This window comes from Nelumbo lutea, chromosome 1 (assembly GCF_056320005.1).
Source record: "Nelumbo lutea isolate HS-2025 chromosome 1, American lotus-T2T, whole genome shotgun sequence".
NCBI classification, from domain to species: domain Eukaryota; kingdom Viridiplantae; phylum Streptophyta; class Magnoliopsida; order Proteales; family Nelumbonaceae; genus Nelumbo; species Nelumbo lutea.
The window spans coordinates 174,886,213-174,958,301 of NC_142684.1; the positions used below are offsets into that span (position 1 = coordinate 174,886,213).

At 38.0% G+C, this 72,089-nt stretch overlaps 1 protein-coding gene and 1 pseudogene across 19 annotated transcripts; one reads left to right on the forward strand and one right to left on the reverse strand.

Annotated features, from left to right (window-relative positions):
• Nucleotides 1–3,455: 3,455 nt before the first annotated feature.
• On the forward strand, nucleotides 3,456–38,763 carry LOC148879340 (pfkB-like carbohydrate kinase family protein). 8 transcript variants are annotated; one of them, XM_088960854.1, is made up of 14 exons: nucleotides 3,456–4,286; nucleotides 4,387–4,476; nucleotides 5,098–5,219; nucleotides 5,315–5,494; nucleotides 6,439–6,515; nucleotides 6,664–6,773; nucleotides 6,866–6,980; nucleotides 7,080–7,142; nucleotides 7,252–7,415; nucleotides 13,030–13,091; nucleotides 13,714–13,780; nucleotides 38,036–38,101; nucleotides 38,227–38,355; nucleotides 38,432–38,763. In XM_088960854.1, exons 4-14 carry the CDS (start codon nucleotides 5,386–5,388, stop codon nucleotides 38,457–38,459), a joined length of 990 nt encoding a protein of 329 aa, XP_088816980.1. In that variant the 5' UTR covers nucleotides 3,456–4,286; nucleotides 4,387–4,476; nucleotides 5,098–5,219; nucleotides 5,315–5,385; the 3' UTR covers nucleotides 38,460–38,763. The 8 variants fall into 8 exon arrangements, with proteins under 8 accessions (XP_088816980.1, XP_088816981.1, XP_088816984.1 ...); XM_088960855.1 differs by having other exon boundaries at nucleotides 4,107–4,286; nucleotides 5,098–5,187; nucleotides 5,293–5,494; XM_088960858.1 differs by having other exon boundaries at nucleotides 4,145–4,286; nucleotides 5,286–5,494.
• A 7,788-nt stretch (nucleotides 38,764–46,551) lies between these two features.
• On the reverse strand, nucleotides 46,552–53,587 carry LOC148879341 (nuclear transcription factor Y subunit C-3 pseudogene; annotated as a pseudogene). Of its 11 annotated transcripts, none has more exons than XR_016104185.1 (5): nucleotides 53,451–53,587; nucleotides 53,225–53,354; nucleotides 53,027–53,098; nucleotides 48,609–49,488; nucleotides 46,552–46,800 (listed from the first exon to the last, which is right to left on the reverse strand). The product of XR_016104185.1 is annotated as a nuclear transcription factor Y subunit C-3 pseudogene, transcript variant X6 (transcript). The 11 variants fall into 11 exon arrangements; XR_016104183.1 differs by having other exon boundaries at nucleotides 46,552–46,809; XR_016104181.1 differs by lacking the exon at nucleotides 46,552–46,800 and adding an exon at nucleotides 47,140–47,550.
• Between the last annotated feature and the right edge of the window lie 18,502 nt (nucleotides 53,588–72,089).

Below are 72,089 nucleotides of genomic sequence, written 5' to 3' on the forward strand. Positions count from 1 at the left end.
AGAAAACTATAGAATTTTCAATAATGTGTTGATTCTTATAAATTATCGAAAATTAACATAAATTATCAATAATTGTTGAAGACTACTAAAATTACTAGCAATTATCATAAATTATTAGTAATTACCAGAAATTAACCCTCTCTATTGGATATTGGGCACAATTACCAAAAAAAACTACCATATTACTCCTCTATTGATTCATATCTACTCCCATATTTAATTCCTATTAAATCTCTTATTAGATTCAAATATTTCATGTTAACCAACAATTAATAATCTATTAATTCTTATAAAATCTTAGTTTTTTATCAGCACAATTTCTCCTATTAATTAAAAAATTATATGTCGTTGCTGATGTTTTTTTTTTTAATACAACTAGGAGGAAACAAAGAACTAAAACAAAAAAAAAAGGCATATAGACACTAAAAAGAAGCATGCCGATTAATAAAATGACCCAAGCTTGCCAAACAATCTGCTGCAAAATTTTCTTCCCTATACGCATGAAAATAGATGTTTAACTCAAATATGAGTCTGAGATGCTAACGTTCATTGATGAGATTGCATAAGTTCCATGGAGCACCAAACATTCACGAAGGCAGTCAATAAGGCTAGAACCCCCTTCTATGATATATTTGTTCTAAGGAAATTTGGATGCAATGTGATGGGCTTCAAGAAGTACCCATGCTTTTGCCTCATTTATCAAGCATTCTCCAATGTTTCTACAAGTCACCCATATAATTTGACCCCATTCATCCCTCATGATAACTTCAACAACTGAGGTGCCATGCAGAAGTCCATTTGTTTAAATTATCCCTCTTTTTTGGTTAAGGGTAATAGTTGACAAGCATCTAAGGGTCCGTTTGGTTTGTGATTGGAATCGGAATGGTCTATTCCCCTTGCCTGTTTGGTTCAAACAGGAATCGAAATCGGATTTCAATTGGTGCTGTTTGGTTCACCAAGAGGCTGGAATTAGAATCAACCATGGTTTCCAATTTTGCCCTAATAAAAATATATAAAAAAGCAAAAAATGCAGAAGTTTTGCAAAAAAAATGCAGAAATTATAATAATTTTGCAGCAAATTCAGAAAAATCATGAAAATACTCAAAATTCAGAAAAAAACAGCAAATTCAGAAAAAATCAAAGTAAAACGTAGTGAAAGTCGTATTTACCTGAGTGGATTTGGCCTGGACTTGATCGATGTAGCAAGTACGAGTTTCAGTTGATTTTTCACCTTAGGTTTTTGTTGTAAGCCACAATGACGATCAATAATATGGACGGGGGTGATTCACAAGAGAAGACAACCTCACTAGTGTGGACAACCTCATGAAAATACTCAAAGTTCAGAAAAAAAACAGCAAATTCAGAAAAAATCAAAGTAAAATGTAGTGAAAGTTGTATTTACTTGAGTTGGGATTTGGCCTGGACTTGATCGATGCAGCAAGGATGAGTTTCAGCTGATTTTTCACCTTAGGTTTTTATTGTGAGCCACAATGACGATCAATAATGTGGACGGGGGTGATTCACAAGAGAAGACAACCTCACTAGTGTGGACTTTGTTTGAAATCTGGAAGAAAGATGGATTCTCTCGAGCGATTTTCGTCATAGAATGTTTTTCTTAACATGTGACAAAGAACAATAACAAGAGAGTCCTTCGAAAACTAACGAAACTGATGGTTGACGAGAGTAAACCCAGAAATGGCGAAAAATTGCTGAATATATGTAGGAAAACTGGATTCGCGCCGCTACTGGATTGTCGTCTCACCGAGGAAGACGATGAACAAGTATCCGTAAATGTTGTGCTTTGCTCGCCGAAAGAGTGATAGGAATGATAAAGGAGATCAAGAAAAAATAGGGGAAATGGGAGAATGAGAAAGGAAAATAGGGGAAGAGAGATCAGAGGAGGGGTTCCAGTCCAATTTGTCGCTACAACGACCATTGCATCAACAAGGATAGAACAGAGGGAGGGAATGTGAGAAGAAGAAGAAGAAGAAGAAGAAGAAGAAGAAGAAGAAGAAGAAGAGAGAGGAAAGAGAAAAGAGATTGACCTCCTCACCGGAGATGGGGTTGACGGCGGTAACGCAACGGCATGGGATTCTTCTTTTTCACCGCAATTCAATCTCGTATGTTGGATTGGAGGGTTTCTTGTCCAAAAAGAAAAAAATGGAAACTAATAGTAGAATGGAAATCACATTCCGGAAGAGGGGGTTGGGAATGGCCATTCCCCCATATGGGGGAATGACATTCCGATTCCCTATTCCCGTTTTGGTCGACCAAACATCCAGAAATGGAACGATCCATTCCGATTTCGATTACAGGGTCCTATTCCCTCGAACCAAACAAAACGTAAACATTCATCAAAATCTCTTTTAATGAATATGAGGGAATGGCATTCCGATTCCTTATTCCCATTATGGTCGACCAAACATCCAAAAATGGAATGACCCATTGATTCCAGGGTCCTATTCCCTCAAACCAAACAGACCGTAAATATTCATCAAAATCTCTTTTGACTTTACTAAATACTTAATCTATCGGTAGATTTTTGTTATTAAAAACCTTGTTATTTCGCCTTTTCCATGATTTCCACATGATTAAGCTAACTTTTTCTAGAGAAAGCTTTGAATTATGTTTTGAATCAGCACTTGCAATACTATCCCACCTACATTCAATACTTTTCTCTTGACTTGGCACAAGAATAAATTCGTTACATCTTTGCCTGGTGTTTTAGGTCTTCTTAATTTACACAAAAAGAATAATCAACATTATCAACAAGATATAATTTTTCAACCACGATTTTGTTAACAGTTTATTATTTTAAAACTAAATACATAAAGTATGAACTTTAAGGGAAATTTTCAGTTTCCAGATTTTGCTTAATCTCTTATCAAATGCATTATCACTTAGGGTACCCTCTATGAGAGTTGAGAGTGTAGGCCGACTTGATGGAATTCTCACCATTTGAACAATATTCAATATTCAAACTTAGTTTGACCACTCCACATAGCACAATATTCAATAGGCAAGAGTCCTCACCGCCACACTCGAAAAAATGAACATGTTAAAGTAAATAATATTGGGCTTTAGTTTTTTACATTTATAAAATTCTTCTGCATTTTCCTATGTTTCAAAAATATATTGATAATTTACTTTTCTTTTTTCAATTCATCATGATATGTATTCTTTCTAATTTTTTGGTAAATTATCATGTATCTTAATTAAAACTGACCAGTCTTTTTCTTCTTAAATCTTGGAACGGGAACCGTTTACATATCTAAGAGAGAGAGAGAGAGAGAAGGGGGCAGGGGGAGGGGGGGGGAACCGAAATACCCAACTCAAAACTTTAATTTGATCATTTCTATAATAGCGTGCGATTCGAGGTCAACAGGTACCAATTATCGCAACAAAGGAAGCTATAATAGACCATGCAAAAACCCTAAAAAAACCCCTAAAAGAGAAGGGCAAGTAAAAAACACCAAGGTCTCTACTCTCTACTCGATTACAGCGGCCTCTGAAGCATCTTCCCTGGACGAAGAAAGTTTGGGGTCTCCGGTGGCGTCGTCGTCGTCGTCGGGGTCCCTGGTAGGATCAGATTTGTCCATCGCCTCCCGAGCTTTGCTGAGAAAGGGTTTGAAAGCGAGCTCTATGGTTAACCACCCGAAAGCCAAGGCTCCAAACACCACGATTGCTGATTTCAGAGAATTCGCCTTCGTCGATTGCTTCATTTTTCTTTTCCTCGCTCGGTTGAACTTCCCGCACCTCTTCCTCCTTGAAATCGAAAAAGAAGGGCATAACCTTCGGACATTAAATAGGGCGAGGGCAATCTTAACGAAGAAGGCATCGTTTGGTTGACCCAAAATTAATGGACTATGTTCTATGTACGCCCCGGCTCATCTCCGTTCGGCTCAAGGTCAAACAGCGGGTCCTCCTGGTCCAACCATCTTAAATGACCTGTACGGTTTGGGAAAACGGTGGGTGCAGTTTGGACGGCTATGATTATGCTTGGCTTCATCAGACTTGGTCCCACCTTGTTGATCTGATGATCATAATCTCCTCTAATGTTTTCAACGTTTGAGATCTTGAGGGGGGGGGACATAAAGATATCGGATGGTGAAGTCTTGAAGTTTTGTCCTACTTTGTAGGCCCGGCCCCCCCATGGAAACGTGGCACTGGAGTTGCGTAATGCGCTCCCCCCTTCTTCAGGCTTCAGCCATCTGTTTATTTCATTTCTACTTCCTAAATGGTGCCAAATTACGGACTCTCAGGTGCCCATCAGCGTTCTACCCAAGGCAAACTTCTCATCTCTGTTCTCATCAGCTTTTGCTTACCTTTCTCTTCTTTGAATTAGGAATCTTATTCTGTTCTCTTTTCTCGTTAATTTGTTCTCAGTTACAGTTGATATCTTACAAAAACGTTTATGCTGCTTCAATTTCGTCTTTGTTGTTGAAGTTCAGGAGGTTCAGAGCCAGCTTTTGTAAGGTAAACTTGCATTCCTTTAAGGATTCAACATTCGAGAAGAGTTCTGTTCACGATGTTACGCATACCATCGAATATTTACTATTTTACTCAGCTTAATATATCTTAGTATCTTCTTTTGTTGTAACAGAATTAGATTAAATTGGTCGATTCAGATTGTGCATTTGCAACAGCAGCTTAACATTACTGGTTCCGTTGGTTCATTTCAGCTCTAGATTATCCATAAAAAAACTGACATGAATTGTCTTCTATTCTTTTAGCATTTAGATAATTTCCTACTTGCAAGTGTCTTGGCTTGTCAATGCCATCAACTTTTCTGTATACCATCTTTTGATTCACCTTCCTGCTCGTAAACTTTTTCTGGAATGATATGACTGCATTTGTCTCCCGTTCTTATGCCCATTTTAATTCTTTCGTGTGATGTAAATGTTGAAGTTTGAATGCATTCGGATCTTGAATTATGTTACTCAGATGTAGCACAAACATGATATTGATATTGGCTCGGATACAGAATTTATATTGGAATTTAAAGTATCAAACGTGAAAACGGAGCTCATTTGAGTCATTTCTAGGTATTCAGTTAACCTAAATTTTTACAATAATAGGTGTTGGTAAATTTTGCAGGTTTTTTTGAACTATCGTGCACTTGGTTCTCGTTGCCATCGAAGCTGTTTCTCAGTTGTCTTGTTCTCCCATTCCACTCTACCAGGAGAAATATCCAATATTGAAGCATACACCATCAAAGGGTAATGCCCTTTTGCACAGACTTATTAAACAATTCTCATGAATCCTTCCTTAACTTTCTGGGATAGCCCAAACAATTCTATGTTGGCCTCCTCAGCTATTTTTAGGAGACAACAGTTCTTGATAAGATCTCTGGGAGGTCATAGCAGTAACATACACAGGGAAAGGATGCAAGCAATAAAGTGTGTTAGTGGATCTGCTTTGGAAGTTGATGGTCAGAGCATTTTAAGAACAATAGTACCAACCTTTGACCCATTTCGATACAAAGGACAGGCAGGTGAGCTCCTATTTATTGTGAGGAGCATTGGTGGTTGACAATGTCTACTTACCATTCTCAATGAAGTTTACTTGTTACTTTTCATATTTCTAGGATTTATTTTGTGATTTTTATTATACAGTACTTGATTTCTTGTAGATTCAATTATTTATTTTTGTTTTGGATATTGTGGAGTGAGAATTATCTCCTTCTTGAATAAGGAAGATTTTCAGGTTTCTTGTAAACCAAATCACACGATGGGGGTTCACAAAGATTGGAATATATTATTACTTGATTAAACACCAGATTCAGGATAGAGACATTGATTAATAAATTAGTATATCACTATTTCTATTATTAGATATATTGCTTCACTTTTCCTGCCCTTTGGGATCTATTTAGAGTCTTCTATCTTGTATTTAGATTTCTCTCTGAAGTCACCATGGGGTTGGCTTGGATTGGTACTTGAAGTGTAAGAAAGCATTGCAATTGATGGATGAACTTGGGGATACTGGATAGATAGCTAATCAAGATAGCCTTCTATTAAGACCTAAATCAAACCAAAGAAGCAAGTTTTGCTGCTTTAATTGTAAAGAACAAGTAGGGCAATCATGTTATTCTCTTTTATATTTGACTTTTGAGTTATCTAAGTTGATATTATTCTTGTCATCATTAGGTCAACCTGATTTTGACTTGTTGATCCAACTAGAACTGTCCAGGATGTTCATTTTCTATTTGATCTTGGAGTTAGTTTTACTAGCAATTATTCAAACATACGTGTTCCTTAGAATACAAATTGTATTACGGACCTTTGCTCTCTTTCATGTGGGTTAAAGTGATTTAATTGTTTGTGTTACCCCATTCTGATAGTTTGATTCTGTAACTTATATTTCCACAATGTCTAGATACATATGCTATTTGATTTATCTCCCCTGCATCAATTAGTTTCCAAAGTTGTTCATCAGGAAAGGTTGCTGTAATTGGTGGATGTCGTGAATACACAGGGGCTCCATATTTTGCAGCTATATCAGCATTAAAAATTGTTTGTACTTTATCTCCTTTCTTTCACCTTCATTTACTAGAGAGTGCTTTTGTTTTACATAAAATGCCTAGACATTTTATTTGCTTATAAATTTAGTGTTTATTTAACTTATGGTAATGCTTAATGAGATTTCTTATGTGTTTTACAGGGTGCAGATTTGTCCCATGTTTTCTGTACAAAAGATGCTGCTGGAGTTATAAAAAGCTACAGCCCAGAGTTGATTGTGCACCCTGTTCTAGAAGAATCATACAATATAAGGTGAATTGTTATCACTAAAGCATTAATCTGTTCAACTATCTATACTCTATTTTATGAAAGATTTTGTAATATTTGTTAAAGAACATATTTAGGGATGATGAGAAAAGTATAATCTCTAGCAAGGTTCTTGCTGATGTTGCAAAGTGGATGGAACGATTTGACTGCCTTGTTGTGGGTCCAGGCCTGGGAAGAGATCCTTTTCTTTTGGTGTGTTCTTTTTTGAATGCTTCAAAGTTTCAATCATTTTCTACCTGCATATGCTGGCACCTCTCTAAGAACTCTATAACACTTATATAACTTCTACAGGACTGTGTAAGTGAAATCATGAAGCATGCACGCCAATTAAATATTCCAATTGTTGTAGATGGGGTATGACAACTTCTATTCTACCTAGGTGTTCTTTTACTATTTTTTTGAAACTAATCTAGAGAAGCAATTAGTTATTCTTTTTTTAATATTCCATATGCATGTTTCACAGGATGGACTGTTTCTTGTTACTAATAATCTTGACCTGGTTAGTGGGTATCCTTTAGCTGTTCTGACTCCAAATGTGAATGAGTATAAACGCCTTGTAGAGAAAGTTCTAGACTGTGAGATTAATGATCAAGATGCTCCTGAACAATTACTATCTCTGGCAAGAAGGTAACCATTTTTTCCAGTTGATTTTAGAGAATGTTTGGGTTGGGTCCGCCCAGACCCTATAGACATCAAGGTCACCTTTGAAATGTTAACAGTTCTTCTGAATTTTACCTTTCATATATACAGTTCTTTGTAGAGAAATATTGAGTTCAGGATGATGGATGATACCCCCATAGATATATTCAACTGTTCCAAATTTTTTCTATGTACTGAAAATATGTGCAAAGATCTAGTCATATGGTTATTTCATTGATCAAGTGACTTTTAGACTTCCAATATTTTCCATATGGAGTTTATTGTATGGTGGATGTTTGCTTTTTTTATATGACAAATTGATGGTTATGTACCAGAGACAGTGGCCTGGTCTTTTAGGGGAGCCATGAGGATATTTAAATGGCTAACCACAAACGTCTCTGTTAGTTTTCAATGGGAAAGAAGATCGGAAAATGGGATGGCTGATTGTCTAGCTGAGCAAGGGGTGCATAGGAATCATCTTTTTGGGCTAATTTGTCACTTTTTGGGTTATCTTGAGGCAGCATCTCATGCTTCTTTGTGGGAAGAAACACTTGTGTACTTCTTTATTGATTTTTATTAATTAACAAAATTCTATTACTTATAAAAAAATGATGGTTATGTTTGAATATGAAGCCTTGTGATGTACTTTTACCAACTTTCAGACTTGAGTATCCCTTCTATATGTAGATATCTGGTGGTTTATATGGCCAAATGTTTCCACGTTGCCATGTCTATATAATTATTTGATAAGGGTGAATAGCATATATATTTACTATGAAGGATGGCAAGAGGCTCTCAAAGCTGTACAAAAAGATGTCTGTATGTGTATTCACAGCACACATGAAAAGATACTCAAATATAAAAAAATGATTGAGCCCCAGTTGTCTCTAATCAGAAGCTTTAACACCCACAAAAATATCAATAATTGCTTCAACCAGAGCTGCCTTGGTTTCAAAGACCCTGGAGTTTCTTTCTTTCCAAACAACCCAACAGATAGCTGGTGGAAGGATTCTCCATAGGAGCTTCCCTTTGGTTGAGAAAGCACCACCTCTTCGTTAAGATAACAGGTCTGCCGCTAATGGTGCCAACACCCAAGAAACATGGAAAAGCTGAATGAAATGGACCAGACTGAGTAAGTGATGGGCAATGTAGAAGAAGGTGATTCAATTTCAGGGCAACCCAACAAAGGCAACACAGGTCATCCAACTCCAAGGCTGTACTGCGCCTCAACAAACACCAACTGTGGATCCTTTCTCTGCTAGCTGCCCAGAGGAAGAAGACCTTACAAGGAGCATGCACTTTCCAAATCCAGGATGAGGGGATTTTCAGAAAAGTCCCAACAGAGGTTTGATAACAGGGTTTGATGGTGAATGGACCAGAACTCTCCTTGGTCCAAATACAGCAGTTATTGGAGTTGTGATCCATATGCAGCCTGCCAAGAAACTTCAAGAGAAGATAACTCCCAATCATTCATGTTCCTTTGGAATCTAGGCATTGACACAAATTGATTATTAACCAACTCTGCATTGTTCCTCATAAAGCTATCTTTATTAGAGGCAAAGCTATAGAGGCCTGTTAACATGTCAAGAAGGTGTAACTCCAAGCACCATGCATCCTTTCAGAAAATAGTATTGGCCCCATTACCCAGTTTTAGTTTGACATGTTTAATGAAGTTTAGCGTCAAGTTCATGATTCCTTTCCATAAACTTGTGCCACAAGAGTTGTTAAGGGCCCACGAATAGGATCTCGTCACAGGTCGGTTAACGGGGAAAACTTCTTGTTTTCCCTTGTTTCTCCCTTTTCTCGAGGAACTTATCTTTAGCGCCTTAATGGTGATTTGTTAAAGAGATCACCAACTCTCCTCGACTCTTTCTTGACTGAAAATATCGATAATCTTATTGAATACCATTTGCTGAGTAAAGTTCATCACAATTAAAACACCGTCCCCTCGCCTTGCGTTCCGCCATCTCAGCCCTGGACAAGCGCTTAATAGGGGGTGCAACAACGCTGCTTCCTACATTGGATGCCGATATGGAATTGTTGCTCGTCTATGGTTTCTATTCTTGGCTGGATGCTGAAGATGGAGCCATTCCGAGTGGTTTCGGGGCTGTCCATGCTGTTTGAGGCCGCCCTATACTGATACTTCCGTGATGGAGTTGCAATTTTCGTTCAAAAGCTCGAGCCAAATTCATAGCAGTAACCAGATTGGGGGATTTTGCATCTCGACATCCACCCTCAAAGTTTCCACTAATCCCGCGGTGAACATGTCAACCTATTGATCTGGTTGTACCGAAGATTCTCTTGCAAGGAGGGTCTGAAACTAACGCTGATACTCGGCCACAATTCCAGTCTATTTGAGGTTGATTAGTTCGCCTAATGGATTGTTTGTTAATGGGGGCCCAAATTTGAGAAGGCAGTAGGATTTGAATTGGGTCCAACTGTGCCCAGGTTCCTCTTGCTCCAATTTATAAAACCAGAGCTGCGCCTCCTCAGTCATGTGGAATGCGGCTAAGCCTACCTTGTCCTTGTCCTTTGTCCGTTGGTTGCAGAAGAACTGCTCACATCTGTACAACCATCCCAAAGGATCTCCAGCTCCATTATAGGAAGGAAATTCCAGCCTGTTGTATTTGGGAACGATCGCGGTTCCCTGGGCAACGACCTGCTGCTCGCCGGACGATTCTGCCATGTCTGGTCGGTGGCCGTCTGTGGTTGTAACCCCTTCTGAAATCTTTTCCTTGCTAGAAAAATATAACTCCATCAAGCACCTCAATTCTTGGACGTCGTCCTTGATCTCGCGCACCTCCTTGCTGTTTTCCACGAGTTTGTGCTCCAGATTATGAACCCTAGTCTTCAATTGCTCAAAGTCACCCATGACGCCTTGCTCTGATACCAAATTGTTAAGGGCCCGCGAATAGGGTCTCGTCACAGGTCGGTTAATGGGGAAAACTTCTTGTTTTCCCTTGTTTCTCCCTTTTCTCGAGGAACCTATCTTTAGCGCCTTAATGGTGATTTGTTAAAGAGATCACCAACTCTCCTCGGCTCTTTCTTGACTGAAAATATCAATAATCTTATTGAATACCATCTGCTCCTTTAAATAGGAAATTACAGGAAAGTAAGAGTCCTTCTTTAGGAAAACTACCTATTAGGAAATTAAAGGTAAGAGTCCTTTAGGAAAACTACCTAACAAACATTTATCTTTAAATAGGAAATAATAATGCTATTGCCTAATTAATAGGAACACTGAATCTAGCTAAGAGATAAGATAGGAACACTGAATCTGACGCCCATTACTGTTGCTGTCTGCGGCTGTATTTCTTTCCAATAAAAGCATCCACAATAAGAGTGTTGAGGATAGAAGGTGGACCAGCCCATGAGAGCATTACACCATACTTAAATCAATAACTTGCCTCCACAAATTGGTTCTTTCCTCACCATCATCTCCAATGCCATTCACTAAGAAGGGCGGTACATCAGTTTTAAATTTCTAAACGCCAATTCCACCTTTCTCCTTCAACTTGCATAAAGAGTCCAAGCCACCATATGAAGTTTCTCTTCTCATTGGGACCACCTCCACCAAGAAAGTCTTCTGCTGCCTATCCAACGATTTTGCAACTGAAGCCGGCATTGTGAATAATGACAAATGAAAGTGCATAGATTAGAAAGCATGCTTTTAATAGGAGTGATTTTACCTCCTTTTGACAAGCGTCTACCCTTTCTACCGTACTAGCTTCTTTCTAAAGCACTCAGTAATAGGATCCCAAATGACTTTAGATCTGTAGTTGGCACCCAAGGGAAGGTCAATGTCCTTAGAAGGCAAGGATCCTACTTGGCAACCCAAGGTGGAGGCTAACTGATCAATCCGAGGCACATCACCAACTGGAAAAATAAGACTTTTCTGCAAGTTTACCTTCAATCCCGAGGCTGCTTCAAAACAGATAAATAAGCAGTGTAGGAACAACAAGTCATCCTGCTTGGTTCTAGTGAAAACTAAGATATCATCTGTGAATTGGAGCAAGCTAATCTAAGGACCCTCCTCCCCAACAGTGAATCTTTCAATGTAATCACCTTTAGCTACCTTATTGATTAGCCTGCCCAGGGGATCTACAACCGGGCAAAAAAGGAAAGGTGCAAGAGGGTCTCCTTGCTTAAGACTTCTCTTTTGTAGAAAATAACCCTCTGAAGCTCCATTGATGATGACAGAATATGAGGGTTCATAAATGCAAGAGGAAATCCATTTCTACTGTTGTGCAGCCTAGCATTGTGGGCTTGGGCCTATTTATGTTATGTCATAACATTTACTTGTGTAACTTCCTTCCTGGGCTAAATGGGCCTGGGCCTACTTTATTTTTTATGTTTTCTTACTGCCTACTAATCAGGGGCAGATTTGTCACTGTATCTCTTTCTTATTGCCCTAGTATAAAAGTTGTCTTGGAGGGCTGGAGAGATGTGCCACCCATATCTTCTAAACCTCTTTTCTTCTATTCTCTTCTTCTTCTTCTTCTATAGAACTGAATACAGACAAATACAGACATCTACCACAATACATTGAAACCCATTCTTCTTAAAATACATAGAAGGAAATCCCATTGGATGTGGTCATATGCTTTCTCAAGGTCCAACTTACAAATTAGATTCGGGGTTCCTAGCCTCAACTGGAGTAAATGCATTCATTTGCAATTAAAGGACCATCCAAAATTTGGTGCTTATCCACGAAGGCACCTTGGGAAGGGAGAACCAGCTTCCCCATCACCTTTTGGATTCTGTTGGCCAAAACCTTATATAAACTAGTAATAAGGCTATGGGGTGGAAATTTGCCAGCTTGGAAGTGCCTTGAGTCTTTAGGATGAGAGAAATAAATGTTGACTTTGTTGCTTGAAACAAGCTTGCGTTGGAGTGGAAACTCCTCACTTCTTGCATAAGGTCCACTTTTATGATATCTCGACATTTGTAGTAGAAAGCCAATGGCCCAGGCTCTTTGTCACCATTAAGATCACATAGTTCTTGCCAAACTTCATCTTCCACAAAGAATCTCTCAAGCCAGACCCTTTCACTATCACCCAGTTGCTCAAAAACCATGCCATCCAACTGAGGCCAAACTAGGTTCTTGTCAGAAAATAGGAAATAGCTGATTATAGAAAGAGGCAACCCGCTCTGCAATCTCTTGCTGGGATTCCAGAAGCTTCCTATTAATGGAGATGGAAGTTGTCTAAAGAAGGATAATTGGATGTAGTTAGACAAATTGCAAGTCCTATTAATTTTACTGATTTAGAGCACTTGTTGCACTGCTAAAGGAGATTCTGGATCATCAGAGTTTTTGCTTCGGGCTATCCTCTAAATCATCACGTACTATGTCTTGACAATTGTGTATGCATTCCATGTTCACTGGTGTAAGTTGGATTAACGAACTTATACAATTTATCCTCCATGAATTAAGTTTACTTTCTATATATAAGTATACATCAGTGTCATCTAAATGAACTCTAATATTACCGTTCAAAAGAGAAAAGAATGGAATAATGTGGATGATATTTTAGTTAATCATGTAATCTTACCTATCTTTGTGAAATCTGACATAGACTGAATTCTTCTTTTGCTTCATCAGAGTTGGTGGAATAACTATCCTAAGGAAGGGAAAATGTGATATCATCAGTGATGGTGAAACAGGTAAAAAATTACAAGGTTAACAAATCTCTTTCTACCATTTTAGTTTTATTCTCTCCCTTTTGTCTTTGAAGGCTTCAGTAGTGCATGTAGGATGTCTGCCAATTCTCTCATAAAATAGAGAACTTATTTCATTGTTATATCTAGGATGATGTTATAGGAGAGAAGATCTAAAAGATTATCTACAAAGGCATAACAAGTCATAAAGCGCATGTAGTCTGTAGAAAGGTGGGATCACATGTCCTTTGAATATGTCCTCTCTTACATTTGACTTTGTAGAAAGGTGGGATCACATCTCAACAATTTAGAAGAAAGTTGTAGACAAATATTCTATTTGTCTATTGGGACTTGGGAGAAGGATTTAAAAGGTTTTTTTGGATGGTTAGTGTCATCCATGATGGTGGGGCCAATTGTGAGCTCGACAGATCTCCTTGGTTAGACTGGATGTATTGGGTATTGGATGTCTAAATCCTATCTGCTGCATGTGCAGCACATACAAAAGTCGGTTCCTTATATTGCTTCCACTAGCTGCATGCTCAGCATTAATTTGTTTTCCTATTATGTATTCTCTAGAGTATGATCACTTCTAACCACTTTGAATTCTAACCTCCAAATATTTATGTAGTTCATGTGGTGAGCATATTTGGATCCCCTCGGCGTTGTGGTGGTCAGGGTGATATTCTATCTGGAAGGTACATCTTTTGATTGGTTGGTAGGCTAACAGCTGAAGTTCTCTTGTATATTCTGGCTAATGGCATATTTGTGCAATGTGCATCTCAGTTCATTATAAGATATCACAATATATTTTATGAATTAACCATATTGTACTACCTTAGAGCTAAGTAGATGAAGTAGAGAGTTGATTCTAGAAATTGGGAAGCTTTTTATTGGAGTATAAACACAATCATACTTTTTTTTTTGATAAATAAATTAATTTCCATTAAATTAATGATTGGTTACAAGAAAATCCCTTTAGAGGCACGAGGTGCCGCCTCTCCTAACAGCAAATACAAGAACTATAACAGAAATTACATGAATGCTGATGTTAAAACAAGAGTTACAGTTGTCCCCAGAACAATGTTTCCCTATTTATCCCTTGTTTAGCTAAGACATCTGCAAATGCATTAGCTGATCTCCCAACCCACTATACTGTTATAGACATATTTCTTGTCAGCCATTTGAATTTCTTTAACTCATTTTTGTAGCCCCACGTGACGTCCTCCGGATTATTTAACCAGCCCACCACTGTCTTAGAATCCCCTTCAATCAGAAGCTGCTCCATGCCCACTTCTTTTGCAAGAAGTATTCCTTGTATTGCAGCAGACAGTTCTGCCTGGATAGAGTTCCCAACACCTAAAGGGCCAGAGAAAAGTAAGACAACCTCTCCAGCCTCATTCCTCAGTACACCTTCCATCTCAGAGGGACCTGGGTTACCCAGGCTACTCCCATCAAAATTTAGCTTCAAAGAACCAAGAGGAGGGGGGACCCAGCTAGTCAATACCCTTACCTTGTAGGAGGAACAGCTTGCTATCAATTTCCAATCCTTTCAACAATTAGTAAAAGAGAAATGGTTAAATAATTCTAGAGTCTTTAACCAATGTATTGACCTGGACATGATGCAGTCCTTCAAGGCTTGACTGCTCCTCCCTAGCGTTCCTTTCTTCCCATATTGTCCATAACAATGCTGCTCGTGTGCATCTCCACATTTTCCTTCTTTTATGGGGCCAAGAGATAAAAGAAGGGTTAAAGATTGTGTTTACTTCTGTTGGCATACCCAACTGTGCCCAAACAAAGATAGAAGCCAAGCCCAGAGCTCTGTAGTTACACTACAAGATAAAAATAGTTGATTACAATCCTCACCATGAGATTTGCAAAGAATGCAAGAGTTTGATGAAATACAAAGGCTGGGTCTTCTCTTTTGTAGGTTATCCATCGTGTTTACTTTACCATGCCACACTTCCCAACACAAAGCCATTAACCTTGGGGGGGACCGGCCTACACCAAACTTCTTTGGAAGGGAAACTTAGTTAAGAAGAAGTTTGGCAGAGGAACTTGAAAAAGGAGCCACAAGAAAAAGACCCATTGGGGTGAATGGCCCAAATTCTTTTATCAGGTTTCGAGGAATCCAACTAAACCTTATCAAGGAGACACAGAAGAGTAGACAAACACTCAATTTTTTCATCCCTTAACCCTATACGGAAACCAATCCCAAGACAACGCTGACAAATTTAAAATCGACAGAAGGAATTTTGAGATCACCTCTTTTTTATACAAAGAAATAGAGTACAAAGAAGGAAAAAGGTCTTTTAGAGGGAGATCTCCAACCCAAATGTTCTCCCAAAACCGAATAGAATTACCAGAACAAGCATCATACTTGACACAATTGAGGAACTGCGGAAGAATTTTGTGAATTGCTTTCCATGGTGTGGCTAGGTTAGCCCTCCTTGATGTACCAACATCCCAACCACTCTCTGAACCTCCATGAATACTCTTCACCACTACATGCTAGAGTCTATCTCGCTCCAAAGGCCACCTCCACAACCACTTCCCTAACAAAGCTGAATTCTTTTTAAGCACATTCCTGAGTAATCCTCCTCCCTCTTTGCTTCTACCCACAACCTCCCAATTAATTAAATGATCTTTTTTACCTTCTCCTGGTTCCCAAAGAAAATCTCTCACCAATTTTTCCAATTTCTTTGCTTCCCTAGATGGTATCCTAAAGACAGAGAGGTATAGGTAGGTAGATTCATGAGGGTAGCTTTTATCAAAGTGATCCTCCCACCCAAAGAGATATAATTTTTCTTCCACACTGCTAATCTCTTTTCGATCTTCTCCAAGACTGGGGTCCAAAACCTACTCTCCCTAGGGTTTGCTCCTAACGGAAGCCCTAAGTAGGACAAAGGCCAAGAAGAAATGGAATACTCAAGACACTCTGCAATTGCCTCAACCTCCTCAAAGTCTAGATTTACTCCGGCTATGCAGCTTTTTCCTAGATTGATTTTCAGATTGGAAACTCCTTTAAAATCTCTAATCAATTCTTTCAGGTTTTCCACCTTCTCACCGAAGCCTCCCTCACAAAAGATCATCAAGTCATCTACAAACTGAAGGTGAGTTACTAGAATTTTGTTTGTGCCTACTCTCCATCCCCTTATCTCCTCTTTCCTGTCAACCCTAGTGATAATTCGACTTAACACATCAGCACCAAGGTAAAGAGAAAAGGTGAAAGTGGGTCCCCTTGTCTAATACCCCTACTAGCTGGAAAAAAATCTCTCACCACCCCATTTACTAGGATGGAATAATGACAAGAGCAGACACAACCAGATACCCAATTGCACCATCTTTTCCCAAACCCACACTTCCTCAAAACCTCTAGTAGGAACTGCCGGTCCACCAAGTCATAGGCTTTCTCAAGATCAAGCTTACAAACAAAACCTCTTTGCTTGGACCTCTTCATCTCTTCCACACATTCATTGGCAATCAGGATCTGATCAATTATTTGATGCCCTTGGATGAAAGCTCCTTGAGCTTGACTAATAATGGAGGGAAGGACTTCTTTAATCCTCAAAGAGAGGACCTTGGCTAGGATTTTATAGATACTAGTCACCAAACTAATTGGCCTAAAATCTTTAGGATGGATAGCATCGACTTTCTTTGGAACAGGGGCCAAGAAAGTAGCATTAATGCCTTGACTGACTATATGAACAATCTTGGTAAAAAGCTATTGTAAAACCATCTGGGCCTGGAGCTTTGGATCTATCCATCAAAAACACTGCCTTCCTAATCTCTTCTTCCTCAAAACTTCTTTCCAACCATCTAACATGATCTTCCTCCAACCTTTGCCAATCTACCCCTTCTATTTCCATCCTCTCTTCCAAGGGTCTTCTGTAAATCGATTTGAAATGATCCACAAACTTCATGGCAATATCATCTTGATTAGTGAACGCCTCCCCCCTACCTCAAACTTAGACACAAAGTTCTTTCTCCTCCTCCCATTTGCTACATCATGAAAAAACTTAGTGTTTCCATCACCTTCCTTAATCCGCCTATGCCTCGATTTCTGCCTCCAGCTTATTTCTTCCCTTAGTAGGACCTCTCTTCTAGGTCCTTCTTCAACTGTCCCCTCAGATCTCTCTCCCCCTCCTCCATTCTAGATTGGGCATTTCTTTCATCCAACTCTTCTATCCCAGAGATTAGATTCACTTTTTGCTCCTCAAGTCTTCCATAGTGTTCCTTGTTCCAATCTTTTATTTTGGCTCCTAACCTCTGTAGTTTCTTGTGAAATCTTACCCCTTTCCATTTTATCTCCCTCAATTCCTCATTCCACCAAAGCTTTACTTTATTTACAAAGTCCGGGTGGGTTAGCCAGATATTTTCAAACCTAAAAGGTCTAGGTCCACTAATAAAGTCTTCCACACCTATTCTTATAGGACAATGATCCAAGGTTACCCTAGGCACAACTCTAGACACCAAGTTTCTCCAATAGTCCTCCCAATCAACATTAAAGATAAATCTATCCAATTTCGACCACAAGGGAATTTCCTGCAAATTAGACCAAGTAAATCGAGCTTGCAGTAACGGGATCTCCTTTAACTCACAATCAGCAATAAAGCTATTAAACTTTCTCCTGCTAGTAGTGATGGTTTGTTGGGAATTATTAGTTTCTTTATAAAATCTTCTCACATTGAAATCCCCTCCCAGGCACCATGGGCCTTTTCACAAACCCTGAATTGCATACAATTCCTCCCACATGTCATTCCTTTCTCTATAATTATTGGGACCATAGACATTAGTTAACACCCAAGTGAAGTCATCCTCTACATTCTTAAATTTGATGGAAATTAAGAACCTCCCTATTAACTCCTCCACTACCTCTACTACATCATCTTTCCAAAGAGTTAAAATCCTCCCCGAGGCTCCCCAAGATGGGGCTGAAGTCCATCCTACTCCTCTAGACCTCCACACACTCCTCACCCATCTTCTGTCCAGATCTGACAACTTTGTTTCTTGCAACATAACAATGTCGGGTATTTCCCTTCTAAGTAAATCCTTAATCACCCTCCTTTTCCTTGCACTCCCTAAACCCCTAACATTCCAGCTAACTATCCTCATAGGCACAAATCAATATAGAATCCTCAGCCATAATCCACAACTCCTTACTTCATGCCTTTTCTCCTGTCTCCTCTACCACTAAACTCTAATTTCCCTTCTATGTCACAAATTAATCTTTCCACCTCTGACCTTTTTTTCTTTTCTTTATTCTTTTTTTTGTCCCTCTTTTTATTATATATTTTCACCTGTTGACTCCTTTCAGCCCTTGCAACAACCTGATCCCCCTCACCAATAACCTCCACAACTGAGGTCTGAGATTCTCCTCTAATAGGGTTAACCCCTTCCTTTCCCCTACCCATCACCACTTCGTTGAACCCCTCCACATATCCTTTCTTTTGCTCGAGTAACTCAAATTCTGTGCAAATCAGTCTCCAAACTTCATCTACCTCTCCACTCTTCTTTCCAAAATACCCTTCCTCATCTCTCCCACCTTTCACCTCTAAGCGTACTCTGGTCGTTCCTTCTGGATGGGGTGCTGGTACCTCTGTTTCAGGCATAGCACACTGGTTAGTATCCACAAACAAATTGGCATTCATACCTGATTGGATAGGGAACGCACATAGAAAGCTCGGACTGGGCTGTTTGGCAAAGACGATTAGGTCTGGTCTTGTTTCCTTACAAGGGGACTTTTGTGGAGTGTTCGTGGTAAACTTAACAGCAACGCCTAACTTACACCCTTGAAGACTCAAATCCTGTACTCCCCTTCCTGATTCATCCTTATCCATGTTCATAAGAGAGGGTTGTGTTTTTCCATTTAAATCCCGTATGCCCTGAGAGTTTTCGCTGGCTTCCTCTTCTTGAGGTATAGTCTGTGACAGTTACCTCTTCTTCTAAGAACAGAACCTCCGTATTCAAGCTCCCTGTTTCAATCAAGTTTTGTTTTGCACACAGATCAAAGCTACCCAGACTTGAGGCTCCATCTGACTCATAGTTTGTCACTACTGCTCTCTTGAATTTAGCCTTTCTAGCACAGATTGCTTGATGCATCTTGGATCCCGCCTCTCAGGCGACAACCAATTCATGTTCTTCGCTTGGATCCACTGAAGGGAGCAGAAACACAGATTGCTTGATGCATCTTGGATTCCGCCTCTCGGGCGACAACCGATTCAGGTTCTTTGCTGGGATCCACTGAAGGGAGAAGAAACACAGATTGCTTGATGCATCTTGGATTCCGCCTCTCAGGCGACAATCGATTCAGGTTCTTCGCTGGGATCCACTGAAGGGAGCAGCTTGACTGCATACTCTTCCCTCCCTTTCAAGAACGAACAGTGGGGCTCGAGGAAGAAGATGATAGACGATTAGCGTTGTCTATCAAATGTTTCCTCCCTTTAGTCACATGTTCAGTTAAGTGGTCATATGACCTCCCTTTGGTCACCTGTTCAGTTAAGTGGTCATGTGACCTAAACTTCTTAGAAATGGGCCCAGCTGAAATAGGTTCTCCTCTCTCCCTTGGCCCAGGAGAAGTAAGAAGGTCCACGGGCTCAGTGCTCTTGCCCAACCCCACCTTAAGACTAGGCCCACCATCTCGACCCACCCCCGGTTCAGCCATCTTATTTTTTGGCCCAAAAACTTGCTTTTGAACACTTGTAATCCCCTCTCCAACATTAAGGCTTGTTGTGGCATTGTTCCCAACCACCTGTGCAAAAGTTCTGATACATGTCAGGGGGGTTTCTTGTGTTTTAAGCCTCTGACTTTCCAAATACCCCATCTTTAAAACTCTCCAAAAGCTGTTGGCTTATTTTAGTATAAGTCCCAAACTTATTTGAATCCTCCAATCTTCTTCCTCCACGTACAGCTTCTTCCTCAACCTGTTCTCCTCCCTCCATTCTTGCTTCCTTCCACAAACTTGCTTCAATGGAGGAAGCCAGCCAGACTGACACGAAAACTCCCTCCACTCTAATCTCCACCTTCCTTGGTATATCTTCAGGCCTCACTCCTCTGAGAAGAATAGCCGCAGAGTGGAGGTGCCCCCAGTAAGCACCACCCAATCTCCCTCCACACATCACAGCAATGGCCTCTGCTACTTCTTGCCTCCACAGATGGAAAGGCACCCCTATTATCCATATCAGAACCCCATCTTCAATTGAGAAGTTCTTGGCATTAGAGAGAGGATTCCATTTGAATATTGTAACAGCCCCCAGATCAATCTGGAAATTGACAGCCGAGAAGTCTACTTTGTTCTCCTCAAAATCAACTACAGCTTTATGTTTATTGAAGGGAGTTACAATAAACTCCTTTTTCAGCTTCAGGTTCAATATTAATTAATCTGCAACTCTCCTCCATTCGATATTCTGCATTCCTGCCTCTATTATGAATTTGTTATCCCACTTTTCCTTCTTCGAATAATTCACAACCCTACATTGACCATTGGCTTTCGCTAAGATCATAGTACCCTGCTCCATGTTTCCAGTTGTAGTATCTCTCTCATACACCCCATCTTCCTTTCCTGAACTCTCCTTTGTTGTTGTTACTCCACGGAGCTAAAATTCCTGAAGCACCTTACTCACATCGCTCCACCCCTGATTTTGTTTTCCTGCTGGGAACAAACCAGCTGTCTCTTACCTGCACCGAAAAACTGAGCCAGAGCTGTGTAGCAACCTTTCACATTCTTTTTGCTTTCGACTATATATTTCTTACCTTCATCAATTGTAATCTCTTGCTGTTGAGCAAGAGCAAGTGAAGAGAAGAGAATAGAGGAGAGAAGAGAAGAAAGGGAGAGAGGAGAGAAGAGAGGGAGAGAGGAGAGGAGAGCCGAGAGGGCTGAAAGCCCCTACAGAACACAGTAGGCGAGTGCATGAGTTATTATTTATACTAGTCTAGTCGTACAACATAAAGGAGAAAATTACAACAGTACCCTTGCGGTACTAAACCTGGGTACAACAACATCTGTCAACACTCCCCCTCAAGTTGGAGCATAGATATCAATCATGCCCAACTTGTCACAAAGATCATGATGTCTAGAATGATTTAGACCCTTTGTAAAGATGTCTGCAAGTTGGTTCTCAGAGTTGATATAGGGAGTACACACTTCGCCTGTGATGACTTTCTCTCTAATAAAATGCTTGTCAACTTCGATGTGTTTTGTTCTATCATGTAGCACTGGATTGGCAGCAATGCTTATATTTGCTTTGTTATCACAGAATAGAGTCATAGGTTTGTCCACTAGGAAACCCAACTCACTCAACAAATTCTTTATCCACATGCCTTCAGCTATCCCATGGGCCATAGCACGATATTCAGCTTCAGCAGTGAATCTAGCCACCACATTTTGCTTTTTACTCCTCCATGTAACAAGGTTCCCTCCTACAAAGGTGCAGTAACCACTAGTAGACTTTCTGTCAATTTGGGATCCAGCCCAATCTGCATCTGTATAAACTTCAACTTTTAAATGCCCGTGCTTTTGAAATAATATGCCAGCACCGGGAAACTTCTTTAGATATTGGAGGATTCTCTCTGTTGCGTCAAGATGAGAGGACCTAGGAGCATGCATGAACTGACTGAGGACACCAACAACATATGCAATGTCTGGGCGAGTTATAGAAAGGTATAACAATCTCCCTACAAGCCTCTGAAACTGTCTCACATCCTTGAGAGGTTCACCTTGGCTGTCACTTAATTTATGGTTGGGGTCAATGGGAGAGTCAACTGGCTTTACCCCCATCTTCCCATTGTCCTGAGGTAAATCTAGGACATATTTCCTTTGAGAAATGAAGATACCCCTCTTTGATCGGGCAACTTCAATTCCAAGGAAGTATCTGGCAGGTCCTAGATCTTTCACTTCAAACTGAGTGGCAAGAAAAACCTTCAACCTCTGAATTTGATCCTCCCAGTCACCACTAACAATTATGTCATCCACATATACAATTAGGGCAACAATTTTACCTTCTCCTCTTTGCACAAACAGTGTGTGATCTGATTGACATTGTTTGTATCCTTTCTGCTGAACTGCAACATGGAATCTGTTGAACCAAGCTCTTGGTGATTGTTTCAGCCCGTATAAGGACTTCTTCAACTTGCACATTTTTTGTTCATTGCCTTGAACCAGAAAACCAGGGGTTGAATCATGTAAACTTCCTCTTCAAGGTCACCATTCAAGAATGCATTCTTGATGTCAAGCTGGTGTAGATCCCAATCCAGATTAGTAGCAAGAGAGAAAAGAACTCTAATGGAGTTCATCTTGGCAACAGGGGCAAATGTTTCTGCATAATCAACTCCATACACTTGAGTAAATCCCTTTGCCACTAGGCGAGCTTTATACCTCTCCATTGTTCCATCAACCCTATGCTTGACAGTGAACACCCATTTACATCCAACTGGAACCTTTCCCTTAGGAAGATCAACAAGTTCCCATGTGCCATTATTATGAAGGGCATTAATTTCTTCCTTAATGGAATTTGTCCATTCAGAAATTGCAAGAGCTTCTGCCACATTCTTGGTGATAGGGACACTGTCAATAGAGGTAAGGAAAGCACGAAATGAGGGTGAAATGCTCTCATAGGAAACAAAGTTGAAAACGGGATGTTTAGTGGTGCACAATCTAACACCTTTCCTGTGAGCAATAGGATGGTCAAGGTCATTAGCAGCAGAGGAATAATTTTCAAGAGAATCAGGAACATCATTGGGAGCCAAGTTACCTGAGTGAGTATGATCCTCCCCCGAGGAGTCTGGTGGCACTGGAGGTACAACTTTCGGATTCTCCACAGCTCTTGAATTTGGTTGGCCTTTGAGATGACGAGAAAAAACACGTAAAGGCGGAGGATCAAGAAGAGAAGGGAGCTGAACCAGTTTCTCCTCATGCCTACACTCCCCCTGAGGAGAAACAGGAAAAAAAAGCTCATCTTCAAAGAAAGAAACATCCATGGAGACATAGAATTTTCGAGAAACAAGATCAAAACAACAGTACCCCTTTTGAGTGAAGGAATAACCAAGAAATATGCAAGGGATAGCACGAGAATCCAATTTCCCACGGGTGGGAGACAGATTTTGGATAAAACACCGACAACCAAATACACGAGGAGGAATAGAAAGAAGGGGAGCCTTAGGAAAGAGAAGCTGATGCGGGGCTTTGTACTCTAACCAACGAGAGGGCATACGGTTTATAAGGTAAGTAGAACAAATAACAGCTTCAAGCCAAAAACTTTGGGGACATTCATATGAAGTAGTAAACCCCGAGCCACTTCAAGGAAATGTTGGTTCTTCCGTTCGGCCACACCATTTTGTTGTGGTGTGCGGGCACAAAAGCTCCGGTGAAGTGAACTACGCGAAGCAAAGAACTCCGCGAGGGCACTATGAAAAAATTCTTTTGCATTGTTTGACTGAAAAATTTGAATTTCAGTTTAAAATTGAGTGAAGACCATCCACCGGAAATCTTGAATGGTTTTTTGTACTTCTTCCCTGGTTCGCATCGGATATACCCAAGTATATCTAGAATAATCATCAATGAGGGTGATGAAATATTTGTAGCCACACTCAGATGGTAAAGTAACAGGGCCCCATACATCAGAGTGAACAATGTGAAAAGGAGACTCAGATTTACTATTTATCTGAAGAAAATGAGTTCTACAATGTTTACTTAACTGACACGTTTGACAAGAAAAATCAGAAACAGACATTGACTTAAACAGATCTGGGAATACAACTTTCAAAGACTCAAAAGACAAATGACCAAGACGACAATGCCATAAATAGACTTTACTCTTACAAGACTGACTCATAGATTCTGTAACATGAAGACCAGCCTTATTCTCCAGCATGTAAAGTCCATCAACCATACGTCCCCTACCAGTCGCCCTCCCCGAGGCCAGATCCTGAATCACACAATGAGAAGGGAAAAAAGTCACTTAGCAATTCAAGGAATTAGTAACACTACTAACAAAGAACAAATTAATGGGAAATTTTGGAACATGAAGGACGTTAGAAAGGGTAAGACCAAGAGGAAGAGAGAGGGTTCCTTGACCAGCTATGGAAGTGTATGATCCATCGGCTAGTCTCACCTTGTCTCTTCCAGAAAGGTGATAGGTTTAAAAGTAAGAGGACGTACCAGTCATGTGTTTTGACGCTCCAGAATCAATGATCCATGGAGAGTCAGGGGTATGAGAAGCAACATGGAAAGATGTGGCAGGATTACTTGACATAGACGCAAATGAGGTTGAGGGAGGAGCATCCATCTGACGAATTGCTCTACCATAGAGCTCTAAATGGTCACGAAAGGAATTCATAATATCCTCCCTCGGGTCAGATTCAGTGAGATGTGTCTGAGTCACAATAGAAATGGGGGGCTGATTCTCCTGAGTAACCTTGTTGGCCATGTGGTGTTTCTTCGTACCTTGCTGTCCGGACCTCTTTTTCACGTTTGAACCTTGCTTCTTAGTTAGATCTTGAGCCCATTTTGGTTTCCCATGAAAGATCCCAACAAGTATCTTTGGTGTGTCGGGGTTTTTGGCAATGAGTGCACCACAATTTGTCCTTATCTTCAATTTTTTTCTAGAGATCTCCTTTCCTGGAATAAGATCCCACACTGGTAGAGACACCCCTTTTTGCTGCCAACACAGCTGCATCCCCACCAGGGCTTTTCATCAGATTTCTTCTGCTCTCTTCAGATTGTACAAGAGCATAGGCTTCCTGAACTGATGGGAGATCTTTAGAGCTGAGAATTTGTACTCTGATAGATTCATACATAGGATTTAGACAATGTAAGAAGGCAAACACCCTTTGCTGGGAGACAAGTTTCTTGTACATTTTGGCATCCTCATCACACTTTCAATCCACACTCTGGTAATGGTCCAACTCCTTCCAAACAGAGGTCAAGTTAGAGTAATCTACTAATAAACATCTCTCCCCCTGTCTACAAGTAGATGATGCTACCTTCAATTGATAAATCTTGGCATAGTGTTGCAATTCTGAATATGTAGACTTTGCTTGTTCCCAGATTTCATTTGTAGTTTCAGCCCACATAAAATTCTTCCTTATTTGAAGTTGCATGGAAACCAAGAGCCAAGACATAACCATACTGTTCTCCTGATTCCATTTATCATGTTCAACATTCCTAGAGGATGGTTCTTTGATTCTCCCATTAATATAGCCTATCTTCCCCCTTGCAATGATGTATAACTTGATCCCTCTTGACCACACTAGGTAATTTAAACCATCAAGAGGGACAACAGCCATAGGAAAGGATAGGTCACCCCCACCCATTCCATTCAGCATTGAGGAAACTCCAGATGTGGCTGAATCTTCACTACTCATGATTTCGGGTTTAAGAAAAAAACAGCAACCAAAGGGGTACTGCCGTACAAGGCTATTATAGAACTAGGTCCTTCTGACCTACGGTTTCACTGGGAGCAAAGACTGAACACTGCTGTTGCAGTACTGGAACAGGTCTGTATAACCTACGGTCTTGTAGGAATCCAAAAAACAACACTGCAGTTGCAGTACATAACCAGGTCTGTATGACCTACAATTGTACTGAAGTCATATGACCCCCCAACAGAATGGAAAATACAGGGTGAAGTTCACCACACCCCTAATCGGCAGGTCTGTATGACCTACAATTGTACAGAAGTCATATGACCCCCCAACAGAATGGAAAATACAGGGTGAAGTTCACCACACCCCTAATCGGCAGGCCTGGTAGCCGAACAGTCAATGACTGAGATCAATACAACATCTGCTTTAGGGCATCAATAGTCCATCAAAGGGGTAAAGAAATACAAAAAAAATTGTCGAATACAGCTGCTTTGTTAAAGAAATACAGTCCATCAATAGTCCATCAATAGTCCATCAATCGGCTGAACAGTCAATCCGTAGGGCAGCCGAATAGTAAATGATCAGTACCTCTTTTAACTTCAGATGATAGCCTCTCTGTAGACCAGAACTCCCTCTACGAACCTCAGATGATAGCCTCTCTACAGTCGAACAGACAATGAATACAACTTCTGGGCTGGAAGATGAAAAGTCTCCATAACTTCTGGGTCGAACTGAATACAACAGATGAGCAGTTTGTTGGATACAGCTCTGGGAGATGAAAAGTTTCTATAACTTCTGGGTCGAACTGAATACAACTGATTAGCAGTTCGATTGATACAGCTCTGGGAGATGAAGAGACTATTTGCTTGACATTGAACAACAGGTTTGCTTGACACCACCCTTTAGGCCTGGACGACTTGCTCTGATACCATGTTGAGCAAGAGCAACAGAAGAGAAGAGAAGAGAAGAGAAGAGAGGAGAGAAGAGAGGGAGAGAGGAGAGGAGAGCCGAGAGGACTAAAAGCCCCTACAGAACACAATAGGCGAGTGCATGAGTTATTATTTATACTAGTCTAGTCGTACAACATAAAGAAGGAGAAAATTACAATAGTACCCTTGCGGTACTAAACCTGGGTACAACAACATCTGTCAACAGCTGTTATTTTGCTTACCTTTCAAACTAGCCCCTTATCTTCAGACTCACCTTTCATCTACCTTTTTCTTCCTCAAACAGGAAGTCCTTAGCTTCAACTCTCAGATTTCTTCTCCACCTTCCTGCCTCCACGAACCTTTGTGGAACAAAATATGTTGGATGATCATAACCAAAGTGAAAATGTAAAGAGAGATAGAAGACCAGAAGGGGAAAATCACTGATCAATTCATCCAAGAGAACTTAGAAATAACTCAATAGTTAGTAAAATAGAAGTCCATCCAAGATAGTTTGCTCCAGTGATGCACCGTTATTAAATGCAAGTTAAAACTATTTGTTGCATTTATTTAAAATTTAATGATGATTTACAAATGGATGAAATAACAAAGGAATTGTTTTTTTTCGAAGAAAAGTGTAAAGTACTTCATTAATGTGCAAAATTGTATATAGTATAAAAAAAGTACTATAAGGAACATCCTCGAAACATGTTTGAGTAGCCACCCAAGTAAATTCTACCCCATAAGTTTCTCATCTAAACATCGTGAACTAGCCTTATCCTCAAAACATTTTGTTTTCGTTTTTGACTGTATGGTCCATACCACTGCTAGGGGTGGATTCGAGCCGAGCCGAGCCGAATAGCTAGAGCTCGGCTTGCCAAGGTAGCATGAGGCTCGAACTCGAGCTCAGTTCGAGTCAAAAGCTTGTAAGCTCGAGCTCGACTTAAGAAAAATGTTTTATAAAAATAAAAAAATTATATATAAAAAATATTTTTTATTTGATATTTAAAAAATTAAGAAATATAATAATTAGTTATTATTATATATAAAAATAAAAATATTATATCTATAATATTTTTATTATATATATTATTTTCTATAATTTTATTATTATTATTATTATTACCCCCCCACCCTCCATATGGTTTTCCTTCTCTTGTTTAAGTCCTTTTATTTTCTAGTACCATAGAAGATCTTCTAACTTTGCAGGGAAACAACATTGTATCCGGAAAAAGGCGTTCAACATTTTTTTTGATAAATGAAAGGGAGGGGGGGGGATTTCAACATATGAACCTACATCGTTGCAATCCTGAAGTGTAATCAGGTGACCCACCAACTCAATAGCTTCCCAACACACTACAAAGCTTCTGTTTTCACCACCATACCTCTTCTGTTGAGATTATCCACAATTAATCACTTTTTGTTTTTTTATTTTTTATAAATACCCACAATTAGACACTTCCCTAGTTTTGCAGTTTACAACAGAAAGGCCACCTTATGAGGGGCTGTTGTATGCTACACTTTCTCAGTAGGAAATCTGGTGGTTGCATGCTGGTTAATTTGTTTCATTGTAAATTTTCCAGATCCCTCCCTAGACTAGATTCTTCTATCTGCTTTAGAATTGTATGACCTAACCAAATTACCAAATTGATATTTATCAAAAAAATTCAAATTGATACTTTGCAGAAGTTTCATTCACAGATCTATTTTCCACTCATTTAAATTCCTCCTAAAAGTGGGATTCCAATCCCCTGATTTCCTATCAAAAGAGTATGCATATGATTGTAGACATTCCTGTTCTCTGCGATTTCAAAAAGTGCTGGATGCACCTCCTTTAGCAGCTTCTCTCCACACCATACATCCACCCACAGCTTTATTTTTGTCCAATTTCCCACCTTATATTTGATTCCTTTTTTGAATTCAGTAGAAGATTCTTGAATGCCTCTCTACACTGCATAACCATAAGTTGCATTAGTTTCACTTGAATCCCAGTTCATATTACTTGATACATACTTTGCTTGGATAAATCCTGTATAAACTGTTAGGCTGTTCACTCCACCTCCAGAACCACTTCCCTAGCAAGGCAACATTGAATTGTCTTAGTTTCCTTACTCCTAAACCTCCCCTCTTTCTTGAAACCTTGTTCCACGTTACCAAATGAAATCTAAATTCTTCCTTCCGTGCTTTTCACAAAAAATCCTCACTGAGTTAAGTTGTTATATCTATCCCATTTTTTGGTTTGGTAAATGGGAATCATTGAGTCTGAGATAACCTTTATAGTATGATTTTTAATCATCAGTGTTTTTATTTCACTTAGGAGATGTGAGATTTGCACTTGGTATTTATTGACTTGGAAAAAGCATATGAATATGATGGGGCCCATAAAGACATGGTGGGTTTTAAGGAAAGAAAAGGGCTTTAAGTAGGGATAATGATATCATTAGGTAATTGCACAAATTTGGGTGGTAACCAGTGTGAGAACTGAGAACTCAGGAATTGGAGATGAGAGAATGTCCATCATAAGGTTTATGCCCAGGATCGGCACTTAGCCCATATCTTTTTGCATTGGTTCTGAATGAACTAACTAGATACTTACAGGAGGAATGAGGAGGTCTTTATGTGTATGCTGATGTTATAGTATTGATTGATTAGACTGTGGGGCTTTTTAATAACCACTGAAATTTCTGAACTGAATGACTTATTGCTTTTTCTTTTAGTGGATAAAATAATTAAATAATAAAATATTGCAGGGTATGGTAATCTATCCAACTTCAATGTCAGCCATTACGGAGTCCACAACCTCATAAACTTATCGCTAAAAGACAAGGCGATAAGTTTTTCGGTTCAGCCACTTCAGCTGGTTATTAAATGGTAACTAAGGATGGACTGAATGCAAAGCTAGAACAATTTAGAGGTACTTTATAATCACAAGGTTTCAAGATGAGTTGAATAGGGCAGAATACATGTATTGCTATTGTGGTAAGAATGTTAGCAACAATGGTGGTGCAATTAAGATTAATAATCAGGAGATACCCCAAACTAACTATTCTCTATACCTTGGATCAGTAACCCATGATGAAGAAAAAAATTAAAGAGGATTTTGCCCATAGAATTAGAGCATGGTGGTTGAAGTTGAGATCCTGTGCAAGGAAAACAAGCAAGCGCAACGAAGGAGTGTAGGTAAATTGCCTCGTAGACTCGGGTGTCCGAAGCCTTGTAGACTCGGCCTCTTGAATCATGTCATCAATGCCTCAATCAGACCTTTGATATGGCAGTATAGTGGTGATGGCTTGAACTCTTTGCCTTACTTTGGAGGAATGCATTCAGAAGATAAAGTTCTTGCCAAAGGTTTCTGCAGTTAATCACTCTTTGGGATCACACTTATCTGAGCCAAATTAAAACCATGATTTCCTAATATTTTTTACAGTGGAAGGGGTGTTTTAAGGGACAAAATGGAGAGCTTTGTTCAGGCGACAAAATGGAGAAGAGTACCTCAGCTGGAGAAGAAGAAGATCCTTATGGAGGAAACAACAAACAGAAGGAAGAAGTTCCTGAAAATAAGGGAAGACCAACGAGCAATGATTGTAATGGATACAGAAGACTAGAAGAAGTGGACTGGTTTAAAGGTTTCGTAGATGGTCTACTCTTTGCTGAAAGAATACAAGGATGGAGAAATGAAATGATAAACAGTGGGAAAAGATTTACAGTAGAAAACAGAAGGAATAGAAATGGAGGATTTATCTTATTAACGGAATTCTTTGGCAAAGGGAGGAAGTAGTTAGTATACTGGAGGGACAAGCAAAACAGGGGGGGGGGGGGGGAATGATTGCTGGCACACAAGAAGAGTTTAACTGGAAAAAATGGGAGCTCTTGAATACTGAAGAGCAAACTCTGATGAAAGAACTAAAATCAGGGGAGGAGAGTGAGAGTTTAACAGGAAAAACAGACCAACCAAAGCAAACTAACCAGATTGCTCCCATAGCAGTACTCTCAACAGGTATCAGGTTGAAAATAACGTGGGATGGAATAAGTGTGGACTGGATTAAGAGGAAAGTTGTGAAAGTTAAAACAGAAGTTGAGGATTGGAAAGAAGTCATGGAAATGTTGCTGGAGATGCTTCATCCAAAGGATAAAATCACCCTTGTCCCGTTTGACAAGAGTAAGGCAATACTTGACATGGCTGAACTTCAGACTGAGAGCAGACTCCTAGAAACCAAACTTGGCCAGATTACAGTGGAAAATTGGTTGCCCTCTTGTAATGAATTGAACATCTCAAGAAGACCCTAGTTATCAAGATCCTGGGATTACCATTTAACCTCTGGCAGGAACACATTTTCCACAAGATAGCAGTGGTCTGTGGTGGTGTATTGGAAGGGTTTTGTGTGCAAAATCTTCAAGCAGCAAAATTAAAAGTGGCAGGAGTAAGATTGGAAAAAATTCCACGAACTTTGGATATCTTTGCTGATGACTGTTGGAGAACGGTGTGGTTGGCGTTGAAAGTCGAAGCAAGACTGTGGAACTGTTGGAGAATGGTGTGGCTGACGTGGAATGTTAGAGGCCATGTGGCAGGTGCTGGGTGGACCACCTGAAAGGTCAAGTTGACTAGGGAATTATGGAAGCTGAAAAGTTGGGCAATAGCCTAAAAAAGGACCAATTGCCATTTAAGGAAGATTTTTTGACAAATTTTGCATGGTAACCAAACTGGTGACTGAATCGGTCAGGGGTCCGGTTACTGATTCGAACAGTTGGCCCGTTCTGACAAAAAAAAAATTAAAAAAAAAATTGAAAAACGATCAAAACCGTTCAAATGGTTTGAATGGTTAACCAGCCCGTTCAGCAGTTTGCTGACCAAAATCAATAGTTTTGGGGGAAAACGGAACCAGTCAGGTAACTGGTTCCCGGTTCGACCGTCCGGTCAGTCCGATTTTGAAAACCATGAAATTTTGAATGGGATTCAACGACTCAAAGGAAACCATATGCAGATGTGCTGCAATCGAGACAAGTTATGAGCGGGCCATCTCGCGCCTATATTGCAAAGGGAAATGAAAAGTCTGACCGGGATTACTTAAACTGGTCCAAAACCCTAAACCGGTTTACACTACCCAAACTGGGTCACATGACCCTTTAGAAACTCATGCGCAAAGCTCTACTGCACCTTTGGGGGATGATAATCTTGGTCTATCTTCGCCCCCCTCGATCTCTCTTCTCTCCACTCCCACCAATGGTTATGGCTAATAGGGGCATCCCCCTTCTCTTTATCAGGCAAAAGGTGCCCCAACTGCACAAGGAAAGCATCTACAGTGGAGGACGACTGCTGAAGAAAACTCCACGACCCCTAAAAAGCCGAATCCTCGTTACAATAATGATTCGCAAGGGGACTCTAAAGATGACTCAGATTGGGAGGATCTTAGAGATGTGGAAGAGGACGAAGTGAATCAGCCTTTGAGTATTGGTAGCCTCAACTCAACGAAGGCCTGTAATTTCACAGACCTTGAGTTCTTTGGAACTGAACTCCTTTTTAGTGAAGATACCAGTATGGAATTTCTAGAACTACAAGAATCGGGGGATGGTGACTCTATTGTGGAAAGTGGAAGGCCTTTAGATGATTCTTAGAGAGAGGAGAAAGTAGAAACATATCAAGAACAAAAGTAGGGTAGTGGTGTTGAGGAGATGGGTTCCTACCTCAAACCGAACGTGGATTCACTTGAGGAACAACTCCTCCCAACTGCATGGGTGGTTATTGAACTTGAACTCGAACTGTCAGAGACTGTACTTGGAGTGATCAACAGAAATCAGGACGAAGGAGTTTCTTCCCCCCTTTCCCTCACTCCGATCCCTTCTTCCTCTCCTCTCTTTTTTCAAAACTCAATTGATCGTGTTCTTTGATGTAATCCTTGGCCTTTGGTTTTTGCAGATTCAACTGTTGAAACTTCACTGCTTGCGGATAATGACCCTTGTGTGGCAGGAAAAGAAGGGGGTGGAGAAAAAAATAGGGAGGGAGAAGTAATTTTGAATATGGTCTTAGAGAACCTAGTCACCTTGCTAGAACAAGTTGAGGAATCTGAGAAGGAAGATGTGGGAAATGGAACTGTAGTAGGCACAGAAGAAAAGGGGAAGGAACTTGGCTTATTAGATGGGAAAGAAGGTGATTGCAAAGAACCACCCAAATTGAAAGGGCAAGAACAAAAAAAACCTAGAGGAAAGTTCACCAAAGGAAAGGTCTTAGAAAGGAGGCTGGAGATGATAAAAAAAGTATAAAGGAAAATGAATGAGGTGGAAAAGATAGCTTGCGGAGTATCCTATGAGAAGATAGTAAACAGGAAGAGGGAGAAAAGGAGAAGAGACTAGGACTTGGAAATAGGAAAGGGTCTAAATAAAAGAGTAGAAGCAATATTCTTTGTTGGAATGTAAGAGGGTTAGGGAGTGCAAAGAAGAGGAGAATCATCAGGAATATGATAAAAGCAGAGAGACTAGTAATAGTCATGCTCCAAGAAACAAAACACTCTCTTGGATCAATAAAAGCCCCATCTTGGGGTGCCTCGGGTGGTATCCTTACAATTTGGAAGAATGAGGAAGTAGATTGTCAGGAGGAGTTGATAGGACAATACTTAGTATCAATAAAAGCCAAAAGGATGAGTAATGGAAGTTTGTGGGTGTTGACCAATGTTTATGGCCCTAGCTCATATAGAGAAAGGATGATACCTTATGGGAAGAGCTAGCTGCAGTTAGGGGTCTTTGGGAGGGGATTTCAATGTGATAAGGTACACAAATGAGACAAACAACCCCAACCAGTCCATAACAACAAGCAGGGGTGGCCACGAGCCAAGCTGTTCGAGCTCGGCTCGTGAAAAGCTTGGCTCTACTCAGTCTAAACCGAGCTTCAAGCCGAATTCGAGCCTAACATATGGGCTTGTTTGTTAATCGAGCCTAGCTCGAGATTAATATAGCTTGGCTCCTAAGGCTCGCGAGCCTAGTCGAGTACATATACATAAGGTGTCACCTCGGCTCGACACCTCGGCTACTAAGGGAGACCTCAATTCGGCACCTTGGCAACTAAGGAGACCTCGGCTCAGCACCTCATCAATTGAGGGAGACCTCGACTTGGCAACTCGGCTTAACACCTCGACTGAGGGAGACCTCAGCCTGGCAGCTCAGCTCAACACCTCGGCTGAGGGAGACCTTGGCCTGGTAGCTCGGCTCAACACCTCGACTGAGGGAGACCTCAGTCTGGTAGCTCGGCTCAACACCTCGGCTGAGGGATACCTTGGCCTGGCAGCTCGGTTCAACACTTCGACTGTTAATGAGACCTGCAATTAGAGGTAGCCGAGCTCGAGCCGAGCCGAGCTCAAACTTCTGAGCTTTTGACTTGAGCCAAGCTCGAGCTCAAGTCACTAGTTTGAACCGAGCTCGAGCCTGATAATTTATGACCGAGCCGAGCTCGAATAGCTAGATATTGGGCTCAGCTCGGCTCGAATCCACCCCTAACAACAAGTATGAGGCACTTCAACACCTTGATTGAGTCCCTAGAACTAAGAGAACCCACCTTGTTACAAGCCTCTTTCACGTGGTCAAATCTTCTAGAAAGTCAAGTGTTCTCAAAGTTGGATAGGTTCCTTTTCTCCATTGATTGGGAGGAGTTGTGGGGAAACTTAACATTGAAAGCCCTTCTTAGAGTAACCTCGGATCATTGCCCCCCTAAGTCTTTACCAAGAAAACCTTATTGGAGGCCCTACACCCTTTAGATTTGAGAATATGTGGCTGGAAGTCCCAAACTTTTTGCAAAAGGTAAAAGATTGGTGGTCAAAAGGTGAAATAAGGGCTAGAGAGAAAGGGGTGAGATTCACAAAGAAGTTAAAAAGATTGAAGGAAAAGGTCAAGGAGTGGAACAAAGAAGAATTTGAAAACTCAAGGTCATAAAGGAGAATTAGCTAGGAAAATAGAGGAATTGGACCAAAAGGAAGTCCATAAAGGGTGCGGTCCAGAGGACAGATTAGAAAGATGGAACTTAAATGTGCAACTAGAGGAGATTTTGGGGAAGGAAGAAATTTCTTGGAGACAAAAATCTAGGTGTAAATGGATTTTGGAGGGGGATGGAAACACCAAAAATTTCCACTCACTAGCAAATGAGAGAAGAAGAAAAAAATCAAATCTCTAGCATTGAGGTGGAAGGAAGAGTAATAAACTCAAAGGAGGAAATTAAAAGGTGCTTTGTGGATCATTTCAAGTCAATCCTTACCTCCTCAGTTATAAGCAATTTGGAATTGGGAGAGTTACATTGGGATAGAGTACCAAAATCCAAAGCTGCCCTCTTAGAAAGAGTTTTTAGTGTAGAGGAGATCCATGAAGCAATTTTCTCGATAGATAGGTCTAAAGCTTTGGAGCCGGATGGTTTCCTAATGGCTTTCTATCAAGATTGCTGGGAAATCTTAAAAGATGATTTAATGGATGTCTTTGTTGAGTTCCATCAAAAAGGGGAAATCTCTCCAGGAGCAAATGCAACTTTCTTGCTTTAGTGCCTAAAAAGAAAGAGGCCAAAACCCCTAAGGAATACAAATTGATAAGCCTTGTGGGTAGCATGTATAAGATCATTGCAAAAATTTTAGCTGGTTGGCTAAAGATTGTCTTGCCCTTTGTCATTTCTCAGAATCAAGGAGCTTTTGTAGAAGGGAGACAAATAGTGGATCAAATCTTAGTGGCAAATGAATGTGTGGCAGCGAAGAAAAAGCAAGGTGGCAAAGGCTTGATTTGTAAATTGGACCTAGAGAAAGAGGGATCACTTAGTCAAGTGGGAACAAATCTGCAAACCTAAGGAGCAAGGTGACCTAGGTATAGAGAACATTTTAAAGAAAAATACGGCCCTTTTAGGGAAATGGCTGTGGAGATTCCCTTGTGAAGAAGGTAGGTTGTGTCATAGGGTCATTAAAAGCATTCATGGTGAAGTGGAAAATGGCTAGGATGCAAAATTAGCCTCCAATGCAGCTCCAAACTCCCCCTGGAAGGCAATCTTTGAGGTACTACCAACCTTTCTTAACTTCATCCACTTAGATGTTGGGTGTGGCAATAAAGTGTTATTTTGGGAAGACCTATGGGTAGGGGATTTGCCTTTTAGTGTTAAGTTCCCTGACCTCTATTCCTTGTCAAACCTTAAAAATGAACCTGTTGCTAGGGTTGGTGTGCTTTCAGACTTGGGTCTCTCTTGGGACTTTGGATTCAGAAGGGGTCTGAGGAAGAATGAATGTGCCTCCCTATTGCTCTTGATCTCAATCTTAGAGAAGGTCCACTTAGACCAAAATACAACTGATGGTAGAATCTGGTCCCCAACCTCTGATGACTTATTTCTGTTGTGCCTCTTTCTTTATTCTGCTCACTCATTCTGAAATCTTGGGGGTGGACTTCCTAGTAAGAGAAATTTGGTGCAAACTGGTCCCTCTTAAAGTATAAGCCTTCTGTTGGGAAGTATTCCTAGGGAGGGTAAACACTTGTGATGTGCTACAGAAAAGAAGGCCAAACAAATGCCTTTCTCCTCATGCGTGTCTTTTTGTAAGGATTGTGGTGAAACCCTACCTCATTTACTCTTATCCTGCTCTTTTGTTTCTTGTATTTGGGGGAATTGTTTGTTCTCTCTTTGGATGCAGATGGGCTCCCCTACAGGATGTAGTAAGTCTCTTCAGCCCCTCTTTCCTTATGGAAGGCAGCAAGAGCTGCTGTGGTGTGGACTATATGGGAGGAAAGAAACCAAAGAATTTTCTTTGAAGAAAGCAAATTAAAGGAGGAAGTCATTGAATCCATAAAAATCAGAACTACACATTGGGTGATGACCATGGAACATTTCAAAAACTTCTCCATGAATGACATTCTAAGGAACTAGACTGAAGTGGCACAAACAGATGTACCCAAGGAAATTGTGAAGTGGAGTGGAAGCCACTTGCACTAAATAAACTAAAACTAAACTTTGATGGGAGTTCCTTTGGCAACCCCGGAAGGGCAGGTATAAGGGGTGTGCTTAGAAATCAAGGAGAAGTTGTGGCACTTTTCTCAGGACCAATATGTATTGGTGACTTAAGTCAGGCTGAAACTCTGGCTCTCCTACAAGGCTTAAAGCTGGCTGAGCAGATTGGAGCAACAGATTTAGAAATTGAAGGAGACTCACTACTGGTCATTTCTTGGGCTAAACAAATCACATCAGCACCCTCAAATTTATCTTTAGGGAAATTGACATACTTGCAAGGAGTTTCAACTCTCAGTTTGGTTGAGTAAAAAGGACTGCACATGGGTTGGTGGATACACTAGCAAAACAGTGGGCAAATAGATCTACCTTGTTCTGGGCAAAACTGTAATTGTTTGTATTTGTTGCACCTTGGGTCAATGCAGTGCTGAAACCTAACTCTTGTAATTCAATATTTCTCTGATCTTAATAAAAGTCTTATTTGCTGATAAAAAAAAAAGTTGAGATCTTGTGCATAGCATGACTAACATATACCAACGAGACTAAAAGGCAAAACCTATAACAGTTTTAAGACCAGCATTTCTATATGGGACAGTGCAGTAGAGAGGACTTACGAGCAGCTCTAATTAGTGACAAAATGAGGGAAAGTTGACTATGATATTTCACATGCATTGGCAAACAATGATTGCACTTGCGAGGACTGACTTGGTGCAGGTAGAAGGCTATAAGGAATCAAGGGAAAAACTGAAGAAATGTGATCTGAATTGATAATGACTTAAAGTTGATGGAAAGCTTTGTTCTTGATAGAGTATAGCGGAGGAACAGGATTTGTGTAGCTGACCCCAAATAGTTGCATTTAAGACTGAATTGAGTTGAACTGTAATGGGCCTATTCCAACTCAATTTTTATATAATCAACAATGCTAATTATTATATCAAAGTGAATGTTCTTTCCTTAAATTTGTAGTTTGAGGGCAGGGGAAGAGAATTTGACCTTGTGGTTAGAGGGTAGGAGAAGAGAATTCCACCTTAAATCCCCAATCATTGGGTATTGGGGTGATATGTTGAGACTCAAATGGTTTCCACGTGGCTAGATTGTCAAAGAGAATTCCATCTAGTTCAAGGGTAGGAGAAGAGAGTTCCACCTTAAATCCCCAAACATCGGGTATTGGGGTGATATGTTGAGTCATTGAGACTCAAATGGTTTCCACGTGGCTAGATTGTCAAAGAGTTCCATCTAGTTCAAGGGTAGGAGAAGCTCAGGCTTTGCTTGAAGGCCTTAAGCCTTTGTTTACATAAGTGATGCTCTGGAACTTATCCACATCCTCTTGGAGGACTCATCCTCCCCCATGGTCTGTACTGATGTACATGACCGACTGCAGGAGGCTTTTCTCCTCTTTGATTCTGTCTTGGTTACTCATGTTAGTACCTTTAATCAAGTGGCTCGTCATCTTGCCAAACTGAGCATGTCCATGTTTTCCTTGGTATGGTGAGACCCCCCTTCCCATAAGGGATTTGATTGTTTCAGATATTGCCTCTTACGAGAGGATTGTAAACCAAGACCTTAAATCTGATTGAATTAATTATGGCTCTATGCCTTAAAAAATGATTGGAACTTGGATTCTGAAAAAAAAGAAAAATCCGGAGTTACAAGTTGCTTCATATTGATTGATCAAACTGTTGAGTTTCTTGTAAAATTTTATCCCTTTTTGGGGTTTCCAGTGTTGCGATATTTTCATCTTGGGCACGGCAGCAGAACTTGGCTACGGGAGACAATTTGCGTGGCAGGTCTGTGGTTTACATCAATCACCTTTAAACAAGATAACTACTCGACCTTTGGTGGTTTGATTTTAGTTTCTTTCTGTGGTTTATTTGGATGATTGCTAACTTCTTCTGGTTTTTGATTCTTTAAGTCCATCAAATCCAATGGTTGTGGGGAGTATTGCTGCATCAACACTGCTGAGAAAGGCTGCATCAACTGCTTTTGGAAAAAAGAAAAGAGCGACACTTACAACGGACATAATTGAGTGCTTAGGGATAAGGTGATACTTCCCGCTCCCGTTTTTTTTCATCGTATAATTTAAAACAAACTCCCTTCTAAGCTTCACTTTATTGCAGTTTGGAGGAGATATGCCCTGCTAGCTGATACTGTTGGCCCTCGACCTATCGGATTTTTTAGTTTATCCTTCTTCGTGCACACATGGTCTCTCGGTCTTTGTTCTTGTTGGGCTTAAGGTATGTATGCCAAAGTGTGTCTGCGTGAGTTTGTGGTCTGAGAGAGAAGGGGGAATGCATTGTATGGTCTCAGCCCGTAGGAGTGAGTTTCGTTCAACTTTCCATGTTTGGAAAGAAAATAGTTTATCTTTTGTTGTTTTTAATTTTATCACCCGTAAATGCTGGTTCTGTGATATATTGGATGTGGGTTATGGTTCAAAGTGTCAATTTTAAAAGACGTATCTACTTATTAGCAGGGACTTAGGAGTTGGGATCCAACCCCGCTTGCATCAGGGTTGGGGGGTTATGAGTTCGGAAGGCAGTATGAGATCTAATGTTTGAATGACTATGATTAATAATTTAGGATAAAATACAAAGAACTCTCCTGAGTTCTATGGCAATCAGAGAAACCTCCCCATGTTTTTACTTTAACAAAAACCTCCCCTATAATTTTGAAAAAACATAAAGTTACCTCCCCCTTCCCTAGGGCTGTTAATGGGTTGGTTCTGGGTCAGAACCTGGTAGAACCGGTCCCAAACCGGCAAGAAAAATCATGGACCTGGAATTGAACCAATTGGTTCTTGTGACAATGGGTCCAACCCAATGGACCCGATTATACTATAGCCAAGGTTCAAAATATTGATACGCCCAATATGCTGGTAGGGGTGTATCAGGCAAATCAATACTCATTTTTATTGCTTTTTTTTTTTGCAACCAGTTCAGGGGGGCTGGTTTAGGGTTCCTCCACCCCCTTAACCGGTCAGACCCCTGATACACCTACCCACTATAGGGGCATACCGGAGGGGTTTCGGAATGATATGTATTGGCTGATACATGTCGATACTTTGAACCTTGACTACAGCTGCCAAACGCCATTAATAGTTAATTAAAAGAAGAAAGAAGTCGAGATTAATCTCATGAAAAGGTTTAAAACAAAGGGAAAATCAAAACAGATTTTAGCGGGATGCCTAGACCCTAACAATAAGCTCAAAATACACTCAAAATCAATTCAGATTTTAGCTACAATCTATAGATTGTATGGTACGAGCAATGGAGAGACTAGAAAGAAGAGTAGGGGTGTCCATAAGAAATTGTAAAACCGAAAAACCGGTCTGAATGGAACAAACCAATCTGAAAAAGGTCGGTTTGATTTTATTAAAAAAAATTGAAGGATGGGGTTAGTTTTTGGTTAACCAGACTGACCAATATATATATATATATATATTTTATTTTAATATGTTTCCGCTCCAGTGCCCCAGCGCCCCTCTTTTTCGGCCCAAGCCCCAAAAAAAATGAAAAATGAATGTTTCTATCAAACATTCGAACCTAGGACAAAACTAAAACCCTCTGGCCTCTTCTTCTTGTTTGAACAACACTAGCGGGGATCCGTGCAATGCATGGGATTTATTAAGCGAAAGCTAAATAATAGAAAATGGTCATTTATGAAAATACCCTTTATGGTTTCATGGATTTATTAAAATCTACCCTATAGTTATCATTTTACTAAAACACCATTTATAATTTGCAATAGATTTAATCAATCTTCCATTAGATGATAGTGGAAAATGACAATGTTGACCATAATGTTCATTTAAATACGTTTAATCAAAAGAAAATAAAAAATACATTTTTTTCTCTTAATAAGACACGAACAACCACTCTATTGGTTATATTTGGTTAATTTTGTTTTCTATACAAAAAAAAGTGTTAGGGTATTTTTAAAATAAAAAATCATGGGCCTAATGGCAAAACAAACACTCCTTAATGAAATGTTGATTAAGTAAATAAGTTATAAGATATATGGGATGTTTTAGTAAAATGAAAACTACAAGGTTGGTTTAACTAAATATATAAACTATAAGGTGTGTAGGAATGGCAACGGGGCGGGTATCATATTCTTTGTCTCCAACATCGATTATGAAATTAACCCTCATCCTCTATCCTTGACGGGGATGGGTTCCCCGTGGAGACCTGAATCCCCAAAATGTTTTCAAATAATATATATATATATACTCAATCCCCATCCCCGACCCTGACTGGGGATTCCTATTAATCCTTGTCCCCATCCCGCCTCGCCAAGACAATTCCCATCCCTAGCCCCATCGGGTCGGGGAAGTCAGGTTCCCATCGGGGATGGGGAAAATTGCCATCCCTAAAAGTGTGTTTTAGTAAATGCCCATAATAGAAACACATAAGAGTATACAATTGTTTTGTATTTTCAATATTTTTAATAATTAATAATTATTCATATTTTATAAAGTATTTTAAAAAAATTATAATACAAAGATAAGAATAATTAATTTCAGTTAGGTTTATTCATCAAACTGATGAAACCGACCAACCCGATTAATTCGATTCGAGTTTGATGGTTTTCTAGTATTTTAGGTTGGCTTTGGTTCAAATATTTTCCAATTCGACCAAGTTGGATCAGTTTCACATTGGTCATTTGTAAACCGATCAAAATCAAACGACCCCATGGATATATATTAATATTTTATATTTTAAATATAATTTTTAATATGAAAAAGTGTTAAATTTATCATATTTCTTAGTCTAAAATGTTTTATATCATAAGGCTAATTTTTAAATTTATTTTTTAATAATTGCTTTGTAATTTTTAAAATTAAATTAAATTTTTAAGTTTAAATCCCAAACCGATACAACTTGAGTGAGTGGGTCAGTTTTCACAAAAGGTTAATCGGTTTCAGCTGACCAACTCCCTAACCTGACCAAGTCAATTTGGTTGGACAAATAGCCTATGACTGAACCGAACCAACTCATGAGCACTCATAAATTCAACTAAATTAATAGTTTTATCTCTAATAAATAACAATAGCTTAATCTCTAATAATTATTGAAAATTTATAGCGAAAACACAACTATTGAAAATATATTGATAATAAAAAATACAATGATTATTGAAGTTACAAAAATACAATAAGTACTAAAATAATATTAACTTAGTTAATAACTAGTATAATTTCAAATAATAGTTTAATCTCTAATAAATATTAATCAATAGCTTATAACAAAAATACAATAAATACAATAAGTACAATAAATTAAATTTAAAAAATTCAATAATAGTAATTTAATCTCCAATAATTATTGAAAGTTTTTTGTTAAATAACAAAACAAAATAAATTTATACATAATTTTTGAAAATACATTTATTAAAAAAATAATAAATAGTTACTGAAATACAATAAATATTAATTTTAGTATATACAATTATATAATAAATGCAGATTAAGAGTTTAAAATTATTATTAATAAATATTAATTTTTTTGAAAGTTATTTTTTCAAATAATTACTTGATATAAGTGAATAATTATTTTAAATATTATGTAAAAATTTTAAATTATTATTAATTTCAATATTATGTTATAATTAATTTTCTACTGTTTAGAGATTTTTTAAATTTATTACATAATTTCTTTATTTTAACTATTTAAAATCTAGTTATGTCAAATATTTTGTTATTTAAAACATTTAGTTATTTAACTACTTAAATAATATGTAAAATATTTAATTTTGTAATGATTAATTATTTATTGAATTTAATTATCCATAAAATCATAATTTATACTATTATTACATAATTTCATTATTAATTTTGTAATATATTAAATTATTATTAATTTCAATATTATGTTATAATTATTTTTCTACTTTGAAGAAATCTTTTAAATTTATTACATAATTTCGTTATTTTAACTATTTAAAATCTAATTATGGTAAATATTTAGTTATTTAAATATTTAAATAATTTATAAAATATTTTAAATATTTTATTATTTGAATTTTATATTTTAAAGCTATTACATATTATTAAATATTTGAAAAACATTTAAATTGATAATCCAGAAAAACAAAATTTAAATTGTTAGTACATAATTTTGTGATATATTTTGTAAAAATATAAATTTATATGTTGTGTTTTTAATAAATATTTTAAAGTTATTATATAATTTTATTAGAATATTTAAATAATTCTTAAATTTTTTAATCCAAACTTTCTCTAGATGGATATAGATAAAAAGTTGGGGATAGGATAAATAGGAATTAGAGATAATTTAGGAGAGAAACTCTCTACTAAATTAGAGATAATTTTGGAGATAAAAAGGAATTAGAGATAATTTAGAAGATAAATAGGAATTAGAGATAATTTTGGAGAAAGTGGGGGATAATGGGGAGGTAATTTAGGAGAATAGATTATTTAGGTTATTGGAAAAATGGATCTTATTGGTTGTTTCAGAAATGACATGGAATTAAAAAAATAAGAAAAAATACAAAAAATGGAGAAAATAGATAAATAGCTTCTCTCAAAGGAGAGGATAGTAACATGGACAGACCAATTTTAATATATATAAGCCAGAAACCCTAGCTATTGTCACCGCCCTTCTCCTATTGCTATCGCTGTTGTCTGTCGGCTAGTTCTTTTTCTCCGTCGCTGTAGCGCTGTCAACTGATCTGGTTATCTACTTATCTTTCTTCTTGTTTCTAAAAGAAAACAAGAAAAATCAACAAACAGAAAACGAACCATTTCTCCTCTCCTGTTGCTGTCGCCCATTGGCCGGTTCTATTTCTCCCTAGTTGTTGTCGCCGTTGTCGTCACTGTCGTCCGATTCTCTTTCTCCCCTATTCTTCTCATTCTCTGAATCTGAATTTCTACTCTAGGCTCTGGTTTTCTCCCTTATAGTTATTTTTGTTAGAATTCTTTGTTATTTTTGTTATTTTATATAGGAAAGAATTTTTAAAAAAATGAAAAAATAAAAAAAACGAAAATTGAAGAACGGTCAACCGGTTAACCGCTTGCTTCGGTTCCAAAAAATACAAAAACTAGTGGTTAGGGTTGTTCATAAGGCCCAACCCGACCAAACCAACCAACCTTGACCGACCCAACCCAAATTGGCCGGGTTTTCATAAGCACCGGTCGGTTTTGGGTTGTACAAATTCATAAACCGATGGTTCTGGTCAGTTTTGGTTTTCTTGTGTGAAAATCGAAACCGAATCGAACCGAACCGAACCCACTTTATTCCTACTTAACTAAGTTGCTTCTATCCTAATTCCTAATTACAACCTAACTTAGTTTCTAATTCCTATTTAACTAAATTGTCTCTATCATAGTTTCTATAGTCTTTTACATCAAATAGACAACCAATTAGTCAATTACAATTAGAATTAGGTGTCCTTTTTACTTAGATTAGAACTTAGAAAGTTTCTTTAAATATACAAATTTCAGCATTCTTTTTATACAACAGTTTGACTTTCTATTTTCTTGATAACTTTTGTCTTCTTTTTTAATTCTATCTTTTTAAATATATTTCTATAAAAGATCTTAAAAACTTCAGTTTTCAGTTTTCAGAATAGATATTTCATTATACGCTTTTATGTCATTTTTGTACAGGAACAAAACCGAAACCGACCCAATCCAACTCAAACCGATCAGGTCGATTTTGCTTAACACTGGGTCAGTTTCGGTTTCCATCTCAGGTAACCCGACCAAGTCAGGTTGGTTGAGAAAACCCCAATATACCGATCCAACCTGACCCGTGAACAGCCTACTGGTGGTGTCAATTCGATTTACAAAATATGCCCATGATTCGGTTCATCGAACCGTGGACACCTCTACCTGTGAGTGAGGAGAAACCGAGAAAACAACAAATAGAGATGAACAACGACAAAGTTGCAGGCGGACAGATGACGGCGGAGTTGCAAATGGATGGATGACGTAAGAGTTGCAGACGGACAGATAGACGGAGTTGTAACCCCTCTGTCTTTGGCTCTCGTTCTGTGTTCCCAGTTCTGTCAGTGTATTCACCGTTCATGAGCCTCAAAGGCTCAAACTTGCCTTTTAGACATTTTTCTTTAAATATTACATCTGTGTAATGTAATTTGTTAATTATTATATATTATATATTTAATAATATATATAATTATATATAAGCTTGGTTTGGGACATGATGAACCCAATACCAACTTAATAATAATCGGAAAAATGTATTAGGAACCGGAACCGACCCATTGGGACAAGTTCTGGAACCAGAACCAGTCCAGTCGGTTTGGGTCCATTGGGTCGGACCTGACCCATTGACAGCCCTAACCTTCCCTATTCGTCCCACATAGAGAATGCTGACGAAATGTATTTATTTTTTGAAAATACCTTTTCGGTCTTGTATCAGTCAATTACTAAAATGCCCCCCAAATACTATTTGTCTTCTTCCGCAAATTGCAAGAACTGATAACTTTCCATTCCCCCTCTCTCTATTCTTTTCCTACCTTTCTTCTTCTATTCCTTTTCTTATATCTCTCTAAATCTTTGTTCTATTTCCCTTTTCTTTTACAAATTTAGATCGATATCCACAAAGAATATAAAATAGAAGAAAAAAAAAAGAAAACTTAGAAAGCTAAAAATCCTTCTCTCTTCTCTCTCTATTCTATTTCAAAATTAAATCCTTCGTTACACCGAGTAACAGTAAAAACCAAAGGACCATCTAAATCATGATTATCAAAAATCACCCTCAACTATTTCACTGTAATTAACAGTAAAAACCAGGCAAATCTTACCCATCTAGAGTTTGTTTTTTGTTTTCATGTAGCAAAGCAAATTTCAACAGTAACAATAGTATAATTGGCAGTCTGGCACACTGCCATGGCTATTATTATTAAGAGGGTGCAAATGGATCGGATAATGATCCAATCCAATCTGAAGTCTGATCTTTTGTCGGATTTGGATCTCTATTTCAGATCTTTGAATCGGATTATCGAATCATCTTTATCAGATCCGAAATGATCTGATGTAATTTATTTATTTATAAATATGACATTTTTGTTTTTCTTTATTTAAATTGTCATATTTCTTTTAATAATTTATTAATTTTTTAAAAATGAAATCAGATCAATCATATTTGGATATCTGACGTCCTAATTGGATTCAAATTTGAATAAGTATTTATGGATCAGGTTGGATCTATAGTGTATTGGACCATATTAAAATATACCCTGATTCGAATCTTATATGATCTGTTTTCATCCATAAATTCATAATAAGGGTTAGTGTAACATACACCATGCAGCAAAAGCAAGTTTAAGGTATTATAGTATAATATTTATTGTTTTTTTGAATTTTGAAATACATTAACAGTCCATTTGGTTTTTTGGAATAGGAGTGTGGAATGGAATTCCAACCAAGGTTCTAAATATCAATTCGCCCGATATGTTAGTAGGGGCATATCGATACTTTTTTTTTTTGCTTTTTTCTTTTCAAATCCGATTCAGGGGGTTGGTTTAAGGTTCCTCCACCCCCTGAACCAGTCAAAACCCTGATACACCCTCTGCAGGGGCATATCGGGGTGCTCCTGATACAATATATATCGATTGATATGGGCCAATACATGTCTATTTTTTGAACCTTGATTCCAATTGTTCATTTAATTGGAAAGGGATTCTGATTTTCATTCTTGGCAGAATGTTCTTATTCTAGAGTCTGTCGAGAAGTATAGAGCTCCTGACAGAAAAACCTATAAACCCTAATATTAATAAAATAAGAAAATAATAATAATTTAATAATAAAATAATAAAAATAAAATAAAATAAAATATTATTAATAAAATTATAATAAAATATTCATAATAAATGCTAAAAAGAATTATAACAAAAATGATAAAATAATAATAAAACAATACAAATAAAATATTAATAAATTAATATAAAATTAAATTTTTTATTGATTCTGATTCCAACTCCAAATGAACCAAACAGAAATTATTGGAATTGACTCTGATTCCCATCTTAACCCAACAGGTGTTAGAAATAGACAATTCTGCTTCTGATTCCAAGGGATTCTGATTCCAATTCTAGTTTCGATCCGACTGCAAACCAAATGAGCCCTAAATCAAGAGTATTGATCCTTTGGGTGGATCGATTTTCATTATTGAGTCTATCACTACTTCGAACCATGGATTGGAGTGGAGAGTCATTATTTACATACAAACCACTATGCACACAATCAATTGGTTGGGACTTGGGACTAGGAACTAGTGTGAAAAATGTTTATGTAACTATCATCGTGCGTCACTAACCATTAACCCAGCTGAATCAATTTAGTTTGTAGTACATATTTAAAAAGGAATGCTTAAAATTTAAAGTGGCCTTCGGTAAAATAACTCAGAGAAAATTAGAAATGCATCGCCATAAAGATGCGAGCACATGTGCATGTATGTGCATCATCATATGGTTGAATGATTCCACCCTTCAGATCGTAGAATACCTGCAAATTCTGGGTCATACACAATTTTCTTTTACTGCAAAATAACAACACTGAAAAAACCATAATAATCAATTCATCAGGTTTTTAATCGCCAATATGTATGTTATTACATTTTAAAACAAAAACAACCACCACATCAAACAGTATCATATTGTTTTAATGTTTTTGCCGATGTGGCAGTTTGTGCTTTTGAAAAACAAAAACGCGGCTGAACCCTCTTTCTTGACAAACAACCATATATGCGTCAGAAACATTTAGAAGTCATGGGGTTGTCTTCCCTATTATACATAATCAAAAACCATAAATACCATTTCCTGGAAAGAACCATCCAACAATTCATTGGGCTCGCCACCACTAGCACTTGCATTGAGATAACTAGCTATAATGTTTTTCTTTTTTTGGTAAATATGACTAACTTATGATGTTAGCTTCCCTGTACATGTCTGCTGTATATATATATATATATATATGTATTAGTCATCCATAATTCCATATTACTTGCAAATGTCAGAGAGGTTCCAAAGAACCATTACAATATTTGGATGTAAAACCACATTCAGTGACACCTATAGCTTTTTTTTTCAGTTTTTTTTTTTTTTGGAGGCCTTGATAGCTTCTCTATTACCATGTATCTTCAGCAATATTTAACTTTGGACTGTTCTTCATGTCCTTGTGATGGTAGAGTATAAATCAGTGTGCTGTAGCTTAATACTTTCTCCTACTAAGCATATATTGCTCAGTCTGTTGTTCCTGTCTTTGCAAATTCAGCAAATAAGGAAGTTGATAATAAAATAAAGCCGCAAAACCATGATTACGTATGGTAGGCAATAATTAGAACATTAAAGAGACAATAACAATTATCACGCACAAAATAATGTTATAGATTAAGCAACCACATCATATCTTGTTTTCAAATTATGGTAAGAGTAAACACTACTTTTCATCATATTTCTATAATTCTATTTATACTGCATCAACTTTTGTAAAGCTTATAAATTAAGAAAATGGAAAAATGGGAAACACAGATCAAGAAGGCACTTCCAAATTCCAATCCATAAAAACCAATTACTCCCTAGAAATATTTGATGTATTAATGCTTCATATAGAAACATATATCTGCAGCTCACTATCTGGACTATATAATTCAAGTACTCAACATCCCTCTCTTGTCCTTTCATTATGCTGACAATTGGAAGAACTTTCAACACCCTAAAATTCTGCAACACAAATACTGAAATAACATGAACAAAGGACCAAAATAGAAAACGAAACATACACCCCTGACAAGAAAACTTATTATGAAATATAGAGATTGTTTATGCTAATATGAATAGTTAAATAAAAACATATCCATTGTTCCGACATGATCAAGAAAAATAAAACTTCTTAGAACAATAAATCTAGCCATCTGATAATATCCCAGTGGTAACATTTCAAACTACTTGTTTTCAGATTGAAAACCAATTAATCCTGTGAATCAAAGGGTTGCTAGAAGTGAATCACATATTGCAGTGCCTAAAGATGTGATTGTTGAATGTAGAAGCAGTATATGAACATGGACACATTAAACAACCTAACCATCCGATATGCAAATGACTACAGATAATACCACACATGAGAGTCCATAAAAAAAAAAAAAAAAAAAAAAAAACATCTAAGTGATCACTGAATAATTAAATGGATATAAATTGTAATGCAACAAGAAATACCATTCTATTTCTCTCAAAACATAAAATGAACATACTGATATTACCACTTTCAACCTTTACCCAAACTATTTACAGCTGGCATGATGAGTTTTCACTTACTTTCTTTTCCAAAATGTCTGCTACGACCATTCTTCTCCAGCTTAAGAATCTGAGGGCGGTTGCTGCTGCTGTTGCTGTGGTGGTTGTGGCCATATTTGCTGAGCCATGTAAGGGCGAGGCTGTTGTCCATACAAAGCTTGATCGACAACGGGTTTACCCATGATCATTCCAGGAGTTCCAACCTGTGGTGAATGTTGAGGCATGTAATAATAAGGAAGTGGGTCAGCAGGACCTCCAACAGGCAGCGCTCCTCTGGGCATTGAGGCAAGTACCTCATCTTTCAATTCCTCCCTGGGGACAATGTCAACCAGGAAGTCAAAGATATCAGTCCTTGTGATTGCTGCAGCAATGTCATTCTTCTGGAGTGTTCTACGCTTGTTCTCCTCTGTGTGGTTCCATGAACGGAGTGTCAACTCCAAGATGAACATCTCACAAGCCCTGGCAAATACGACAGGAGCCTCTGCTGATATCATTCTTACATCCTCATCAGCCTTCATGATTTTCTTGATCCTTGCCAATGGAAGGCTATGGTTCTTGAAGTCAGTGGTCTGCTCAATTTCTTGGTATTGGTTTGACCAAAAAGCCTGGAGTTGTTGCTGCAGTTGCTGTTGCTGCTGCTGGTGGAGGTGCTGATAAGCAAGTTGATGTGGTGCAAGCTGAGCTGGGGAAGAAGTGAAACCTGTTGGTTGACCAGCAGGTTGAATAGATCCAACTGATGTGACAGATCCAGGAGAATTGGCTGCAATCATTTGGTTAGTTTGATATGGAGTTGTGCCATATGGCACTTGAGCACCACCACCAACCACCCCCATGACTGGGGGCTGTCCATGAGCTTGTTGATCCATTCTGGTCTGTGTGAGATGATTTTATCCTTCTGGATCTGGGTAACAGAAAGAAAGAATAAATGAATAAATAGATCATGGTCATGATCATGATGGTCACCTTCTGGTTGAAAATAACACAATAAGGTTAAAAAACAGGTCCAATTATATAATGGCAATGGTATGGGACCATGGAAATTAGCACACCATCTAATGGACATCAAATCCATAGTGGCATCTTTTTCCATTTCTCTATTTAGGTCTCATGGTATTGTACTTAGCTCATGGGTTATCTGGTATGTAATATACAGAAACTGCTCTGTGCATTCATAAGCTGCATTTGGGCCATTATGAAAGGCTGGGCTCTCTATCCGTTCATTGTTCATAAAGCATATTGGTGCACCAGTGCCTATGTATTATATAACTTCTTTCTTCTCATAGTTTTCTTTTTTAATATAAACCAGATGCAAGTCTCTCAAGAGCTAAGTTAAGCAACTTCAACTAAAATCACTGCAAGAGAACATAAATACATTTTTTTCAGTAATATAAATTCAATTCCAGTATTAGAATTTGGTAAAATGGAAACAATATTGCAAATTTGTAAATTTTCAGCAGATCCCAAGACGAGAGAATTAATTGCAGTAGCCAAACCCAATTCTTGAGTCTTGTTATGAATTTATGATAATGAAAAGTCTGACAAAATGTTTCCCAAATCAGGTAGGCCCACCCAATTGTACTACTTCAATCAGTTGCAACTTCAAGATTTATAATTTATGCTCCACTATAAATTTAAACCATTAAAAGAGCACTAAAGCATCTTCCACTTTAGCATCAGAGTATCCTAGAGAGACAAGATACACTTTACAATAACCCATTAAAATTATGCTTTAAAATGTCAGTAACATCTGTGATCTTAGGTTGTGCATAAGCTCAGGCTCAGTAAATGCTGCCAAAGAGTTCGCTACTGGTTTAGAGTTGTTTAAGCTCAAGGTGATTCAATCCCAAGACATAAAAAGTCATAATCACTTGTGAAACTTTACAATAACTTCAATAATATACTAGTTATTTTTAAATCAAGTATGAAAAATGTTCTGACAGGCCAACTCAGGCTTGCTTAGCATAATGAACAGAGCTTGATAGTTGGGCTTGGCTTTGAAGCTCCAATGTAAAGCTTATATGCCGCTTATGCTAAGCCAATCATAATAGTAGCATGAGTTAGATCAGTTTCTTGACAGCCTACCCACCAACTCACAACACCAGGTCATTCAATCAATCATCTGCTTCAAAAGTCAAAACCCAAGAAACCCTTCTTGCCATTACTCATGCCAAATTTATGAATAAAATAGGCAAAAAAACCTGGAAGGAGAATGTATTGCATATAAAGCATCTCTTTTCTTATCCTTTTCAATTGTTCTTTTTATATAGATAAAATTCTTCAAAGGTTCATAAAAGAAAAAGAAAAAAAAGTCTCTTCAAATAATCTTAATTTTATCTCTTTTTTATTTCCAAAAGAAATATCCCTCTCTCCTCCTCAACGAAACCTGTCATTGGGCTCAATTCATAGAACTACAATCATTCATTTGCTGTTTTTGAAGTGAAACCATTTCATCATGCCAAACAATGTTATTAAAGTATCAACAAGCCAATGACTAGTTGATTGACTAATCAGTTGAGGATAGTAATCTGCTTTCCAACATGGGCTGCTCATTTAGGTGGATGCCTAGATCTGCAAATGGTCTTTCTGAGACTTTTGCAAGAGATGGGATAACAAGGGAAGATTTGGAATGGAACCAAGCCTAGAAATTAAACTATAACTTGATGATGCATTTCTTGAGATTGTAATTGTCAGCCTTGGACTGTTTTGCACTTGGTCCCCTCTATTTCAAGCACTTCAGAATGATTGGGATTTTCTCTCTTAGAATAAAAAAAAGTATGTTTTATTATTGCTGATAAAAAATCAGAAAGTAACAGAATATTTCAAAAAGCTTATTAGCCCAATTGGTTATAACGTTGTGAAGGTTGTACCATTCTATGTTCAAGTCCTCTATATGCCAAACTGTTTAAGCTATAAACATCATAGCTGAAATCTACAACATAGTGAATTAACTATTTAAACTTCAAATTCAAAGTTAACTCATCAAAACATAACAAACCAACTAGGCACACCCACAGAATGATATTTACTACACAAGGTGTACCTTCTAAAAGCACTTCCCCACATTGCCAAATGTTAAATGTGTTCCACTATTTCACAAATCTGTTAAATTAAAGAAGGGGGGCGGGTGAAAAAGACATTACCAACAAGAAAATAAAGGACTTGGGGAGGAGGGGGGGGGGGGGGGGGGCAATATGCCTAAATACTCCATAAACATTGCAAGTTATCTACTCCAGTCATAAAAAAGTAACAATTTCCAGATAGCCCTTGGGATTCCTTCAGAATGAAAAACACTGAACCTCCATGTCTGTGGTTCATAATCTTAAAAAAAATAATAAAAAAAAAAGCAGGGCCTCCCATACAATCAAGACAAACAAGCTTCGTTGAAGCAACTATTGTCCTGTAACCCGCGGTTAACCTTAGTCAGCCTCATAGCTACAGTCTATGCCTTTCTTGCCCAATCCACTTGCCAAATTTTTCTTTATGATTTTGTACCATAGTGTTCCCTCCAAGAGGAGATTCTGAGGATGCACAATCAGTTGTTATTTTCTCTTTGGCTCTTCCTACCTTTCATCAGTTCATGTTCATATACTCAATAGCAAGCATTTTACAAAAGAAATCATAGACCTGCTTGCAAACTGTTATGTGGTTTGTGATCCTATATATGGAAGGTACATATATAAATATTTTAACCACAAAGAGAAGTTATAAGCCTTCCAGATGTCAGAGTTTCTTTTCCACTCAGATCAACAAAGAAGGTAAATACTTGTAACAGAGAATATTTTAGACACCAAGATGAGCTTATTAACTATCGATTAAATAAAATAAAACGTGGGTATATCAGCGAACATGAAATAGAAATTAGCAAAAAAAATTGAATAATCAATTTTCATTTACTGCAGCAACAGTAGCCGGGTGTATAACGCATCTACTAAGATTGAAGACAAAAAAAATTGACCACAGAATTAAGCTACGCAATATGACTAATTGCCACCTCTCCTACTTATTATCCTCATTACGGAACCCCTAATTTTTTTCAAGCCGTATAAAATCGCAACTAGGAGCTACAGTTTTGCCAATGCAGAAGCAACTCTAAGTTTATTATCGTTTAGTCAAACCTGGGAAAGAGCGAAACAAAACATAAGAAACCAACAAAATGGACTAAAGAAATCAACAGGAACCAGGAGGCTAACTATAGTATGGAATTATTCATTTTTGAATTTTAATGGATGAACGAAAAAGATAGCCAGCGTAAATACAAAGTAATGATTTCTAGGGAAAATATAGTCTACTAACCCGTAACTGTCACTCTAAGAACATCGATATGACCGAAAAAAGATCGAAAAAATCAAGCTTAAAAATCCAGAATCGAGAAACAGATCCAAGAACGACTTGCCATGAAATAAATAAATTCGGTTGTGCTGGAAATAGAAAGGCTTCACCTTTTCACACAGATAGACTCGAATCTGGAGTTGTTTGTTTATGCTTCTCCTCCTTCTTACCAGACTGAAACCCTGAAAATTTCGACAGACCGATTAAACGTCGTAAAGTCAAAGCTAGGTTTAGAAAGAAAGATTGGAAAAAGGAAAAGAAAAAATAGATTGTCTTTCCAGGAAGCTGGGAAGAGACCGAGAGGTTACCACGTCTCACGTTTTCGCAGAGAGAGAGAGAGAAGATATAAGATTCTGTTGGTTAGGGTTCTGAATTAAAGGAGAAGTTATGAGAGAGAGACGAACACAGTTTCCCGTTTCTTCTAGTTTTCTTTCGTTTCTACAACAAAAAATAAAGAGAGAAAGTAAGAAACCAGAAATTGGTTCGTGGAGACAATATTACTTTTGTTGTCTTCTCTCACTCCTCAGTCCTTACCACAGTTTCCTGACAACTTTGCCCTTGTATCGGGAGCCGCTCCCTCCCGCTGCTCGTCCCTTGGACTTTTGTTGGAGTTCGTCTTTGGACCCCGTCTCTGACAAACCGGGCCCAGGATTCCACTCCTGAGTCCTGACTGACTGACTCTCAACTAATAAAACACTCCTCCGAGTTCCGAGTACTTCGGAAATTTGGATGCTTGCTGTTCCGTTCGCAGGTGGGGCCAGCATCCCACGTGGGTCGTTTGCTGGTGAAGATGAGATTTACAACGCCAGCGGTTTCCACGTGGTAAATTGGTTGGGCTGCAATACAGATCCGGTGGCTTATCATATCGCCGTCACTCCCCTTTTTTTTAATTGTTTAAATAGAGTTCAGGCCACGTGGAAAAATAAATATTTAGATTCTTATTAGGTCAGTACATACATGGTTGAGTATTATGGGATAAATAAAAAAAAAAAAGCGGATAACGACTGATCAGCACACAACAACAAGAACGGAAAGAGCAGACAGTGAGCATTGAGCAAGTAAACCTTCGCATACGGATCGACCGTATTTTTCATGGACAGTCCGTATTTACATGTGGGGCCTACGCTCAAAAAACAAGGCTACATTGCTGAAGCCTCCTATATGAAGTTTCTCATAATTGCTTAAGCATACCCTGACATTTGTTAATAGCAGTCGAAGACGTAGTGGCATCTGCCACACCCCACCGTACATTACAAGTGAAAATCTATGATACCGGAAATACATGGTATCTTATTGTGCTGTTCTGGCCATTTTTGTGCACATTCCCATCAATTACTTCTTGTTTGTAGGGATACAAACGGATCGATCCCACACTGTTTATGTCGGATCCGATCCGGTTTAAAGATCTGATCGAATTTGATAGGATTCAATTTGAATTCGAATCCTATGGATAAATTGGATATTCAATTTGTTTTTTAATTAATAAATTATTAAAAGAAAAATAAAATATAAAAACAAAAATATAAATATTTTTTAATTATTTTCATCATATATATATAATGTTTTCATAAAAAATAAATAATATAACAAGTTTATAAAATATAATATAAAGAATATTGATGTAACCGTTTTCGGCCACATACCAATGTTTTGTGATGTAAAATTTTTTGGCTAAGTACCTCATTATTTGACCTGGTGGTGGTGTGCCTTAGTGATGAGTTACTTGGTAGTGAACTGCCTACTGGCAAATTGCTCAGTGGAGAACTGCCTAGGGACGAACTGCCTGGTGGCGAACTGTCCAGTGGCGAACTGTCTGGTGGCGAGCTCCCTGGTGGCGAACTGCCCGGTGGCGAACTGCTTGGTGGCGAACTGTTTGGTGGCGAACTGCATGGTGGCGAACTGCCCAGTGGCGAGCTGCTCGGTGGTGAACTGCCTGGTGGCGAACTGCCCGGTGGTGAGCTGCCTGGTGGCGAACTGCCTGGTGGTGAACTGCCTGGTGGCGAGCTGCCTGGTGGCGAACTGCCTGGTGGTGAACTGCCTAGTGGCGAACTACCCGGTGGCGAGCTGCTTGGTGGCGAACTGCTTGGTGGTGAACTGCCCAGTGGCAAGCTGCTCGGTGGCGAACTGCCTGGTGGCAAACTACCTACTAGACGGCCGATGACTTAGAGAATGCTGGAGCTCCCTGGTGCGGTGCAATCTAACTGCCCTCAGCATGAGGTGGTCTTCTTTCCTTTGTAGGCTGCGGGAGCTAAGGGACCTGCAAGAGCTTCATCTTTTCCTCCTCTTTGTAGGTGGCGGGAGCTGAGAGACCTGTGAGAACTCCATCTTTTCCTCCTCTTTGTAGGCGGCGGGAGCTGAAGGACCTACGAGAACTGAATCAAAGGTCCCGAGGGTATTTTCCCGGTGGGGGATCCCCGACGCTTAAGTTAGCACTCTTATTGTAGAGAGCTTTGAAGATAATATGAGAGAGCTAGAGAGCAGGGGTTACTTCCCTTTTTTTCATCCCCCTCCCCTTTGGGGGGTGAGGTCTTTATATACCGGAGTCCTCGCAGGTTAGGTGGGTGAAAAGCCTCCAAATGGTAAGACTCGTCACATCCTGTCAGAACCGGGGCACGGTGGTGAACTCCTCAAGGTCGTCAGGCTAGCGCCTGTGTCAGGCGGCCAGGTTGGTGCCTGGGCCGCGTTGTCAGAGGGGCACCTACGTCAATCGGCGGGTCAGTGTCTAGGCCAGGTCGTCAGGTCGACACCTGTGTCAGTTGGCGAGTCAGTGTTTAGACCAGGTCGTCAAGCTAGCGCCTGTGTCAGTCGGCGGATCAATGCCTAGCCAGGTTTGTCGGTGGGCGCTTTATGGGCGGTTTGGCCGGATCATGCGTTAGCCTGGTCCAGGTCGGCCAGGTCACGCAGGCCACACGCCGCACGCAGCTCGCGCAGGCCATGCGCAGTTCGCGCCGTGCAGGTCGCGCGTGCCGCGCGCGTCGCACAGGTCGCGTGTGCCGCGCGCAGGTCGCGCCAGGCTGGCCAGACTGGTGCCCGGGTGGGTCACCAACTTCGTAAGTTTGTTGACTGGGTGTTTTCCAAGTTGTCACGAGGTGTCACATGTCACAATTTCACTGGAGGGCCAAATCTGCTCTCATCAAATATATTTATAAATAAATAAATAACACATATATATGTATTATATATATATAGTATATATCAGATTGGATCTTCTCGGATCAATGGGGGTGATCCGAATTTAACCAAATAGGATTATATCGGATCATGATCCGATCCATTTGCACCCCTACTTGTTTGTATGCTTAATCTAGGAATTAAAGGTCTAGCTTTAAGTGGCGTTTGGACTAAATTTAATCAAGTAGGCTCTTTGATCATATCCATGTCTCCGGTGTTTACTCGAAACTTGTGGAGGTTTTTCTAGGGATTGCTTGAAAGGTTGGAAGTTTCTCTTGAATTAGCAATATAGAGCTGCATTTCAATCTGTCTTGAATCGTGGATGGTGGTGGTATGAAATCATGATTTTGCTATTTGGGATGCTAGTGAATCCTAGAGAGGTTGTCGCTTTGATGGGTATTTTGATTTAAACCATAGCCTTAATTTACATATTTCCATCAACTGTTGGTCCACAAACAATAGGATGTGGGGTGTTGAGAGGAATATTAAGGTTGCATTTGTGGCATTCCTTATTTTAAGGATTTACTATCCAGGAATTGTGCGATGCAAAGCCTTATTTATAAGAAAAATTGAAGATGGAGCTCTAGGACATTTTCAGTTCAATTCAAGTATTATTTTTTAGGGTTATGTCTAGTTTATCCAATCACAATCTAAGTCGTGTTTTAATGAGAATGGCCAATTTCCTATTCTCTAGATAAATTTATATTATTTTTATATCTTAATGCTAAATTTTATTATTTAAAAAATAATAATTTTTATTGGTTCGTTATTATTTTTGTATTATTTTTAGGTAAAATTAAAAAAAAATCCTCTTATAACAATTGAACCACCTTTGTGTTTTGCCTCTAATAAAGGCCTCCCTTATAGTTTTGAGAAAAAAAAAGTGCAAATACCTCATTTCCCTTGGCTTTTTGGTAACAAAGACATTGAAGACATTGTTAATACATTATTCTTTGAATTCGAATTTGATAGGATTCAATTTGATAGGATTCAATTTCCTATTCTCTAGATAAATTTATATTATTTTTATATCTTAATGCTAAATTTTATTATTTAAAAAATAATAATTTTTATTGGTTCGTTATTATTTTTGTATTATTTTTAGGTAAAATTAAAAAAAAAATCCTCTTATAACAATTCTATGAACCACCTTTGTGTTTTGCCTCTAATAAAGGCCTCCCTTATAGTTTTGAGAAAAAAAAAGTGCAAATACATCATTTCCCTTGGCTTTTTGGTAACAAAGACATTGAAGACATTGTTAATACATTATCATACATAATTTAAAAGTTTCAATTTTACCCTCTACTAATTTATTTTGTTAGACAATTTTCAAAGAATAATTCTCTTTACTCTTCTTGGACAAAGTAAGGTAAAAAAAGCTGAAGTGAAGTAAAATTAATGCATTACATTAACAAATTTTATTTGGAATGTTGACGAAAGTAGGGTTGTTCACGAGTCAAATTGGGTTGGTTTATTGGTGTTTTTCTAACCGACACGACCTGGTCGGTTTACCTAGAAATGAAATTGAAACCAACCTTGTACTAAGTAAAACCAAATTGGTCGATTTGAGTCGATTTGGGTCAGTTTGGGTCGGCTTTGTGAATGATTCTCTCAGTGTGAATGGTAATGAATTCAAATCTAAGAAACGAAGGTTGGATTCCTGGAAACTAAAAATGATTTGATGGATTAAATCTGAAATTTTATATATAATATGTATATTTTCGAAATAAAGTTGACAAATATATATTAAAACTAATATATATATATATATATATAATATGTTGGGGTAGGTTCGATTTCGGTTTTCACACATGAAAATCGAAAATGAATCAAACCACTGGTTTATGTTTTTTTTTTGTAACCTGAAACCGACCGATGCTGAAGAAAAACCGGCCAACTCAGGTTGATTCGGACCGGGTTGGTCGGTTTGGGTCTTGTTATGAACAACCCTAGACGAAAGGAAGATATTTGCACATTTTTTCAAAACAATAGGGGAGGTTTTGTTAAAGTCTAAACAATGGGGGGTTTCATAGGATTGTTAGAAAATCCAAGGAGGTTTTTATGATTTTCCTTAATTTAAATGGAATTTAAATTGATTTTAAAATAATTAAACTATATTTAAAAATTAAAATTTTTATTAATTTTTTAAATTAGTAAAAATTGGATTTGTTTAAGAATATTAAGTTGTGAAATTTTATTAACTATATTAATTTTTATTTTTTAGTAAAACATTAGTTGGTATTAAATTAATAAAATTTAATTATAAAACTAATAATTGTTTGATAATTTTGTCTTAGTTTTATATTAATTTTAAATTGATATTAGTTTTAATTTATCTTGTTCCTTTTATTAATTAAATTCTTTTTATTATACTAATAAAAATATTTTTATCAATACTAATTATTCATTATTAATTATTTTTATTTATTAATCTTCATTTTTTATTTTTTTATTTTTTTTATTTATGCTAAGATTAATTTATGGTTAATTAATTTTTATTATTTTCAAATGGAATATGATGAAGGGTGATTTGGCCTGACCTAGTAAAGAGGGAACACGTGGGCACAACCTGACCAAGAGATGATAGCTCAGCCTAGCATAACCAGTCCGCAGCAGATGGAGCTCGGGTACTCTACTACCCCGAGCTAAAATGACCTCGGGATAAGCTCACATCGAGACGAGATCGACTCGGTACTAGATCGCAACAAGAGCAGCTCGATGCCAAGGCACTTCGGTATTCAACCCAGCTTGGGACTTAAAGACATTAGTTCAAAGATACCGACATGCCACTATGTGATCCCGAAAACTCCTCCAACGGATCCCGGGTCTGACGAGGTCACACCATGTAACAACTAGCATTATCTCCCCGTCTGATTAGGGCAGAACTGATGAACCTTATCAGTTGGTAGCATTATCTTCCAACTTACTCGGAAATGGATCCTATCGTGATGATGATCCCGGAACCGATCCGTAAAACCCGCGGGAACCCCACTATATAAAGGCTCCACCCCTAGTGGTTCCAGGTACGCGTGATTTATATGCTCTCTAGCTCTTTGCATTCTTAAGCTATTTTTAGCTTGCAACCAGTATATTGACTTAAGTATCGGAGCAACCTCGCCAGGCTAGCAACCACGGGTTCTCTGATCCTCTTGTAGATCAACTGTTCGCCATCTGCCTAGAAGCCAGATCACCTCCAGCAAGGAGCAGCTAAGTCGCGCATCATCAAAATATAAATGGATTATAATTTTAAATGGAAGGAGATTATTTAGCACAATAATATATCATTGAATATCTCAGTTTCAATATAATTAATATTTACTAATAATTAATATTTAATGCAAATATATTAGATAATGGGCTATTGAAGGAGAGAGTTAATGGCATAATTAATGAAGGGAGATTATTAAAAGAGTTAATGAGAGAGAGAGAGAATGATGTATTAATGAGGGTTTTAGGGTTCATTATCCAACCTAATTTAGGTTCATTATCTTGTGGAAATGCTTGTGGTAGTGGCCTTTAGGGTTTTTTGTTGGTTTGACTTCAAACGGTTGTGGCTTGGTCTCGGCTTCATAGAGAACTTGTGCATGTATTTTTTAGCGACCATATTATTCATTTTGGGTCGAACCGATTGGAATCTTCAAACCTAGAGAGCTCAAGATTTGATGAGAGATTCTCTTGTTGTTGGCAGTTCCAAGAGGAAGCTTTTGGGGGCATTTTCCTTGAAATAAAAACATATTTTCTCAATTATGAGTAATCTTCATATTTTAACAAGTTTGGAGAATGAAATCAGCATTACTCCGACATAATGGAAGGGGTGTAGATACCAATGTCAAAACATTAAGTACATGTTTTTCGTTTTCAAACTGAAATCAAAAGCATGTTCTTGAATCTGGTTTCAAAAATATGTTTTCATCTGATTATTCAACATCATATTCTACAAATTTTTATTTTAAAAACCTATATTTTGTTGGTTCTAAAAACTTGTATTATTTTTTAAACAAAACCAATTTGTTTTTCACTTTTAAAACAAAAACAGAGCTCAAGAACATGTTTTGTTTTATTTTTTTGTTGAGGTGGTGATCCAAAAACAAATAAAGACAAAAACAACGCCCTCTAAGAAAGTGGAATGCTATTAACAAAAGCATTAAAACAATAAGTAAAGATGATGGAATTTGCACTACTTACAGATTGTTTTAGTAAAGAAAACCATGAGTTTGAATTTTCTAAGCCGAACCCAACAAGGCCAAAGCCTGGCCCCAGGGGACCACGGCATTCTATCGTATTGAAGACTAGGTAAATAGTAAAACAAAGGTGAAAAGCCCACACTATTTGCAAATTTCTCTATTGGCAGCTGTTGATTAGACTTGTTCATGGGTCGGGCTCAGGCTTGGCTTTTGTCAAAATTCTAATGCGCTTGGTACGAAGCCCAAGCCTAAGGCAGTGTAAAGTTGGGCCTGAAGCCCGGCCCGTGAACAGGTCTACTGTTGACTGGTAAGCCAACGACGATGAACCAAGGATCTATTTCTATTAGTTCTCCAAACCTCCCAAGTACGTTCTAGTGATTTCTAGAGACGTGTTACATCTCATCTTGTGTAATAATCCCTTTTTGGATTTGATGAATTAATTTTTTGGTGATGTATCAATTTTTTGTGCTAAGTACCTCATCATTTGGTCTGAGTTGGGGGCAGATTAGGTGCCAGGTTAGTTGGGTCGAGCTGGGCAGGTTAGGTGCCGAACTGACTGGGCCAAGCTAGGCAGGTTAGTTGACGAGCTGACCGGGCCGAGCTAGGTAGTTTAGGTGCCGAGCTGCCGAGCTACCTATTAGGTGCCGAGTTGACTAGAGTGTCGAGCTGCCTATTGGGTGTCGAGCTGGCTGGTGGCGAGCTGGATTGATTGTTGAGCTTCGTAGTTCTTTAGAGACCTGCGAGGAACCAATGTCAGAGGACCTGGGGTGGCTAACCAGGCGAGGTCGCTCCGATACTTAAATCAATACTCTCATACTAGATTGCGAGCTAAAAATCACAAAGTATGAGAGCTAGAATATGCTTACTTGCCCCCCCATGTCATTGGGGTTGATGCCTTTATATAGGCATTGTTTGGCATAGGCTTCACGCACCATATTCAAGATTTTCGCAAGGTTGTCTATGTGGTTCGAATTCTCAGAGGCAATCACCATGCACGTTGACCATCCTCCAGAATGTTCGATACGTGGGCCAACTTTCAAAGACTGTGGGAGTGTTGAGATATGCATGCCGAATTTGTCGGTGAGCACATCTTGCAGGTCAACAGGTCAGTGCTTGTGCCAAGCCGCCAGGTGGGACACCATCAACTTGGCTAAGGCAAGTTGTTGCCTAAGTAGTTCCAGGTGTCACCTAGTTGTTCTGATGTACCATGTGTCACAATATCATTAGAGGCCAATTCCGCCTTCATCATTATTCACCAAAAAATTTCTCTATTGGCTATGTCCATGTCGAGGCTAGAATGGCTCAATAATGGAGCAACTCAATATAAAACCATTGTCTTCAACAAGTTCATTTCCCACCTTTCATTTTGTTTTCAGGTTCTTGCCATGCCACAGCTTTAAGAATAAAAATTATTCAGGCAACTACCTAAGAGGTTAAATAGTTCTTTTATCAAAGCCTGTTTGATTAAGTGGTTTAGTGTTTGATTGTTGTTGCCCCGTTATAATTAACTAATGGGAAATTTAGAGTTCAGTCCCACCTCAGGAATTTTTATTAGGGTTTGGAGTTTTATTTACGAACACCTCCACCTATTACTTTTCAACTTAGAAATTGTACTACAGTTTATGGGGTGGATTGAACAATAAAAACCCAGACTTTTTCATTGTTCAATTTATCCCAACAAATCTTAAATTTACCGTACAGTTGGGTAGGTGCCGGCAGGTATTAGTGTTACAGGAGGAGGTGTTTGAAATTTGGAATTGTTATTGCAGTGGAATTTAGAATTCTGAGATCGTTATCTCTTAATTGAATTGGATGAATATGAAATAAGACGTGTAAGAGAATAAAAACCTATTCGAAGATCTCATCAAACCTAACAATAAAACGTGTTAGGCTGATGGTTCTTTGAGACACAAACACACAAACTCCACCTGATATTCACGTGGCAGAAAGGGACATCAGCAGCAAATCCTCCCAGACTGGCCCACTCCCTCTCGAATGGTATTGTTATTTGTTAATGGTGGTATGTGTGTGTGGATCCAGAGTCGGTGCTGGGCCCGTTGATGGTGGTAACTCTTGGCTCAGTTTGTACAAGTACAAATTGATAAAGTACAAAGCATTATATATTATTTGATATGTATTTAATGCAAAATTTGTAGATGCAATTAATGGTAAATTCATCGACGTCTTCGAGCCCACCGCCACCAAACTCTTTTGTTTTCAATGCTTTTGAAAGCATTGTAATGTCAATGTCATCAACTTGTACACACAAACACCTCTGTCCCACCGATAACCATTAATTCAATTACTTGAAAATGATATGGGATGTCTTTTTTTCGGGTAATAAATGGATCCTTGCTTTTTCATCAAAACAACTCCCATATCTTAAATCAATTAATTAATAAATTCATGAAAGATATATTCTAACAATTAGCTCCAAATTATCCGATTACAAGCAGGTTAATTAATTTAGTGGATTAGATAAATTGAGTCGTTTTCCAAGACGGCAATGAAAAATACGATTCTAAATAATTTTATTATGAAGTTCCATTGTCGGCAACTGTCTCTTTGCAAAAAATAGGAAATGATCACATTCTATAGTGTAGTTGTATTGTTTGGTTTGATAGAAAAAAAAATTAGATAAAAACAGAAAGTTTTTTATTTGCCTCTTATTTTCCTATCAAATCACATTGCCAAAGTTTTACTAAGCTTTATGTTACTTCATTGTGAAAAGATAACCTATATATCATATCAATTAACAATTTATCAGTTCAAAATAGTGTTAGTAAAATAACAGAATTTTCATTTATTGAAACTTTTAATATGCAATTTTTGCATATCAAGAATATCAATACTTTTTAAGTTTTAACCATGAATATAGCCACAGTTTATATATGCAACATGTGAGGGGTCTCTTTCCACCTTAATTGTTGCATGTGGTGCATAAGCCTAAACCATGTCCTAGGTATGTTGAGACAGACATGTTGGCTTCTCAAATGGTGTGCTTTGCACAGCTGGAAAAAAGAGGAAAGAGGAAATTCTTGTATTATCACAAGGGTCCTCTCATTTGGAGGCAGTCCTTTAACCATGATAATAATAAGGCCTCATTTGGTTCATAGGAACATGGGTCTAGAATCAGAATCAGAATGAATTATTTCGATTTCAACTGTTTAGTTGGGCATATTTAGAATTGCATCCCTATTCCTTCCGGAATGACATTCTTCCATTTGAGTGAATGATTATTCCCTGTCTCTTCTTTGGGAATAAAATCCCAATTTCCATTCTCATCTCTGTTTGAACCGAATAGACTATAGGAATGGAACATTTCGATTTTAATTGCAAAGGATTTTGATTTCGATTTCAACAAAAAACCAAACAGACCCTAAGATCAGTTCACAATGGTTGAATTGAATTGGCCTTTAACTGTATTGCTTTTCACTTTGTCATTTTTAGTAAATAAGCAATTAAGTATTATCCAAGCTCCTAATTGCTAAATGGAATGCCATTATGTCAAGATGTCTATTTTTACCCCCCCCCCCCCCTAAATATTTTTACCACATAACTATTTTATCCACTAAACACACTTGAATATTTGCTACACAATTTAGCAACACAGCTTAAAATCATACAACCTTTCCCCCCCTTGTATGCATTATAAGAATCATGGATATCTACCACAGTTCAGCATTATAGTAAAGTTTCTACCTTCTATCTTCTACTCTAAGCTGTGAGAAATATGTGTTACTATACCATATATGAGTGTCATTTCAACAAGAAATGAACATGTATAAGAAACATTAAAATTTGATGTTTTAGCTAGAAATAACAATTTGTATTAATCAATTCAAATGTTTTCAAAATATTGCAAATAAAAATATTTCTCTCACACAAATTTATATTGATCAACCTAAAATGCAAAAGTAACACAGCACCACCATATCAAACACCTCCTAAAATTAGCACAAAACTAACATAAAAAAGAAGATACTGTCAACTGGACGACATTCAGTCAGTTTTAAGTTTTTTACATGACATTTGGTCATTTGAAAATGACTATTCAGCCCACTTAAAAAATTCTTAGCTCCACCATACAAGTGGGATGAATCATAACGGGTGGATTGATGTCAAATCCACGGGTAGAATGCAGTTTAGGGGGGCTACTAATAGACTATAGAGGGCTGTAATTTCAAAATTCATCACTGCAGTATACTTCTCCGCATTAATAATTGATGCCATCACCAATTGTGTGTGTGTGAATGTGCTTATTGTCAATGAAAAAATGATGGATGGGACCCAGTTTAATGTGATGATTTGATGGGAATAGCTGATATTTTCATGACTAACCCCACATGGCTGGTATCCTAAGCTGGAAACTTGGAAATTAAGGCCTTGTGTAGGATACTTGAGAAACAATAATCCAAATAAAACACTTACCCCCTTCTTTTATTTACTAGGTAAAGATGTATAGTAATAATGAAAAGTGACATTGTTGATTGATACGTATGAATATTAATTTTCTCAAATTTGAGGAATGTATTTATTTTCCAAGTAAATGAGTTGCTCGGGAATTATTATTTTTTCTATGAGACCCACTATTAGGGATACAAACAGATTGGACTGGATTCGAATCAAGGTATATCCGAATCTGATCTGAATCGAAGATTTGATTAGATCTCATAAATGGTGATTCTAATATGAATCCATTAAGGATGTTGGATATTCGAATATGACTCGATCTGATTCGAATTATGAAAATTTTAATAAATTATTAAAAGAAAAAAAAACATAAAAGGTCTATATAAAGAAGAAAAAAAATATAATATTTTTTCAACTATTTTCATTATATCCATGTATTTTGATAAAAAAAAGTTACGAAAATGCAATATAAATATATTAATATATACATGTCTTTATATATATTTAAATCGGATAGGGGTGATCTGAAAATCTAACAGAAAACTATCCAAATCTGACAAAATATAGGATCATGTTCAGATTAAATTGGATCATGATCCGATCCATTTGCACTCCCACCCACTAATCCCAGAAAATGAATACAGATTTGAAAAAAAAAAAAAATCATTGTCCAAAAGGGACCCTAACTACATTTCTACTTGGAGGGTTCAGACCTGGATTGTTTCCTTTTCAAACTTATTTATTTGCTTGTTATAATTTAAATGACTGTAAAATATGAGGAGTCAATCACTCAGATTCCTGATTCCTGATTAAAAGAAACATAAAGGAATGATGCACATTCGGAATCATTCTATCGTGGCTCAACTCTGGAGCTGGCAATCTATGGACTTGTTTCCTTTTTTTAAATCTGTGGAGTGTGGACCCATGTCTATACTTGCTGGTTTGGCCTTACTCCCACTATTTATAATATGACCTCTGGTCGCGGCCCAGGCTGCCACTTAGACTGCCAATGCCTGTCTTGTATAATCCACTCCCATTCTAAACTCCACATTGGGACACTTCACTGATCTCGGGTCCCAACTTAATCTCCAGATGAAGCGTATAGTTTCCAAACTTGCATCACTGGCTAAGGGCAAATTGGGCAGTCCAACCCGAACCTAGACCCACTCACCCTGAAGTTTTATAGGGATTGGGTTTGGATTTTTATTCTTCGGGCTGGGTTGGGTTTAGGCTTGGATTTTTTATCTTCGGGCTAGGCTTGGATATAAGGTTTTAGGCTTTTTTTATATTTTTGGATTAGGTCTGGGCCTTGTCCTTAAGTAGCCTGAATCCAGCTCGAGCCTTGGCCTGACCTTATTCCAATACGCTCCCAGTCCAACTATATACATTCATACATACATATATAGATACGTATAAATACATGCATATTTCTACATCTTTTGGGAAATGATTCCCAAAACCTAAAACCATGACTAATTGCTTTTTTATTGATTATCTATTAGCCTATTTCAGCATACAAGTTTTGGGCCATGGAGGAGGAAGTAAATATAACTTGTAACTTGATGGAGTCATTTTCAATTTTGTTGAATGATATCCTAAAAAGGTTACTTTTGTAGTTTATGAAGAGATGTTTGTCAAGGAGATCCATTCTCGCATTTTGCTCACCACTGTAGTAAAAGACTTCAAGGTTGGTGTTAAAGGGTCAAAGGTTAATCACGCAGCTTGTTAAATGAAAAGTGATTAATTTCTTTCAATATTTGGCATGAATATTGGTTTGTCTTTTAGTCACCTCAGCCCTTTGGTTTGCTTGTCTTGAGGAATTCTAGTAACTTAAAAAAAATAAAATAATATGAAGGAGGTTTTATAATTTTGAAAATTTGATGTCATTTTTCTTTGGACAAATTTTTTAAAGTATCTTTATGATTTAGGAAATTGACTTTCTTTGTCCTTAATGTTTACATATTATCTTAAAGTATGTTTAAGTTTTTTGACAATTGTCTAAAATTTACTTGCTGCTATATTTCTATTAAATTCTGTTCACATGTGACATCACATGATTGATATATATTTTTTTAAAATTTCAGTCAGCGATCGGAGATGGATGGGAGAAGGATCGAATCTGGTTCTTTGATAAGGGACATTGTTGAACCGGAGTTTGTTTGCGAGAAACGTTCGATCTATTTGTTGTAAGCCATGCCCGTAGGCCATCAAAATTCCGATAGCAATCCCACCGGCCTCAAGTAGTCCTAGTCCGAATAATGGTGGCCTCTTCCCAGCACACGGTGATGGAGGCATAAGTCTGGGCGGAAATCACGTTCTTCTTGTCAGTAACTATTTTTCCTTTTCTTGGGTCTGTCAATTTATGTTTTTCTTAATTTGAGAATTGATTAAATAATCAATATTGGTTCCCCGTTTTTTTTTTTTTTTTTCTGAAATTGTATTTTTATGGATGTATTTCCTACTGTTGGATTGTTTTAATATTTTGAATTTGAGATATCTTATTGTTTTCCCCAACTATGATAAACATCACAATAAAATTAGGAGTGTTGTGGTTCTGCTCTTGTTAATCCTTATCCTCTTTAATTCATTTTCTGCTTTTCTAAGACTTTATATAATGTTTCTTATGGAGAATAAACTTTAAATCAGCTTCTCTCTATTGTTCAATCTATTTTTCTTTCTTAAAAAATGGCTTCTCTTCATCCCAATTCATTACATGGGGTTTCTAAACAGTCTGCAGTATCTAGAGAAACATTGGGTAACAAAAGCAAAAGATGAATATCATGAAGAATAAAATGGTAGAAACAATGATAACTTTCCTACCATTTAGACCATGCCATTAGTCATTCTTTTCTATGACCAAATTTGGGGAACAAACTTAAGAAGTCAATAGATGGAAATACGAGGTGCAATATATCTTCTTATAAAAAAAACCTTCAAAATCCATTGCCAGTAGTTAGAAATATAGTTTTGCAGTTCCCAACTTTAATTCAATAATTATTAAACAATCAATTTTTAATATTTAAATATTAATTTTATTATTATATAAATTTAAGGACAAATTTCTTTAACTATTTTTAAGGTTTAGGAAATTGACTAATTATATCCCTATTGTTTTAGTATTGCCTTAACATATTCCTACTGTTTCTGACAATCGTTGCCGTTGTTAAATCGTAATGGTAAAAATAAAATATCAAATTTTCCCTCCACTATTTCTTAAATTTTCAATCGGGTTTGACTATGATATGAAAAAGATATGATATAAAAAAAAAACAACTGATCAATAAATTGAAATCATAAACATGGTAGTGAATCATATGTCATTTATCAAAATTCATGGGTGGGTCTTGATGGATCAAAACTTTTTCCATATCATATCTTTCCTGTATCATAGATTTTTCCTTTCCAAAATAAAACCCAACTGCTGAAATAATTTCTCCAGTCACAGTAGCTGGTATGCAGTATTCCTTTCTTCTCCATCATTAGACCACGGTTCTATTGCTAGTACTACAACTTCTAATAACCTTGCTCAAAACAGCCCTCTCCTCCACCTATACAACTTCAACAATTCTTTGTTCTGCGTAGTTGTGAAATCCTCGTTGGTTTTGTTGGTGATTAGATTCCAGTCTAGCATTGAGAAAGCTCGTGGGCAACCACTTGTGCGCCACCAACATCACCCTTAATCGTGTTGTGGGTCCTCCTCAAGCGGGGGCCCACAACCCTTTAATATAAAAAAAAACCCTCACCGAGGGGATGAAAAGTTTTTGAAAAAGGGGGAACTGGTCATCATTTTTCTGCGAACGAAAAGAGAACCCTCGTCTTCTCTGCTTGTTTGAACTTCGAACTCCAGCCTTTACCGATTGTCGCCTCCAGTTCCACCGTTCCAGTAATAGTCACTGCCGGCCACCACTGGTAGTAGCCAACGACTCCAAGCTTGCGTGCATGCCGTGCCGCGTCTTCAACCTTCAACGAGAGAAGAATTTTGGTCACTATCTTCATCAAATCAGGTAATCATTTGTGCTCCGTTTTTGATGATTTTTTAGTATCTTGTTCTTGACATTGTGGGCTTTAATCTATACAGTTGGATTTTTGTTTCTTCATCTCTTTTGGTTGGGATGTTTGTACCCTATTGTGGGTTATTTGGACTATTTTTTTGGTGATTTCCACTAGTTGATTGTGAGTAGGTGCTTGTGGTGAATCCTTTTGTTTGGAGACACTTTTCTGTACTTATTATATCTTTATAATCGAGATTTTACTGGACTAGGTCCCGTGGTTTTTACTCCTCACATTGAGGAGGTTTTCCACGTTAAAAATTATGTGTTTCCTTGCCTATTTTTGGTGTCTCCTTAACATTATCTATTGTTTGGATATTTGGTCTACCGTATATTTTTACTCCTTAAGGTTCATTCAAGCGGAAATGTTTATTGTGTTCATTACATTGTGTTGTTGCTTCCGTTGTGCAAACACATTCTCTTTCCTAACAACTGGTATTAGAGCCATGTTATTTGTTTATGGATTTGTTTGATTAAATGATTGAGCCTAATTACGGTAGAATGATTAGTTTGAATGGCACCAGTTATCACAAGTGGAGAGGAAAAATGAAGGATCTATTATTTGTGAAAAAGTTACATTTACTAGTTTTTTTACTCAAAAACCTAAAAATAAATCAGATGAAGAATGGGCTTTTGAGCATGAGATGGTTTGTGACTTTATTCGACAATGGGTAGACGATAATGTTTTGAATCATATTGCTAATGATTCACAGGCCTGAACCTTGTTGGATAAGCTTGAGACTTTGTATGCCTCTAAATCTGGGAACAATAAATTATTTATGCTGAAACAGGCTATGAATTTGAGGTACAAGGAAGGTACTCATATTTTTGATCACATAAGTGAATTTCAGGGGTGCTTTGATCAATTGTTTGATATGGGTATTAAATTTGAAGGTGAAATTTTGGGACTTTGGTTGCTTAATACTTTACCTAACTCTTGGGAAAATTTGCGTGTGACTTTGTCTAGTTCTACTCCTGGTGGTGTAGTGACCTTGGAATATGTAAAAACTAATGTTTTGAATGAAGAAGTTAGACGACGAACTCAGTAAGCATCATCTTCTCAGTCAGAGGTTTTGATTACTGAAAATAGGGGAAGCAATAATAGAAACCAAGGATAATGTAGCAGAGGTAAAAGTATGGCTAGAAGCAAATCAAGGTCTAAGTACAAAAACCTTGAATGGAACTATTGTGGTAAAAAGGAAATATCAAAATATTTTGTTTTCAGCTGAAGAAAGACAATAAAGGTAACAAATGTAAGCAGCAAAATAAAGATAATGACAATGATCATGTTGCCACCACCACTGCAGGTGATCTTGTGATTGTCTGTGATGAGAATTTGATTAATATTGCTTGTGATGGGACAAGTTGGGTTATTGACAGTGGTGCCTATTTTCATGTTACATCGAGAAAGGATTTTTTCACATCTTATACTCCGGGTGATTATGGGATTTTAAAGATGGGTAATAATGGTTTGTCAAAGGTGATTGGCAATGACACTATTTGTCTAGAAACAAATAATGTGACTGAATTGATTTTGAAAAATGTTAGGCATGCATCAGACATTCGTTTGCATCTGATTTCCACTAGTGTTCTTGATGATGATGATTATGTTAGTACCTTTGGTAATGGACAGTGGAAACTCTCCAAAGGTTCTTTGGTTGTGACATGTGGAAAGAAGTGTTCTGGTCTGTACTGGACCAAGACTTCAGTTTCCATGGGTGGTGTGAATGCAGTTGAGTGTGATAACTCGTTAGTGTTATGGCACAAGAGACTTAGCCAGGGACTTGATTGTTTGGCCAAGAAGAATCTACTTTTAGGTTTGAAAGGTGCAAGATTAGAAAAGTGTGTTCACTGCTTGGCTGGGAAACAAAGTAGAGTCTCTTTCAAGAGCCATCCTCCCTCTAGGAAATCAGAGTTGCTTGAGTTGGTGCACTCAGATCTCTATGGTCTGATGAAGACAAAAACGTTTGGTGGTGCACTTTATTTTGATACTTTTATTGATGATCATTCAAGGAAACTTTGGGTTTATGTTTTGAAGAGTAAAGCCCAGGTATTTGGTGTTTTTAAGCAGTTTTAGGCTTTTATCAAGAGGGAAATAAGGAAGAAACTAAAATGTATTCGCACTGATAATAGTGGTGAATATTATGGACCGTTTGATGAGTACTATAGGCAGCAGGGTATTAGACACCAGAAGACGCCCCCTAAAACTCCTAAGCTTAATGGCCTAACAGAGAGGATGAACATGATATTGATGGAGAGAGTTAGATGTTTGCTTTTAGAAGCAAAGTTGCTTGGATCTTTTTGGGGTGAGGCTTTATATACTGTTGTACATGTTATTAATTTATCTCCTGTTGTTGCTTTGTAGGCTGATGTTCCTGATAGGGTGTGGTACGGAAAAGACGTGTCCTATGACCACTTACGTGTCTTTGGCTGTAAATCATAGTCTTCGAGTACTAATGGATTGATTGATCTTAATCTAGTTCCTGAGACACATATGCCCAGTGTAGCTGATTTTGATAATCATGATGATGGCCAGAATCATATTCATGATGATTTGGTTGAGGATTATGATGATGATGTTGCTGACGATATTGATGCTTTTGCTAGTGGTGCTATTGGTGAATCTGTTGCCCCACTTAGAAGGTCTTCTAGACAGCATATTCCCTCTACTCGCTATTTGTCTAATGAATATGTGATTCTCACTGATGGGGGAGAACCTGAATGCTACAAAAAAGCTATGGTGTCTGAGGACAAGAAAGAATGGGTTGCCGCTATGAATGATGAGATGAAATCTTTGGTTGACAACCAAACTTTTGAGTTCGTCAAGTTGCCTAAGGATAGAAAATCTTTGCAAAATCGATAGATTTACAGGTTAAAGACTGAGGAGAATACTTCTAATCCACGATACAAAGCTAGATTAGTTGTCAAAGGCTACTGTTAGAAAAAAGGGAATTGACTTTGAGGAGATTTTTTCGCCTGTTGTTAAAATGTCTTCTATTCGAGTTGCTCCTGGTTTGGCAACTAGTCTTGTTTTAGAGATTGAACAGATGGATGTAAAAACTGCTTTCCTTCACAATGATTTGGAGGAGGAAATTTACATGGAGCAACCAAAAGGTTTCATGGTGAAGGGTAAAGAAGACTATGTCTACAGATTGAAGAAAAGTCTATATGGGTTTAAACAAGTCCTGAGGCAATGGTACTAGAAGTTTGAGTCTGTTATGATCCAGTAGGGATGCAAGAAAACTACCTCTGACCATTGTGTTTTTGTGCAGAAATTTTCTGATAATAACTTCATCATTTTATTGCTCTATGTTGATGACATGTTGATTGTTGGTCATAATTGTTTTAGAATTGAT

Excerpts from the sequence above, each read along its gene's own strand:
- LOC148879340 (XM_088960852.1), top strand. The coding sequence starts at position 5,257 with ATGAATCCTTCCTTAACTTTCTGGGATAGCCCAAACAATTCTATGTTG. Across the intron at positions 13,092-13,713 it reads CATCAGTGATGGTGAAACAG|TTCATGTGGTGAGCATATTT; the intron begins GTAAAAAATTAC and ends ATATTTATGTAG. Across the intron at positions 38,102-38,226 it reads GGAGACAATTTGCGTGGCAG|TCCATCAAATCCAATGGTTG; the intron begins GTCTGTGGTTTA and ends TGATTCTTTAAG.